The 70451-nt window shown below is 45.7% G+C and overlaps 5 protein-coding genes and 2 long non-coding RNA genes across 7 annotated transcripts; 3 read left to right on the plus strand and 4 right to left on the minus strand.

Moving 5' to 3' along the window:
- The first annotated feature begins 27488 nt into the window (after positions 1–27488).
- LOC123449990 (VAN3-binding protein-like) lies at positions 27489–29814 on the plus strand. Its single transcript, XM_045127385.1, has 6 exons — positions 27489–28124; positions 28344–28725; positions 28844–28990; positions 29082–29131; positions 29342–29399; positions 29498–29814. Exons 1-6 carry the CDS (start codon positions 27771–27773, stop codon positions 29731–29733), a joined length of 1227 nt encoding a protein of 408 aa, XP_044983320.1. The 5' UTR covers positions 27489–27770; the 3' UTR covers positions 29734–29814.
- Positions 29815–34916: 5102 nt separating this feature from the next.
- LOC123449993 lies at positions 34917–35878 on the minus strand. Its single transcript, XR_006632057.1, has 3 exons — positions 35792–35878; positions 35628–35711; positions 34917–35234 (listed from the first exon to the last, which is right to left on the minus strand). It is a non-coding gene; the product is annotated as an uncharacterized LOC123449993 (long non-coding RNA).
- A 195-nt stretch (positions 35879–36073) lies between these two features.
- LOC123449994 lies at positions 36074–37311 on the minus strand. The gene is made up of 3 exons (XR_006632058.1): positions 37233–37311; positions 36482–36989; positions 36074–36162 (listed from the first exon to the last, which is right to left on the minus strand). It is a non-coding gene; the product is annotated as an uncharacterized LOC123449994 (long non-coding RNA).
- On the plus strand, positions 37263–39586 carry LOC123449991 (VAN3-binding protein-like). The gene is made up of 6 exons (XM_045127386.1): positions 37263–37797; positions 37957–38338; positions 38454–38600; positions 38692–38741; positions 38951–39008; positions 39108–39586. Exons 1-6 carry the CDS (start codon positions 37456–37458, stop codon positions 39341–39343), a joined length of 1215 nt encoding a protein of 404 aa, XP_044983321.1. The 5' UTR covers positions 37263–37455; the 3' UTR covers positions 39344–39586.
- Positions 39506–41940, minus strand: LOC123449992 (formyltetrahydrofolate deformylase 2, mitochondrial-like). The gene is made up of 8 exons (XM_045127388.1): positions 41809–41940; positions 41598–41710; positions 40993–41143; positions 40805–40878; positions 40550–40709; positions 40322–40420; positions 40156–40242; positions 39506–39738 (listed from the first exon to the last, which is right to left on the minus strand). The coding sequence occupies exons 1-8, from the start codon at positions 41887–41889 to the stop codon at positions 39592–39594; spliced, it is 912 nt and encodes a 303-aa protein (XP_044983323.1). The 5' UTR covers positions 41890–41940; the 3' UTR covers positions 39506–39591.
- Positions 41941–45521: 3581 nt separating this feature from the next.
- On the plus strand, positions 45522–47635 carry LOC123449995. The gene is made up of 2 exons (XM_045127389.1): positions 45522–45813; positions 45917–47635. The coding sequence occupies exons 1-2, from the start codon at positions 45629–45631 to the stop codon at positions 45933–45935; spliced, it is 204 nt and encodes a 67-aa protein (XP_044983324.1). The 5' UTR covers positions 45522–45628; the 3' UTR covers positions 45936–47635.
- A 587-nt stretch (positions 47636–48222) lies between these two features.
- Positions 48223–53526, minus strand: LOC123449996 (coatomer subunit alpha-3-like). The gene is made up of 3 exons (XM_045127390.1): positions 53147–53526; positions 51745–52239; positions 48223–51506 (listed from the first exon to the last, which is right to left on the minus strand). The coding sequence occupies exons 1-3, from the start codon at positions 53352–53354 to the stop codon at positions 48553–48555; spliced, it is 3657 nt and encodes a 1218-aa protein (XP_044983325.1). The 5' UTR covers positions 53355–53526; the 3' UTR covers positions 48223–48552.
- Between the last annotated feature and the right edge of the window lie 16925 nt (positions 53527–70451).

Consider the following 70451-nt stretch of genomic DNA (forward strand, 5'->3'; position numbering starts at 1 on the left):
AAAAACAGCAAGGTAACTAGTAACAAAAGTGAGCACGAACGGTATTGCAATGCGTGGGAACAAGGCCTAGGGTTCATACTTTCACTAGTGAAGTTCTCTCAACAATGATAGCATAATTGGATCATATAACTAGACCTCAACATGCAACAAAGAGTCACTCCAAAGTCACTAATAGCGGAGAACAAACGACGAGATTATTGTCGAGTACGAAACCACCACAAAGTTATTATTTCTGATCGATCTATTCAAGAGTCCGTAGTAAAATAGCACGAAGCTATTCTTTCCGTTCAATCTTTCATAGAGTTCGTACTAGAATAACACCTTAAGATACATATCAACCAAGACCCTAATGTCACCTAGATACTCCATTGTCACCTCAAGTATCCGTGGGCATGATTATACGATATGCATCACATAATCTCAGAATCATCTATTCAACCAACACATAGAACTTCAAAGAGTGCCCCAAAGTTTCTACCGGGGAGTCAAAACGTGTGCCAACCCCTATGCATAGGTTCCCAATGTCACGAACCCGCAAGTTGATCACCAAAACATACATCGAGTACTCACATGAATCAAACGTGTGCCAACCCATATGCATAGGTTCCCAATGTCACAAACCCGCAAGTTGATCACCGCAGATAGACACGTGCAAGACATACATCAAGTGTTCTCAAAGACTCAATCCGATAAGATAACTTCAAAGGGGAAACTCAATTCATTACAAGAAGGGAGAGGGGGAAGAACATCATAAGATCCAACTATAGTAGTAAAGCCCGCGGTACATCGAGATCAAGACATCTCAAGAACACGAGAGAGAGAGAGAGAGAGAGAGATTAAACACATAGCTACTAGTACATACCCTCAGCCCCGAGGGTGGACTACTCCCTCCTCGTCATGAAGATCGTCGGGATGATGAAGATGGCCACCGGAGATGGATTCCCCCTCCGGCAGGGTGCCGGAACGGGCTCCAGATTGGTTTTTGGTGGCTACAGAGGCTTGCGGCGGCGGAACTCCCGATGTAGGTTTCTTTTTGGGGGGTTTCTGTATTTATAGGAATTTATGGCGGTGGAATTACATCGGTTGGGCCCACGAGGAGGTCACAAGCCTGGTAGGTGCGGCCTAGGGGGGGTCGCGCCTCCCGGGCTTGTGACTCCCTCGTGGCTCTTCTGGCCTTCTTCCAAACCTTCGGGGGTCTCTTTTGGTCCAAAAAAAATCATCGCGAAAGTTTTATTCCATTTGGACTCCGTCTGAAAAAGGGTCAAAAACACGGAAAAACAGAAACTGGCACTTGGCACTGAGTTAATAGGTTAGTCCCAAAAAGATATAAAATACCATATTCATGCATATAAAACATCCAAAGTGACAAGATAATAGCATGGAACCATAAAAAATTATAGATACGTTGGAGACGTACCAAGCATCCCCAAGCTTAACTCCCGCTCGTCCTCGAGTAGGGAAGTGATAAAGAATGAATTTTTGATGTGGAATGCTACCTAGCATATTTGTCCTTTGTAACTTCTTTCATGTGACATGAATGTTCAGATCCGTAAGATTCAAAACAATAGTTTGTTGTTGACATGAAAACAATAATACTTCAAGCAAACTAGCAAGGTAACCATGAACTTTCGAAATAACAAGGCCAAAGAAAGTTATCCCTACAAAATCATATAGTCTGGCTATGCTCCATCATCCCCACACAACGAATTTAAATCATGCACAACCCCGATATTTGCCAAGTAATTGTTTTTGCACTCTTACTTTCTCAAAAAAATTCAAATCTCACGCAATACATGAGCGTGAGCCATGGATATAGCACAATAGGTGGAATAGAATGTGGTGGAGATTGTGAGGCAAAAAGGAGGAGATGGTCATATTGACTCGGCGTATCAATGGGCTATGGAGATGCCCATCAATAGATATCAATGTGAATGGGTAGGGATTACCATGCAATGGATGCACTTAGAGCTATAAGTATGTGAAAGCTCAAAAGAAGAACTAGTGGGTGTGTATCCAACTTGCTTGCTCACGAAGACCTAGGGCAATTTTGAGGAACATGAAGAACATGGTGCTATTTTGAAGAACATGAAGAACATGCTTGCTATTTTGAAGAACTTGCTTGCTTGCTCTCAATCATGAAGAACATGGTGCTATTTTGAAGAACATGAAGAACATGCTTGCTATTTTGAAGAACTTGCTTGCTTGCTCTCAATCATGAAGAACATGGTGCTATTTTGAAGCACAAGTATGGAAAAGGATAGTAGCATTGTCCCTTCTCTCTTTTTCTCTCATTTTTTTTGTTTGGGCTCTTTTGCCTCTCTTTTTTGGTGGGCATCTTTGGCCTCTTTTTTTTATTTCCTCACATGGGACAATGCTCTAATAATGATGATGATCACACTTTTATTTACTCACAGCTCAATACTGAACAATGATGACTCTATAGGAAATGCCTCCGGCAGTGTACCGGGATGTGCAACAATCTAGCTTAGCGTATGACGTTGAAACATCTCGCTAGCTATCTTACGATCATGCCCAGGTGCAAGGTATAGGTTTGCCCTTGATAGGTTTTCTGGTTAGGATAAATAGCTTTACTATCAAGGGGGGCTCTCAAGTGAGTAGCTTGATCGTATCGCTCGTTGAGAGCTCAAACCATTTGCATCCTTGCATCATACTTCTTGGTTCTTGTTTGGTGTTTCTCTTTGTGAGTTTTAGAGCTTATGGTCATCTTCGTGACAAGCTCGAGTTCATCGAAAACGGAGTCCATATGCATCTACTATGATGTTTTCGATGTTGGAGTTTTTGCCGGTTCTTCATTCATAGAGGACTCACATCTCTATATCATTGGCATTTTCATATCTGCATGGTCTTAAGATTTCCAGTCGCTGTTTGGATAGCTCTTGGGTTGAAGAAAGGCCCCTTCCCAAGAAGACCCAACCCAACACTCCTCATGTTGAGAAATCAATAGGGAAGAAATTAAAGGGTAGATGTTGCTACTTATGTCGTGAGAAGGGTCACTTCGCTTCTTCTTGCATGAGCGGTAATTTATCCAACCCAATCATTATTGATGATATCTATTCTCTTGGGAAGGATAAGGTTGGCAATGTGTTTGCCAAGTTTGTTGGTACTCAAAGTGGTGTCAAGAAAAGTACCATTTGGGTTGCCAAGCCTATTGTGACTAACCTCTTAGGACCCAACGTGGTTGGGGACCAACAAGCTCAAACTTGATCAATAGGTGAATATGGAGGACATTAGAGACTTGGATACATAATGAAGAATTAAGGGGTCTTCATCATTCATATTTTCTCAAGCCAAGTCATTTGGATTATCGAGTTTCTATCTTATATCCAATGTGCTTCCTTACGGTAACTTGTACTTAAACTATTTACATTGTTAGTTGCTTGCCCCTTTGCATGTTGTGGTTTTGTACCTTGCATGTGTTTGTACATGTTGTGCTTCCAACTTGCTTATCTTGAGTAAGCGAATATGTGTATGTTGGTTTGCATATCTTGTACATATGAGTCTTGTATTGAGCCTTATTACATCTTGTTTGTATCTTTGATTGGCTATTGTGAGAGATTAATGGATTATTTCATTATGGGGGAGTGATGTGCTTTGCACACCCCAAGATCCTATAAATGTGTATACATGGGGAATACCACTTAGTATTGATATTTCAAGATTATTTAGTTTCTATGTGGTATGTCTTACTCATGAGAAATTCAAATTCTAAATGGTCCATTAATTATCTCTTGTTGGTTTTTCCTTTGCCACTTGTTAATATTGTTGGGTTATCACATTATGGGGGAGTAATATGCTATGTGCATATTACAAGCCTAGAGAATGTGTACATTTGAGGTATTGCCACTTAGTGTTGATATTGTAAATTATCTTGTTCCTAGGTGGCATGTTCGCTCTACAAGTGTCATTTGCTTGCGTTTTATGGGTAAAGATGATCTTGGATATATTTGCGATCTAACAATGAGTATCATTTCCAAAATACTTCTTGTCCTTGACAATTGGTATTCCCATCATGTGGTAGGAATTGCTAATCGTCTTTACATTGGATTTTGTGTTTCGTTTGTCTTCCTTGCCTCTTGTGGATCTATTTTAACTTGTCTAGTGTTTTTATAGATATATAGAAAGTGATGATCCCATCTTGTGCATTTTGTATTTAAAATGCAAATTCTATATAATGCACAACCCTTGGGGGAGCTATCCTATTTTCTTTATAACACTCTCTTTATTCGCCCATCATAAAATCCTTTGATCCCCATCAAGTGTATGTTGATGGAAGGCAAGTCTTGCTCTTTATGATGCTTTGTGCCATCATGAAAAATTTTCGAGGGTTTGGTTTGTTGGAACCTAGCTCTCTTTTGGAAACTAGATACCTCGTGTCTGTTTTCCTTCAATTGGTATCTTGTTTCCTTTTTATTTGGCATGTGTCAATGGATATCTCATTCCTTGTTGTATATTTTAATTGATATCCCTCAAGTGATAGTTTTTCATTTGCTATCTTATTATCACTTGATACCTTGTCTTTTGGTATCTTATCAACTATATGTTGATTGGATTCTTGAAAGCCTTGAGCATGCATATTTACTATATGTATTTCCTTTGGCATGCTTTCTTTCTTTAACCCAATATATAGGGGAAACTCCACCTTGTCATAAAATTGCTAACATGTGCATGAAATTCAAATTCATATCTATATGCACATATGTATGTGGAGTTTGTCCTATGTATTGTTGATTTTCTAACTCTTTGGTCCCAATGAGTTTGGGCACCATTTTGTTTGTTTTGTTGTTCCAGGAACAATTGGAGATGCATTGGATGCACGGCTCACCTATAAGGAAGGTGTTGATACCATGTGATTATTGGAGCCAAGTTAGGATGATCAAAGAACAACTATCTACTACATCAATCCAATGTTGTCTCGGTAACAAGTATCTACTTCATGCATTCTTTTCTTGCAAAGGCCCCTGTCTTTTCTTTGCAGGTTGCATCATGGCATGAATCTCTTGATTCGTTCTTGTAGTACTTGTTTCCTTTCTCAAAGCATCCTAACGATGATGTCTTATTACTAGTTGGGATGTCTTTGATGTCCGTATGTTGGAAGTTCATATTGTACAATAAGAAAATATTAGACCATGTTTTGTGCTTCCAAGCAAAAGATCTTATTGATATATTTATGACTTCCTTTTGGATATCTAGTTTGTTCCTTCTTGTAACCATTTCGTGTGTACATTCTTCTTTGTGGATATATATCATCATGATTGTCTTCTACTTAGAATCTTTTACACATGAGAGAAGTTACATCTCTAATTGATATCCTCTTCTCTTTTACGTCCACCGTTGCATTTCCTTTTTAAGTTTTTGGTGGCTTCGTGAAAGGATTTGTCTTGAGTGCGTATCTTATTTTCCTACATATTGATGCACTCTTTGGCCATGAAGATTATTTTTCCTCATGCCTGTCTTGATGAGGGTTTTGACATTTTGATTGGTATCCCTCCTCTCTTGACAAGGTTCTTATTTCCTATCTTCACCATGGGTTGTCACAAGCGTTGGTTCTAATTTTGTTTATTAGTAAGCTTGTGAACCCATTTTTCCAGTATGTGTGTGTGGGAATGATATGTCTTGCACTTTGTGTCTCATTTCATCAAGACTATGTTGATGAGTAATGTTCATCCTTATCTTAGTCTTCTCAAGTGCCTTGCCATGACTCACACACATTATTTTGGTTGAGCCTAATCTTAAGTTGCTTCTTTTACATGTTGCTCAACCACTTGTTTTGTGCAAGAGATTTGCTTATTGTCTCATCTTTCTTCTTGCACCCGTTGTGTGTTTTTATTAATTTTGGGGGAGCAACGATCCTATTTTGTGCACTTGTATCATATACAAAAATCTCCTATTAGTGCACAAATCATGGGGAGCTTCTCTAGTTTTGATAAAACACTCCGTTGCTTTTATCATAATATCTTTTATTCATGTGGTTCGAAGGACCATATGATTGTTTGTTCCATCCGGTATCTTTTGATTGCTTGCCTCTATTGTGGTATGTCCTTGTGGCATACGATTCTTTTATTTGCAATCTTTGGGTCCTCAATATAGTTTGTTTTTCTCCAACTACTTATCATTGTATTTGTGTATTTCTTGGCACTCATTTGCTGAGAAGTACACACTTTTTGAAGGACCACCAAATATATTGGCTTTCTAAACTTTTCGTTCATTTTGGCAATCGATGCCAATGGGAGAGAAGTTTAGAGAGTTTACTTTGGATATGTTTAGAGGGGTTTGCTTTTATTGCGTAAGCATTTACATCTTGCACTCATGCATTATTGCTTTGTATGTGTGCGATTGGTTATGCTTATTTCCTTATATAAACTCTCTTGAAGTAGTTGTCATCAATTACCAAAATGGGGGAGAATGTTAGAGCATATATCTCCATATGTGGTTTTGGTAATTGAGATGACAATTCCTATGGACTAATGGTTGCCTTAAGTTATATTTATAAGATTTGTCCATAGGCACTTCTTGAAGTCCATCTGTTGGGTTCAAGGAGTTTATATGATGACCAAGGTGGTATTCAAGGTATTCTCCAAAGAATGGTCATAGAGACACAAGGTTGATCAAGATCTCAGACAAAGAGTAAATCAAGATGATCAACACACAAAGCGTACAAGATGTACCGAGAGGGATCAAGTGATCCTATGGTATGGTAAGCATTGTCCATTACGTGTTTGTGTACTAACCCATGGTCTTCGTGAGAGTTCTATGTGGGGGTTAGGTGTGTTTCCATGGGCTTGCGTCAAAGTGAAGATCTCATACAACGCATGAAGTATGACGTCAAGTTGTGATTGTCATCAAGATTGCGATGTGCAAGTTCAAGTGGATCAGCACGAAGATATCATGCTTGAAGCTTGCCGTCCATTGTGGTGGCAATGGACTTGTGAAGATATGCTGAAGAGTGGCTCACCCATAGTGAGTATGGGGGAGCAATCAACTAGTCTTCATCAAGCCAAAGCAATCAAGAAAGGTGGTCCATCTTGAGGAAGTCAAGATCATCATTATCTAGCTCAAGAGGACGAGGTGCAAGGTATAGGTTTGCCCTTGATAGGTTTTCTGGTTAGGATAGATAGTTGTACTATCAAGGGGGGCTCTCAAGTGAGTAGCTTGATTGTATTGTTCGTTGAGAGCTCAACCCATTTGCATCCTTGCATCATACTTCTTGGTTCTTGTTTGGTGTTTCTCTTTGTGAGTTTTAGAGCTTATGGTCATCTTCGTGACAAGCTCGAGTTCATCGAAAACGGAGTCCATATGCATCTACTATGATGTTTTCGATGTTGGAGTTTTTCCGGTTCTTCATTCATAGAGGACTCACATCTCTATATCATTGGTATTTTCATATCTGCATGGTCTTATCGCTGTTTGGATAGCTCTTGTCGTCCTGAATCCAACAAGCTTGGGTTTGCTCGATTCGGAGCTCGTATGCGAAAGTTATGGCTGTTTCAGTGGCGAGCGGTAGTACCGCTGGACCTAGCGGTAGTGCCGCTAGAGTTGATGGTAGTATCGCTGGCCCTAGCGGTAGTACCGCTAGAGATGGCGGTAGTACCGTTGACCCTAGCAGTAGTACCGCTAGAGCCAGCGGTAGTACCGCTCCAAGTTTTTAGTACCGTCATCTTTGCGGTTGTACTGCGTCGAACCTTTTTGCGAAGACATCTTGGCGGTGGTAGTGCCTTTGCACTACCAGGGGCCCAGCGGTAGTACCGCTGGGACGAGCGGTAGTACCGCTGGAGTGCCAGCGGTAGTACCGCTAGCTGGCGGTAGTACCGCCCCTGGTCAGCGGTAGTACCGCTGGAGTGTTGGAATTATGCCCTAGAGGCAATAATAAATGTATAGTTATTATTATAATTCATGTATCAAGATAATAGTTTATTATCCATGCTATAATTGTATTGAATGAAGACTCATTTACATGTGTGGATACATAGACAAAACACCGTCCCTAGCATGCCTCTAGTTGGCTAGCCAGTTGATCGATGATAGTCAGTGTCTTCTGATTATGAACAAGGTGTTGTTGCTTGATAACTGGATCACGTCATTGGGAGAATCACGTGATGGACTAGACCCAAACTAATAGACGTAGCATGTTGATCGTGTCATTTTGTTGCTACTGTTTTCTGCGTGTCAAGTATTTATTCCTATGACCATGAGATCATATAACTCACTGACACCGGAGGAATGCTTTGTGTGTATCAAACGTCGCAACGTAACTGGGTGACTATAAAGATGCTCTACAGGTATCTCCGAAGGTGTTAGTTGAGTTAGTATGGATCAAGACTGGGATTTGTCACTCCGTGTGACGGAGAGGTATCTCGGGGCCCACTCGGTAATACAACATCACACACAAGCCTTGCAAGCAATGTAACTTAGTGTAAGTTGCGGGATCTTGTATTACGGAACGAGTAAAGAGACTTGCCGGTAAACGAGGTTGAAATAGGTATACGGATACTGACGATCGAATCTCGGGCAAGTAACATACCGAAGGACAAAGGGAATGACATACGGGATTATACGAATCCTTGGCACTAAGGTTCAAATGATAAGATCTTCGTAGAATATGTAGGATCCAATATGGGCATCCAGGTCCCGCTATTGGATATTGACCGAGGAGTCTCTCGGGTCATGTCTACATAGTTCTCGAACCCGCAGGGTCTGCACACTTAAGGTTCGACGTTGTTTTATGCGTATTTGAGTTATATGGTTGGTTACCGAATGTTGTTCGGAGTCCCGGATGAGATCACGGACGTCACGAGGGTTTCCGGAATAGTCCGGAAACGAAGATTGATATATAGGATGACCTCATTTGATTACCGGAAGGTTTTCGGAGTTACCGGGAATGTACCGGGAATGACGAATGGGTTCCGGGAGTTCACCGGAGGGGGGCAACCCACTCCGGGGAAGCCCATAGGCATTTGGGGGGGGTCACACCAGCCCTTAGTGGGCTGGTGGGACAGCCCACCAATCCTCTATGCGCCAAGAGAGAAAAAATCAAAGGAAAGAAAAAAAAAGGAGGAAGTGGGAAAGGGGAAGGACTCCCTCCCACCAAACCAAGTAGGACTCGGTTTGGGGGGGGGAGAGTCCTCCCCCCTGGCTCGGCCGACCCCTTGGGGATTCCTTGGACCCCAAGGCAAGGTCCCCCTCCCTCCTCCTATATATATGGGGCTTTTAGGGCAGATTTGAGACGACTTGCTCACGGCTGCCCGACCACATACCTCCATAGTTTTTCCTCTAGATCGTGTTTCTGCGGAGCTCGGGCGGAGCCCTGCTGAGACAAGATCATCACCAACCTCCGGAGCGCCGTCACGCTGCCGGAGAACTCTTCTACCTCTCCGTCTCTCTTGCTGGATCAAGAAGGCCGAGATCATCGTCGAGCTGTACGTGTGCTGAACGCGGAGGTGCCGTCCGTTCGGTACTAGATCGTAGGACTGATCGCGGGATTGTTCGCGGGGCGGATCGAGGGACGTGAGGACGTTCCACTACATCAACCGCGTTCTCTAACGCTTCTGCTGTGCGATCTACAAGGGTACGTAGATCACTCATCCCCTCTCGTAGATGGACATCACCATGATAGGTCTTCGTGCGCGTAGGAAATTTTTTGTTTCCCATGCGCCATAACCCAACAGTGGCATCATGAGCTAGGTTCATGCGTAGATGTCTTCTCGAGTAGAACACAAAAGGTTTTGTGGGCGGTGATGTGCGTTTTGCTGCCCTCCTTAGTCTTTTCTTGATTCCGCGGTATTGTTGGATCGAAGCGGCTTGGACCGACATTACTCGTACGCTTACGAGAGACTGGTTTCATCGTTACGAGTAACCCCCTTTGCTCAAAGATGACTGGCAAGTGACGGTTTCTCCAACTTTAGTTGAATCGGATTTGACCGAGGAGGTCCTTGGATGAGGTTAAATAGCAACTCATATATCTCTGTTGTGGTGTTTGCGTAAGTAAGATGCGATCCTACTAGATACCCTTGGTCACCACGTAAAACATGCAACAACAAAATTAGAGGACGTCTAACTTGTTTTTGCAGGGTATGATTGTGATGTGATATGGCCAATGATGTGATGTGATATATTGGATGTATGAGATGATCATGTTGTAATAGAAATATCGACTTGCACGTCGATGGTACGGCAACCGGCAGGAGCCATAGGGTTGTCTTTATACTAACATATGTGCTTGCAGATGCGTTTACTATTTTGCTAGGATGTAGCTTTAGTAGTAATAGCATAAGTAGCGCGACAACCCCGATGGCAACACGTTGATGGATGATCATGGTGTGGCGCCGGTGACAAGAAGATCGTGCCGATGCTTTGGTGATGGAGATCAAGAAGCACGTGATGATGGCCATATCATGTCACTTATGAATTGCATGTGATGTTAATCCTTTTATGCACCTTATTTTGCTTAGAACGACGGTAGCATTATAAGGTGATCTCTCACTAAAATTTCAAGACGAAATTGTGTTCTCCCCGACTGTGCACCGTTGCTACAGTTCGTCGTTTCGAGACACCACGTGATGATCGGGTGTGATAGACTCAACGTTCACATACAACGGGTGCAAAACAGTTGCGCACGCGGAACACTCGGGTTAAGCTTGACGAGCCTAGCATGTGCAGACATGGCCTCGGAACACATGAGACCGAAAGGTCGATCATGAATCATATAGCTGATATGATTAGCATAGGGATGCTTACCACTGAAACTACTCTCGACTCACGTGATGATCGGACTTGGGATAGTGTAAGTGGATCATGAACCACTCAAATGACTAGAGAGATGTACTTTTTGAGTGGGAGTTTAGCATATAATTTGATTAAGTTGAACTCTAATTATCTTGAACATAGTCTAAGTCCACTTTGAATGTATTTGTGTTGTAGATCATGGCTCACGCAAGTGTCATCCTGAATTTTAATACGTTCCTAGAGAAAGCTAAGTTGAAAGATGATGGAAGCAACTTTGTAGACTGGGCTCGTAATCTTAAGCTAATCTTACAAGCTGGAAAGAAGGATTATGTCCTTAATGCTGCGCTAGGAGATGAACCACCCACTACGGCTGATCAGGATGTTAAGAACGCTTGGTTAGCACGTAAGGAGGACTACTCAATAGTTCAATGTGCAGTCTTGTATGGCCTAGAACCGGGACTTCAACGTCGCTTTGAGCGTCATGGAGCATTTGAGATGTTCCAGGAGTTGAAGTTTATCTTTCAGAAGAACGCCCGGATCGAGAGGTATGAGACCTCCGATAAATTCTATGCTTGCAAGATGGAGGAAAACTCGTCTGTCAGTGAACATGTGCTCAAAATGTCTGGGTACTCAAACCGTCTAGCTGAACTGGGGATTGAACTCCCGCAAGAAGCTATCACTGACAGAATCCTTCAATCACTGCCGCCAAGCTATAAAGGCTTTGTGTTGAACTACAACATGCAAGGGATGAACAAGTCTCCCGGCAAGTTGTTTGCGATGCTGAAAGTCGCAGAGTCTGAACTCCGTAAAGAGCATCAAGTGTTGATGGTGAGCAAGACCACTAGTTTCAAGAGAAACGGCAAAGGCAAGAAGGGCAATTCGAAGAAGAGCGGCAAGCCTATTGCCAATCCGCCGAAGAAACCCAAGGCTGGACCTAAGCCTGAAACAGAGTGCTTCTATTGCAAGGGTATGGGTCACTGGAAGCGCAATTGCCCCAAGTATCTGGCAGATAAGAAGGCGGGCAAAGAAAAATCAGGTATATTTGATATACATGTTATTGATGTGTACTTAACCGGCTCTCGTAGTAGTGCTTGGGTATTCGATACCGGTTCTGTTGCTCACATTTGCAACTCGAAGCAGGAACTGCGGAATAGACGAAGGCTGGAGAAAGACGAAGTGACGATGCGCGTAGGAAACGGTTCCAAGGTTGATGCAATCGCCGTCGGCACAGTGTCACTTCAACTACCATCGGGATTAGTGATGAACTTAAATCATTGTTATTTAGTGCCTGCGTTGAGCATGAACATTATATCTGGATCTTGTTTATTGCGAGACGGTTACTCTTTTAAGTCTGAGAATAATGGTTGTTCTATTTCTATGAGTAACATCTTTTATGGTCATGCACCGAATGTGAGAGGATTGTTCATATTGAATCTTGATAGAGATACGCATATACATAACATTGAGACCAAAAGAGTTAGAGTAAACAATGATAGCGCCATATTTTTGTGGCACTGCCGCTTGGGTCATATTGGTGTAAAGCGCATGAAGAAACTCCATGCTGATGGACTTTTGGAGTCACTTGACTTTGATTCACTTGACACGTGCGAACCATGCCTCATGGGCAAGATGACTAAGACTCCGTTCTCCGGAACGATGGAGCGTGCAAGTGACTTGTTGGAAATCATACATACCGATGTGTGTGGCCCAATGAGCGTGGAGGCACGCGGCGGATATCGTTATTTTCTCACCTTCACTAACGATCTAAGTAGATATGGTTATGTCTACTTGATGAAGCACAAGTCTGAAACATTTGAAAAGTTCAAGCAATTTCAGAGTGAAGTGGAAAATCATCGTAACAAGAAGATCAATTTCCTACGGTCTGATCGTGGGGGTGAATATCTGAGTTTCGAGTTTGGTACTCACTTAAGACAATGTGGAATTGTTTCGCAGTTAACACCGCCTGGAACACCACAGCGTAATGGTGTGTCCGAACGTCGTAATCGTACTTTATTAGAAATGGTGCGATCTATGATGTCTCTTACTGATTTGCCGTTATCATTTTGGGGTTATGCATTAGAAACAGCTGCATTCACTTTAAATAGGGCACCATCGAAATCCGTTGAGACGACACCATACGAACTGTGGTATGGCAAAAGGCCAAAGTTGTCGTTTCTTAAAGTTTGGGGATGTGATGCTTATGTCAAAAAGCTTCAGCCTGAAAAGCTGGAACCCAAAGCGGAAAAGTGCGTCTTCATAGGTTACCCAAAAGAGACAGTTGGGTACACCTTCTATCTCAAATCCGAGGGCAAAGTGTTTGTTGCTAAGAACGGAACTTTTCTCGAGAAGGAGTTTCTCTCGAGAGAATTGAGTGGGAGGAAGATAGAACTTGACGAGGTTGTCGAACCTCTCATCCCTCTGGATGGTGGCGCAGGGCAAGGGGAAACCTCTGTCATTGCGACGCCAGTTGAGGAGGAAGTTAATGATGATGATCATGAAACTTCAGTTCAAGTTTCTGTTGAACCACGCAGGTCGACGAGATCACGCGCTGCTCCAGAGTGGTACGGTAATCCCGTCTTATCAATCATGTTGTTAGACAACAATGAACCTGCAAATTATGAAGAAGCAATGGTGGGCCCAGATTCCAACAAATGGCTAGAAGCCATGAAATCCGAGATAGGATCCATGTATGAGAACAAAGTGTGGACTTTGGAGATGCTGCCTGAGGGCCGCAAGGCTATTCAGAACAAATGGATTTTTAAGAAGAAGACGGACGCTGACGGTAATGTGACCGTTTATAAAGCTCGACTTGTGGCAAAGGGTTTTTCACAAGTTCCAGGAATTGACTACCATGAGACTTTCTCTCCCGTAGCGATGCTTAAGTCTGTCAGAATCATGTTAGCAATAGCTGCATTTTTCGATTATGAAATCTGGCAGATGGATGTCAAAACGGCGTTCCTTAACGGTTTCCTTAAGGAAGAGTTGTATATGATGCAACCCGAAGGTTTTGTCGATCCTAAAAATGCTGACAAGGTGTGCAAGCTCCAGCGATCCATTTATGGACTGGTGCAAGCATCTCGGAGTTGGAACAAACGCTTTGATGAGGTGATCAAAGCATTTGGGTTTATACAAGTGGTTGGAGAATCTTGTATTTACAAGAAAGTGAGTGGGAGCTCTGTGGCGTTTCTAATATTATATGTGGATGACATATTACTGATTGGAAACAACGTAGAGCTTTTGGAGAGCATAAAAGGTTACTTGAATAAAAGTTTCTCTATGAAGGACCTAGGAGAAGCTGCTTACATTCTAGGCATTAAGATCTATAGGGATAGATCAAAACGCCTGATAGGACTTTCACAAAGCACATACCTTGATAAAGTTTTGAAGAGGTTCAAAATGGAACAGTCCAAGAAAGGGTTCTTGCCAGTGTTACAAGGTACGAGATTGAGTAAGACTCAGTGCCCAGCAACTGATGAAGATAGAGAGCATATGCGCTCCGTCCCCTATGCTTCAGCCATAGGCTCTATCATGTATGCAATGCTGTGCACTAGACCGGATGTTAGCCTGGCCATAAGTATGGCAGGTAGGTTCCAGAGTAATCCAGGAGTGGATCACTGGACGGCGGTCAAGAATTGTTGGGAAACGTCGCATGGGAAACAAAAATTTTCCTACGCGCACGAAGACCTATCATGGTGATGTCCATCTACGAGAGGGGATGAGAGATCTACGTACCCTTGTAGACCGTACAGCAGAAGCGTTAGAGAACGCGGTTGATGTAGTGGAACGTCCTCACGTCCCTCGATCCGCCCCGCGATCAGTCCCACGATCTAGTACCGAACGGACGGCACCTCCGCGTTCAGCACACGTACAGATCGACGATGATCTCGGCCTTCTTGATCCAGCAAGAGAGACGGAGAGGTAGAAGAGTTCTCCGGCAGCGTGACGGCGCTCCGGAGGTTGGTGATGACCTCGTCTCAGCAGGGCTCCGCCCGAGCTCCGCAGAAACGCGATCTAGAGGAAAAACCGTGGAGGTATGTGGTCGGGCTGCCGTGGAAAAGTCGTCTCAAATCAGCCCTAATACCTCAGTATATATAGGAGTGAGGGGGAGGGAAGAGGCAGCCTCAAACCCTCAAGGTTTGGCCGAAATTGGAGGTGGAGGAGTCCTACTCCAATCCTACTTGGAGTAGGATTCCACCTTCCCACTTGGAAACTCTTTCCACCTTGTGTTTTTTCCTTCTCAAACCTTATGGGCCTTAGTGGGAACTTATTCCAGCCCACTAGGGGCTGGTTTATCTCTTCCCATAGCCCATGAGACCCCTTGGGGCGTGACACCCCTCCCGATGGTCCCCGGCACCCCTCCCGGCACTCCCGGTACACTACCGATGAGCCCGAAACTTTTCCGGTGACCAAAACAGGACTTCCTATATATCAATCTTTACCTCCGGACCATTCCGGAGCTCCTCGTGACGTCCTGGATCTCATCCGGGACTCCGAACAACATTCGGTAACCAACCATATAACTCAAATACGCATAAAACAACGTCGAACCTTAAGTGTGCAGACCCTGCGGGTTCGAGAACTATGTAGACATGACCCGAGAGACTCCTCGGTCAATATCCAATAGCGGGACCTGGATGCCCATATTGGATCCTACATATTCTACGAAGATCTTATCGTTTGAACCTCAGTGCCAAGGATTCATATAATCCCGTATGTCATTCCCTTTGTCCTTCGGTATGTTACTTGCCCGAGATTCGATCGTCAGTATCCGCATACCTATTTCAATCTCGTTTACCGGCAAGTCTCTTTACTCGTTCCGTAATACAAGATCCCGCAACTTACACTAAGTCACATTGCTTGCAAGGCTTGTGTGTGATGTTGTATTACCGAGTGGGCCCCGAGATACCTCTCCGTCACACGGAGTGACAAATCCCAGTCTCGATCCATACTAACTCAACGAACACCTTCGGAGATACCTGTAGAGCATCTTTATAGTCACCCAGTTACGTTGCGACGTTTGATACACACAAAGCATTCCTCCGGTATCCGTGAGTTATATGATCTCATGGTCATAGGAACAAATACTTGACACGCAGAAAACAGTAGCAACAAAATGACACGATCAACATGCTACGTCTATTAGTTTGGGTCTAGTCCATCACATGATTCTCCTAATGATTTGATCCCGTTATCAAGTGACAACACTTGCCTATGGCCAGGAAACCTTGACCATCTTTGATCAACGAGCTAGTCAACTAGAGGCTTACTAGGGACAGTGTTTTGTCTATGTATCCACACAAGTATTGTGTTTCCAATCAATACAATTATAGCATGGATAATAAACGATTATCATGAACTAAGAAATATAATAATAACTAATTTATTATTGCCTCTAGGGCATATTTCCAACAAGAATATCCTGAAGTACCTGAAAAGGACTAAGGAGATGTTTCTCGTGTATGGAGGTGACGAAGAGCTCGCCGTAAAAGGTTACGTCGATGCAAGCTTTGACACAGATCCGGACGACTCTAAGTCGCAAACCGGATACGTATTTATTCTTAATGGGGGTGCAGTAAGCTGGTGCAGTTCCAAGCAAAGCGTCGTAGCAGATTCTACATGTGAAGCGGAGTACATGGCTGCCTCAGAGGCGGCTAAAGAGGGTGTCTGGATGAAGCAGTTCATGACGGATCTTGGAGTGGTGCCAAGTGCACCGGATCCAATAACCTTGTTCTGTGACAACACTGGTGCCATTGCCTTAGCAAAGGAACCAAGGTTTCACAAGAAGACCAGACACATCAAACGACGCTTCAACCTCATCCGCGACTACGTCGAGGAGGAGGACGTAAATATATGCAAAGTGCACACGGATCTGAATGTAGCAGACCCGCTGACTAAGCCTCTTCCACGGCCAAAACATGATCGACACCAGAACTGTATGGGTGTTAGATTTATTACAATGTAATTCACATGGTGATGTGAGGGCTAGATTATTGACTCTAGTGCAAGTGGGAGACTGTTGGAATTATGCCCTAGAGGCAATAATAAATGTATAGTTATTATTATAATTCCTGTATCAAGATAATAGTTTATTATCCATGCTATAATTGTATTGAATGAAGACTCATTTACATGTGTGGATACATAGACAAAACACCGTCCCTAGCATGCCTCTAGTTGGCTAGCCAGTTGATCGATGATAGTCAGTGTCTTCTGATTATGAACAAGGTGTTGTTGCTTGATAACTGGATCACGTCATTGGGAGAATCACGTGATGGACTAGACCCAAACTAATAGACGTAGCATGTTGATCGTGTCATTTTGTTGCTACTGTTTTCTGCGTGTCAAGTATTTATTCCTATGACCATGAGATCATATAACTCACTGACACCGGAGGAATGCTTTGTGTGTATCAAACGTCGCAACGTAACTGGGTGACTATAAAGATGCTCTACAGGTATCTCCGAAGGTGTTAGTTGAGTTAGTATGGATCAAGACTGGGATTTGTCACTCCGTGTGACGGAGAGGTATCTCGGGGCCCACTCGGTAATACAACATCACACACAAGCCTTGCAAGCAATGTAACTTAGTGTAAGTTGCGGGATCTTGTATTACGGAACGAGTAAAGAGACTTGCCGGTAAACGAGGTTGAAATAGGTATACGGATACTGACGATCGAATCTCGGGCAAGTAACATACCGAAGGACAAAGGGAATGACATACGGGATTATACGAATCCTTGGCACTAAGGTTCAAATGATAAGATCTTCGTAGAATATGTAGGATCCAATATGGGCATCCAGGTCCCGCTATTGGATATTGACCGAGGAGTCTCTCGGGTCATGTCTACATAGTTCTCGAACCCGCAGGGTCTGCACACTTAAGGTTCGACGTTGTTTTATGCGTATTTGAGTTATATGGTTGGTTACCGAATGTTGTTCGGAGTCCCGGATGAGATCACGGACGTCACGAGGGTTTCCGGAATAGTCCGGAAACGAAGATTGATATATAGGATGACCTCATTTGATTACCGGAAGGTTTTCGGAGTTACCGGGAATGTACCGGGAATGACGAATGGGTTCCGGGAGTTCACCGGAGGGGGGCAACCCACTCCGGGGAAGCCCATAGGCATTTGGGGGGGGTCACACCAGCCCTTAGTGGGCTGGTGGGACAGCCCACCAATCCTCTATGCGCCAAGAGAGAAAAAATCAAAGGAAAGAAAAAAAAAGGAGGAAGTGGGAAAGGGGAAGGACTCCCTCCCACCAAACCAAGTAGGACTCGGTTTGGGGGGGGGAGAGTCCTCCCCCCTGGCTCGGCCGACCCCTTGGGGATTCCTTGGACCCCAAGGCAAGGTCCCCCTCCCTCCTCCTATATATATGGGGCTTTTAGGGCAGATTTGAGACGACTTGCTCACGGCTGCCCGACCACATACCTCCATAGTTTTTCCTCTAGATCGTGTTTCTGCGGAGCTCGGGCGGAGCCCTGCTGAGACAAGATCATCACCAACCTCCGGAGCGCCGTCACGCTGCCGGAGAACTCTTCTACCTCTCCGTCTCTCTTGCTGGATCAAGAAGGCCGAGATCATCGTCGAGCTGTACGTGTGCTGAACGCGGAGGTGCCGTCCGTTCGGTACTAGATCGTAGGACTGATCGCGGGATTGTTCGCGGGGCGGATCGAGGGACGTGAGGACGTTCCACTACATCAACCGCGTTCTCTAACGCTTCTGCTGTGCGATCTACAAGGGTACGTAGATCACTCATCCCCTCTCGTAGATGGACATCACCATGATAGGTCTTCGTGTGCGTAGGAAATTTTTTGTTTCCCATGCGACGTTCCCCAACATGGAGTGCCAGCGGTAGTACCGCTGGGCTCGGGCTGTAAGTGGGGGTAACGGTCTGATTCCTTCCCCCACTATATAAAGGGGGTCTTCTTCCCCCTTGGCTTTATCCATCCGTTGAGCTCTTGTTCTACCTCCATTGTTGACATTCTTAGAGCTTGCTTACTCTCAATCCCTCCAATGATTCTTGCTTGTTCTTGAGGGAGAAGAGAGAGGAGATCTAGATCCACATCTCCACCAATCACTTTCTCCTCTATGTGAGGGGAACCCCTTGGATCTTGATCTTGGAGTTCTTTGTGAGCTCCTTGTTCTTCCTCTCATATTTCTCCATAACTTTCGTTGTTGTGGAGGGATTTGAGTATGAGGGACTTGACCACTTCGTGTGTTCTTGCCATTGCATTAGTTGCATCGGTTTGAGTTCTCCATGGTGATACGTGGAAGTGAAGTTTGAGAAGCTTATTACCTTTGGTACTTAGTATCCTAGATATTGTTCTTCGCGGATGCTTTGGCATCCTAGAAGCTTGGTGGTGTCTCGGAGCTCAATCATTGTGGTGTGAAGCTCCGGGCAAGCGTTGGGGTCTCCAATTAGGTTGTGGAGATTGCCCCAAGCAATTTGTACGGGTACCGGTAACCACCCCCAAGGGTTGCCACGTGTACGGGTTCGATGACCGCCCCCAAGGTTTGCCATTTGTACGGGTTCGGTGACCGCCCTCAAGGGTTCCTTAGTGGAATCACGGCATCTTGCATTGTGCGAGGGTGTGAGGAGATTACGGTGGCCTTAGTGGCATCTTGGGGAGCATTGTGCCTCCACACCGCTCTAACGGAGATTAGCATCCGCAAGGGTGTGAACTTCGGGATACATCATCGTCTCCCCGTGCCTCGGTTATCTCTTACCCGAACCCTTTACTTATGAACTTTACTTTGTGATAGACATATTGTTTATTGTAATATATCTTGCTATCACTTAGTTGTTTATCTTGCTTAGCATAAGTTGTTGGTGCACATAGGTGAGCCTAGTTGTTTGTAGGTTTTGTGCTTGACATATTAAACGTTAGTTTTGTTCCGCATTTGTTCAAGCCTAAACCTTAATTATTTTAAAGCGCCTATTCACCCCCCTCTAGGCGACATCCACGTCCTTTCAATTGGTATCAGAGCTAGGTCTCTCTTTATTAGGTTTAACCACCTAGAGAGTAAGGATGTCGACTAGGGGTTTAGGATTCACTGACACTCTTAGTTTCGATGGCACAAATTTTGATGATTGGGTAATTCGCATGCTTAATCACTTTAGGGGCGTGGACCCAAATTTAGAGCGAATTGTAGATATGAGTTTTTCTCCTCCAAAGGATTCTCAAAGTATATCTTTAGAGGATGAGAAAAACTCTTATCTCAATGCTCAAGCTTCTAATGTGCTTTTTGATGCTTTGAGCAATGTAGTTATATTTCAACTCATGTCATTCCGGGATGCTCATGAGTTGTGGACAAAGCTTCAAGATAAATATGGTGTGTCCCAGATTTGCAGGGATGATTGTTCTCCCTCCACCTCCGGTCGTGTGGTCTTCTCAACTTCATCTACTTCACCTACATGTGGATTGCCACAAGGTAATGATATGGTGAGTAGTGGTGACCATTGCAATAATGAAAGTGGGTTTATTGTTAATGATCCTTCATCACTATATTATTGCAATGCTTCATCTTTGGGCGTTAACACTTCGAGCACTCTAAATGTTTCACATGTTTGTGTTGATAGTCCTTGCATATCATGTAAAAACTGCCTGTCTAAATCTCATGATGATATGCCTCCTATATCTTGTTGCCATGATAAAAATGTATATATTTCCTCGAGTTGTTGTGCTAACAATGTAGAGGAAATTCATCACTCCATGGAACAAGATGTGGCCTTGAATGATGCTTCAAGGGATCCTACATCATCATCTATTGTGACTCACTTTTGCCTTATGGCTAAGGCTTCAAAGGTATCTACTACTTTGAATTCCAATATATCTCATGATGATGATGTTGATGATAATGGGGATGACGATAATGATAAAGAGAGTGATAATATTGCATCCTTAAAAATTAAGGGTGAAATGATTTTTAAATCTTTTTATAAGAATAAACTTGCTCAATATACAATCACGAACTTCCCAACCTTTTGCTTTGCAACCTCAAACTTTCAAAACCGGGCAAAAGCTTGACATTATTTTGATCGGAATTGGCCATTGAACTGCCTAGTCACGGGCTCAATCAGCTTACCACGCGCGAAGAAGCTCATGCAAGTTGCAACCAGGCCTCTATCCCCCAAATCACTACAAGTCGCGGCAAACTGGTAGTGCAGAAAATCCTATTTTGCCCAGGTTTCGCACAGGGGAACGGACGCAAGGGACGCCTATGGCTAGCCCACTTCCAGCATTTCCCAGCCGTTTTTTTTCGTTTTTGGGAAATTTCTAAAAGATTCCTTGAACTGGTTTTTTTTTGGTTCTCTTTTTCTTTATTATTTTTTCGTTCTCTTTTTATTTATTCTTTTTCTTTATTTGAAAAAATGTTTCGGAATTTGACAAAATTTTCTGCAATTTTTATCAAATTATTTCGGATTTATTAAAATAATGTTTCGAAATTTTAAAAAAATTCCAGAATTTTAAAAAATGTTCCAAAATTTAGAAAAATAGAAAAACAATTATTATATTTTTTAAAACAAAAAAATAAGCTGGGCCGGCCCAGTTGGGGGCAAGCCGAAGATGGGCTGGCCCAATACAATACGGACGGTGCAGCACGGATGCGATCGCTACACCATGAGCCGGCCTAGTCTGGGTTCACTACATGCGTGAGGTGCCTATTTGACGCAAAATGCGTCAAATAGGAGCTCCCTGGTAGTGCTCCCCAGCGCTTTCAACCCGTCATCCTCCCCCCAACCCACCTTTGGCCCACCAGAATGCCATGCCCTCTTGCTCCATATCTGCAATCTTGCCTTCGCGATCCTATCACTGCAACTCTTCCGCCGACGGTGGTCCGGCTAGATGCTCTTCTATATCTTCGTATTGTTATTTGCAGCATTCGGCATGTTTTATCAATTTATGTTAAATTGTTAAGTATTATTCAAATTATCGATTTATTGCAAAAGAGCCATATTTTATACTCCATCCGTCCCAAAATAACTGTCTTAAGCTTATTACAATTTTGTATTAGAGCTAGTACAAAGTCAAGACAGTTATTTTGGGACGGAGGAAGTATGTTTTTGTGTTGGATATTTTGGGGTAGTTATAGGCATTAAAAAAATACTATTTTGCCTGACTTTACTTTTTTGACTTAGGATTTGATATAATCATGGTTCCATCGGCGACTTTGTACTTGGTGTTTCTTTCGTGCGTGTTTTTCATATATAGTCTTGCCTCGGCAGGATGTAATTCCCCCTTGGGCTTTTTTGGGTCCGCTTTTGCTCGTAAATTGGATCGTGGTCTCCGATCCAGTTTCTTAAGTTGTCTCTTAATTGAGATGAATAAACAGATGGGGATTGCTCCTCCGAGTGAAAAAAAAGGGAAAAAGACTATTTGTTGCTAATTGCCCTTCCTTGGACTCCACCACAGACTGAGGACACAGCTTCAGCTGCTACCTCTGCCCCTGACAAAAAAACAAACAATCAACCAAGGAGTCCTAAAATAAAACAGTGCACGTATGGGTTGGTGCCTCGGCAGACACGATGATTCATACTTTTGAGAGGAGATGGAAGATAAGATGCGGTTCAAAAGAGAGGCAGCTTTGGAGAAGGGGAAGGCGGAACAGGCACATCATCGATGAGCCGACATATGTAGCAGTACCTGGTAAGGGTAGGTGGTCACTCATTCCTTCACAGGAAAAGGAAAGCAAAGGAAGCAGGCGGCTGCAAAGCATATGCATGCGCCATGTACGATGCATAGCTTTAGGATGATGCCCCGTATGTCGTGTAGGACCGGATGTTAAAATAAACGACTTAAATTTAATATTAATAGTATTGTGAAAATTTTATATCAAACAGCCACAAGGGCATGGATGCTGGTGGATTTTTTCACTGTTTTGATCCTTAAAGCGTAAGTTCATCACGTAACGAACTCGGTTCGAAAGTATTTCACGTTTTGACCCTTTTGGAAACGCCACATTCCGTGGCGTTGCAACCCTGTTATGAAACGCCAGTCTACTGGGCGTCGCGGGCCTCGTGTGCAACGCCAGTCTACTGGACGTTGCGGCCCTTCCCAGAAACGCCAAGGTGGCTGGCGTTGCAGGCCTCATGTGAAACGCCAGGAGCTATGGCGTTTCTTGCCTTTATATTCTGCCACCCCGAGCCCCTCGTTCACCAACCACCATTTCTCCTCTCCTCTTGTTCTTGTTAGCCCGAAAAAGCTCTCCCTCCTCCTCACCATCCCCCTCTTCGATCTCCCTCCTCCCTCAACCTTTTAGTAGGTTCTTTGGGGCAAATCGAAGAGGCCGGTAAGCTCCTCCAATCCCTCCAATTAGTTTTTGCAATGATTTTGTATTTGTGTAGATTTCTTTTGCACTAGGTGTTCTATCTATGTTGCATTGTATTGGTTGGTTTCTTATTATTGAGTAGATTTAGTGTTAAGTTTTGGTTAGGGTTATGCCTAGTTTGGTTGGACAAGGGTTAGGGTTAGTGTTAGGTTTTGTGTTATGCCTAATTTGGATGGACAAGGTTTAGGGTTAGGGTTTGTGTTAATGCCTAATTTGGATGCAAATGTTTAGTTGTTTTGTTAGTTGTTTTGTTATACTTAGAATTGGTAATTTTGTCCCCTTTTTTAGATGGACAAGATTGTGAATATTCATTATGTTGACAAAGAGGCATTCATGAATGTTGCTATTGTTGACAAATATGAGGAAGTGTTGACATTTCTTGATAGTCCTACTTATGAAGAGGTTGTGGCAGAAACTCGGATAAGATTGAAGTGGGTTGATCCAAGTGACCAAGTAGAATTATTAGGAAGATATGATGTTGGGTCGGCACACAAGTGTCGAATGAAGACAATGCCTATCAAGTCTAATTTGCATTGGGTTGCATACAAGGAGGCTGTTGCATCCTCGATAGACAAGTCACTCGAAGTGTTTGCTAGTACGGTGGTCAATGCTCCTCTTCATGTTGACTTGAACCAACCCATAGTAGATGATTTGAGCCCGTATAATGTTGTGGCACCTATTGTTGAGCATAAAGTAGAAGTGCAAGTGAATGAGTATCCCCAATATGAGTTTGGAGGAAGTGCACCGATCAAAGATGATGGTCATGAGTCCGACGAAGAGTATGAGAGGCAACACAACATTGTTGGTGACGTAGAGGCTCAAGTAAAGCATGATGACATGGATCCTGACATTGTTTATCAGCGTGCTTGTGTGGACGAGTCGGATGATGAAGGCCCGGAGAATGAGTTGGATGAGGATGGCTTCACTGAGAAAGAAGCAGAGTGGTATAAAAAAATCACCGGGAGGGATCACAAAGTTCCCTTGTTTTGTGATGTTAGCCTTGCAGATAAGGCTTTAGTCGACGGTGGCATGAGCAAGACAATTGAGGCTAGAATGTTCCCAAGTAGCACACCCAACGCTATCTCAACGGCTTACCTAAAGAAAGGTTTGATGTTCGAGGACATTCTAGAATTGAAGATGTGGTTGTGTGAGTATGCCGTCAAGCACTATAGGCCTTCCAGAGTTGCTTACTCGGACTGTCACAAGCGATACACCGTGAAATGTGAGGTAGAAAAATGCAAATGGAAAGTCAAATCAAGACTCATGAAAGATGGTATGTGGAAGATAAGTAGTTGCATTGCAACTCACCAATGCACACCGCCGACAGATGAAGCACCAGAGACATACCGTCAGTTAACCTCGGAATTCATCGGTTATAAATACCAGAAACATATAGCTGAGGATCCAACCATTAAAGTGAAGTTGTTGATGAGTTGGGTTTTCGAGAGATTTGGAAGGACGTACCACTCAGTCATGGAGAGGACCATAGTCAAGATGCGCTCCAACTGTCTCCCTAATTGAATTGTTGAATGCAGCATCAGCAGCCTCACTCGGCAGTAAGTCCAAGCAATCGGAACGAGTCCAGGCAGCCTTATGGATAACTCTGTACTCTGTACGCATCCACTCCAAATGCCTTAAGTATGCCGCCTCGTCAGTGTCGGGTGTTTCATCATTTTCAACTCGATGTTGTCTCTGAGCATTCCACATGTCCACCCAAGTAATGTGGTGCTCCTCCCAATTGATTACAGTCTTATTGCTTTGCCGGTTTGTCCTACAAAGCATTAGAATACTACATCAGTTACATTTTTTCATGTTAGACATTGATCAACAGGAGAAACACGTGATACAAAAGACTTACTTATGTAGCTTCACACTTGTCTCGACGTAATCCGGCGGGGTGCGTTGTTGTACCCCGAACTGCTTAGAAACACGATGAGGAAAATGCCACTCCACCGCATAAAAGCATATCATCGGGCACCGCACACGCCAAAGATGCTGGTCACGAAGGCACATGTTGCTCAGAGGATACTGCCTAAGTACCGTGTACGGCCTCCAATTAACCTACATAACAACAAGTCACTCAACCATCCATGAAAAAAAATCAGCAAATTTGATAAAGCATTTACCTGTTCGTAAGTTAGCATGTCAAGCTCGCTTATGTATGCCTTATACCGCCCCATAGCCGCGATACTCGTCCATTGGACATTAGCCCATGTGTGTGCGATAGTGGGGTATCGCTCCTCGTCCCCGTCAAACGGGTACTTCCAGGGTTCTTCCGGAGCAAGGCTGAAGTTCCGGCCAACAGGGATACGCTCCCACATCCAAACCTGTAGGACCCAGACGAAACCTCCAAGACAGGACGTCGGCTTACTCCTCATGCATGCTCCATCCAACTACAGATTTAATAAAATGAAAATGCATCATATCCCATTGAATAAAATAAAAATGCATGATATTAAGCCATACCTGACGGTACAAGAAGGCTAGTGCCGCCGAACCCCAACTCCACTTCACATCCCAGTCACGAAGCGGATCCAAGAACATCCATGAGGCTGTGTCCCCAGTGCCATCAGGAAACACCACTTGGGTCAAAAGATTTCAGAGATAAGCTCTCACGAACCTCTCCACAACAAGCGGACTAGCATCCCTTGGGCATCTGTGAAAATGTCTCTGTATCCAAGAAAACAACACACCAGATGGCCTAGGATCCTTCCTAGTTTCATCAGTCCATGGCTCGGGTTCAACACCAACCAATGCTGCAACCCGTTGTCGCCACCCGGCCGCCCTAACCTTCCCTGTAAGAGCCCTGCCCTCGATAGGAAGCCCGGAGATCATAGCAATATCCTCCAAGGTTATGCTCATCTCACCAAGAGGAAGGTGAAAAGAGTGCGTCTCCGGCCTCCATCGATCCGTAAGTGCTGTTAGGGTAGTGGCGTTCAACCATGGTGGTGTGCCTTTAAAGTTGAGCACAAATTGAAAAAGATTCATTCTTCTAAAATATGGCTAGTAACGAGGGTCATATACAAGAGCTTCATTGGGGTTGTGCCCCCTCAAACGAAGTAGTGGAGGAACCTAAACAAACAAAGGCACAATTTGTTAATTGACTCAACTTGTCAAAATATACAAATCATGGAGTATATAAAAATAATCATCAACAAAATCATAATTACCTCTCCTCTTTCAACTAGCACCGCACGATGCTTCTGCTCATAGTAGTCATCAAGACCCGGATATTGATCGGGCCGAAACATCCTACATAATAAGAAGAAAATTATTACCGGCCTCTTCGAGTAATATGAACTAAACCTAGGCATAAACCTAATGCGGATAATATGAACAAAAGCTAGGTTATACATATAGCCACCAAAAACTACACCTAGATACCTATTAACAATCACAAAACTACACCTATTAACAATCACAAAATAAATTTTACTTTAAAACATACGTACACCTAGTGCAAAAGAAATCTACACAAATACAAAATCATTGCAAAAACGAATTGGAGGGATTGGAGGAGCTTACCGGCCTCTTCGATTTGCCCCAAAGAACCAACAAAACGGTTGGGGGAGGAGGGAGATCAAAGGGGGGGGGGATCTGGAGGAGGAGGGAGAGCTTTTTCGTGGAAGAGGAGGAAGAAAGAAGTGGAGGTGGACGAAGGGGCCGCGGGACAGTTACTTATGAGGCCTGCAACACCAGTCACCTTGGCGTTTCTGGGAAGGGCCGCAACGTCCAGTAGACTTGCGTTGCACCCGAGGCCCGCAACGTCCAGTAGACTGGCGTTTCATAACAGGGCTGCAACGCCACGGACTGTGGCGTTTCCAAAAGGGTCAAAACGTGAAATACTTTCGAACCGAGTTCGTTACGTGATGAACTTACGACTTAAGAATCAAAACAGTGAAAAAATCCGATGCCGGTGAGGCGGATCCAGTTGATTCGTAGCAGCCGCCAAGGCGTTTGGCTTTCTTGTGACCCCCAGCCCAGAGGAAGTGAGAATTGTCGCTCATCCAGTGAGAAGAAAAAATGGTTTGTCTTTTGAAATCAAATGGTAATAAGACCAACCAACCAATTGAGCTCCGTGCAGCGCGCGGCCAAATGCGAGGAGGAAGAGGACCGCCTACCTCTCCTAACCTCCGTCTTCATCATGGCTGCTGCATCTTGGTTCTCCTAACACAAAAAGTATTGCTGCAAACGACAACCTAGTCAGTCAGTCAGTCTTATCATCACTCTAACCTGATTCTCCTCCTCCTCCTAACACAACAAGATATGCATTCACTAACGACGTTGACCGGAGTACAGGACGACAGGCACGTCCAGACACAAGAGCCTTGCATCCCCATCCCCTTCCCCTTCCATCATCTTGGGACCCATGGCAATGGCAATGGCAATGGCAATAGCATGCATGCATGTCTCCTCCCTGATGCATGACGGATTAACAACGAGCAGGGTAGGGTAGGGTAGGGAGACAAGGCAGAAAAGATTACCTGGGACTTGTCCCCCTCCTGTCCTGGCCCTTCCTTGCCTTCCTTCATGCGCATGCATGCATGCCACCATCACCATGGGCTTAGTTACGATACACCTAGCCGCTCCTCTCATCACCTTGCTTGACCTTCACCCACTCAGTGCTCTGCTGCTCCTTCCATATAAGTATAACCATGCCTAGCTAGCCTGCTGCCGGTACCCAACAAGGACGACCATCATGTCCATGGACATGGACAGAGTTTGCAAGAGACGAGCGGGCACGGCTCCCGCTCTCCTCCTCGCCCTTCATGGCATCCGTGTGGATGAGCAGATGCCTGCGTCATCCACGCCGGCCGCCGTGCCTCCGCCGCAGACACCCATGGAGCCCATGGAGCACCTGTCCAGGTCCTGGAGCGTGTCTGCCGAGGAGATATCCAAGGCCCTGCTGCTCAAGGGCAGCAACAAGAGGAGCTTCTTCTTCGCCCCCGTCGACACTCTTATTCCGGCCGCTATGCCGGAGACAAAAACCTCCTCCTACGAGCTCGTCGCCGCCCCCGCTGCTTCGGTTCAGCATATCCAGCACCATCAACATGTATGTAAACAATCGATCCGCGCCGTCTCTTGCTTTGCTTTGCTTTTTTTTCTCCCTCGGCTGCTTGCTCTCAGTCTCACTTGGTTATCTGCAACATGTACGTATGTATGTATGTATGTGTCAGTTAAATTGGACACAACATACTGACATGCAAAAGAGGAAGCAACCATTTCTCATCTGCTTGTCGTCGGTACTTACCCATCCATCTCTGCTCTGCAGCCGGATGCAACAGGCAGAAGCTCCATCAGCTGCCACCGCCACTCCAACTCGGTCACAAGGTGGTACTTCCAGCACAAGGAGACCGCCAAGCACGGCAGGAAAGAGAAGGCGCGCGCCGACCTGGCCCAGGCGCACGCCATGGTCTCCGTGGCCCAGGTGTCCGCCGCGGTTGCCGCCCTTTCTGCGGCCACCAGCTGTGACAACCAGGACTCCAAGATAGCCGCAGCCATGGCTTCTGCCACCAAGCTGCTGGCTTCGCACTGCGCTGAGGCAGCCCAGCTTGCAGGGGCTGGCCATGAGCAGGTGTCCTCTGCTGTCCGGTCTGCGGTCGGCATCACCGGTCCGGGTGATCTGATGACGCTCACAGCCGCCGCAGCGACAGGTGAGAAATCCATTACTGTCATCAATCACACTGAACTCACTATGCTTTTTTTATCATCATTGGTATAGAAAGATAACTGAATTGAATTGTGTGCCCCCTGATGATATTGTGTGCAAAGCTTTGAGAGGAGCTGCGACGCTGAAGAAGAGGGTCCAGCGCGAGGCGAGAAGCAATGCCAGTGTCATTCCTTATGAGAAGGCCCCTTTGTCATGGAGTCCTGATATCTGGTGCAAGGAAGGCAAGCTGCTAAAACGCACAAGAAAAGGTGAGAGCTAATGATCTATCAGGAACATTTAATCAAAATTGGAAGAAAATGATCTAGAGAGCTCACATGCAAACTTTTGTTCCTTAATCAGGGCATTTACACAAGAGACGGGTTTCAATCTACATCAACAAGAGGTCACAGGTAGGCCAATTCCCCTCCAGAGCTTCACTTGTAAAATAGGACACAAAAAGGTTTGCGTTTAAATAACTCGTCTCATTCTGGTGAATAGATTTTCCGACTAGGATAACCCCCTTCTCATTATTTTCTTAACGGGAATATCAAGGTTCTGATGAATAGGTGTACATTATACACAGTTGAATATCAGTTAACAGCAAGTCTGGATAATTACAGGTCATATTGAAGCTGAAGAGCAAACACATTGGAGGTGTGCTGTCAAAAAACAATAAAAGTAGGTTTAGCTGTTTCATATCTCAGCAGTTAATCTTAATACCTGATTTGATGCTTCCTGAATCTGAATACTAACCTTATGCTTCAAAATACTTACAGGTGTAGTTTATGGGGTATACAGTGAGCTCCCAGAGTGGACTGAGCCAGGGAAAGGTTTACCAGAGACAAGCTGCTTTGGCTTGAGTACAGCACAAGGCCTGATTGAGTTCAAGTGTGAGAGCAGCACCAGTAAACAGAGCTGGGTTCATGGTGTGCAAAATCTGCTCCAGCAGGTTGATGTAGCCGATCAAGTAGGGCACAGGCTAGAAACATTAAAACTCAACTGGTGCAGTTAGGGTTAGTACATGAATCAAAATTTTGCAGGACAGAGAGTGTACTCCCTCCGCTTCTAAATATAAGTCCTTTTAGATGTTTCACTAAAAGACTACATACGGATGTATATGGACATACTTTAAAGTGTAGATTCACTCATTTTGCTTCGTATGTAGTCTTATAGTGAAATATCTAAAAAAAACTTATATTTAGGAACGGAGGGAGTATGAAGAGTTGAAGACACGTGTATATATTGCGCTATCAGTGTACGCAATAAATGTCCAAGTATGCTCTTGGCGGGTGGTACGTAATATTGCTTCATTATTCTCATAACTTCAACCCGGGTTAAGATATGTTAGGAAAGCAACTTGTATTCCCATGAGGCCATAGGCCGATATATATACATGTACAGGTGATGGACTATATGCAGGAAAACCCCTTATATATTGGGATAAATAAAAAGGGTACATGACTTGTATTATAACTCTAACACCCTCCCTCAAACTCATGGTGGATGAACAACACTGAGTTTGGAGAGATAAAAGCCATGTTGTGCTCTAGTCTGAGCCTTCGTCAGGAAATCCGCTAACTGTAACTCGGAAGGCACATACTGAAGAGCAACAACCTGATCCTGCACAGCAGCGCGCACATAGAAAGCATCAACACCAATATGCTTGGTGAGCTCATGCTTCACAGGATCGCGCGCAATGCTAATAGCACCTGTACTGTCAGATAAGAGCAGAGTCGGTGTAGTGACAGAAACACCAAAATCCTGAAGTAACCACCGTAACCAAGTCACCTCTGCCGTCAAAAGAGCCATCGCTCGCAACTCAGCCTCTGCACTCGAACGGGAAACTGCAATCTGTTTCTTCGTCTTCCAGGCAATGAGAGAACCACCAAGAAAAACACAGTAAGCAGAAAGTGAACGGCGATCTGAAGGATCACTAGCCCACGTAGCATCCGAATAGGCCTGAAGCTGTAATGAACTGGAGCGAGGAAAGAATAAACGATGAGAGATTGTGCCCCGAAGATATCGGAGAACACGGAGGAGATGACTATAGTGAACCGATGTGGGAGTAGAGACAAACTGACTCAGAATATGAACCGGATAAGAAATATCCGGACGAGTGACAGCTAGATAAACAAGACTGCCAACAAGATGACGAAGACCACAGAGGCAAAACGCTCAAACCAGGCTCGGGGGGCTTGCTTAAGGCCATAGAGAGAGCGACGAAGACGGCATACCATGCCATCAGGAACAGAATACCCAGGTGGAGGCTGCATGTACACCTCCTCACGCAGCTCACCATTAAGAAAAGCATTCTTAACATCAAGCTGAGAGATAGACCAGTGGCGTGTAGAGGCCACGGCAAGAAGTGTACGAACAGTGGTCATATGAGCCACAGGAGCAAAAGTCTCGTCATAATCACGACCATGCTCCTGCTGAAAACCACGAGCCACAAGACGAGCTTTGTGACGCTCAAGAGAACCATCGGAGCGAGTCTTTACCTTGTAGACCCACTTACAAGTGATGGGACGGACTCCAGGAGGAAGGGAAACAAGATCCCACGTACCTGTGCGTTCAAGAGCAGCAATCTCCTCAGCCATCGCAAACTGCCATTCAGGTTGAACAACAGCCTGATGATAAGTAGTCGGCTCAAGAACAGCAGCTCCAGCGGTGGAAAATCCTAAGCGATCAATAGGCGGACGAGGACGAGAACGCAAGCCATAAGTAGGCTGAGACGAGGAGGACGGCACATCCAGAGAGGCATCCACAGAACGTGAACGACGAGTGTAACACTGAGTAAAAGATGGAACAATGGAAGGAGGAATCGCTAAAGTAGAATCGGAGAGTGGCGACGAAGAAGTCACCGGAGATGAAGGTGTAGAATCCGGTGACATGCTAGACGAGGAGACCGTGGAAGATGGTGGCGACAAATCGACTGGAGGTGGAGAAGCAGAGGGAGCGGAATGAGTAGGCAAAGGCTCGACGAGTGTGATAGGCGTGTCAGGAAAAGTGAGAAAAGAGATATCCTCCACTGAAAAAGTCGAGGAAGATGGGCGTGGGTAGAAGGGACGAGACTCATCAAAAGTCACATCCCGAGAGATACGTATCCAACGACCGATAGGATCCCAACAACGATAGCCCTTATGCTCATCACTATAGCCTAAGAAGACACACTCAACAGACTGAGCGGTCAGTTTGGTGCGTTCGCGGGGGGCAAGAAGAACATAGCAAACACAACCAAACAAGTGAAGCGTCGAATAATCGGGAGACCGATCAAAAAGACGCTCGAAGGGAACACCACCCTGTAGAGCAGCGGAAGGCTGGAAATTGATGAGATAGGTGGAGGTGGAGACAGCCTCAGCCCAAAAATGAGGCGGGAGAGAGGCAGCAATCATCAATGCACGAGCCGTCTCAAGAAGATGACGATGCTTGCGCTCAGCCACGCCATTCTGAGCATGAGCACCAGGACAAGAGAATTGAGAGAGAGTCCCTTGCTCAGCAAGAACACCACGCAACATCTTAGAGATATACTCGCCAGCGAAGTCAGCACGAAACACACGAATGGGAGAAGAGAACTGAGTATGAACCATGGCAGCAAAACGCTTATAAATGGACAACACCTCACTACGAGAAGTCATGAAATAAAGCCATGTGTAACGAGAGAAGTCATCGATGAAAATAATATAGTATTTATGACCCCCTTTCGAAGCGAAGGGAGCCGGACCCCATACATCGGAATTGACTAAATCAAAAGGACGCTTAGACACTGACTCACTATGTGGATATGGTAACTGAATCTGCTTGCCAAGACGACAACCCTGACACTCTAAGGAGGCATCTCCTGAGACAGACCCCAGAAGACCTCGACGAACTAACGACAACAAACGAGAACCACACAGATGACCAAGTCGATGATGCCACTGCTGGAAAGAACCAGTAGCCGAGGCGACCAAAGCGGAAGAACTGGCGATAGAATGGCCAGCGGAAGGAACATGAAGCCAGTCCAACTCCCAAAGACCCTCAGAATCACGGCGGCGAGGACCAGCCCCAACCAGAGTGTGCATGCGACGGTCCTGGACAGAACAAGAGTCAAGATCAAGGATGACACGACAACCAGAATCAGCAAGTTGACCAGCGGAAAACAAATTCATGGTAAGTCGAGGAACATGAGCAACATTGGGAACAGAATAAGAAGGAGTGGTAAGAGTGCCTCTACTAACGACAGGAAGGGGAGTACCATCAGCAGTGAGGACATGAACAGGAGAATCAAGCGAACGAAGAGAGGACAGAGTGGAAGAATTAGAAGTCATATGAAAGGAAGCTCCAGAGTCCAGAACCCATGGGGATGTACCTGACTGTGTAGAAGGTGGTTGCTCAGTGCGGGAAGCCTCAGTCACAGAACCAGCAGTACCCGTTGAGGAAGAACCTGAAGCAGCGAGCAGACGCTTAAGTCTCAGAATATCCTGCTCAGTGAAAGCGATGGCTGAAGCTGTCGAGGTAGGTGACGAAGTCGCTGTAGATGATGACCGCGCCTTGCGCAAGTGTTTCTTCTTCGTGTAGTAGTGGGGCTCAATGTGACCATCATTGTTGCAATAGTTACAATGTGGACGGGGGCGACCTGAGCCGCCAGAAGGAGTGGGCAGGAGCGGCGGAGCACTCGAGCGAGAAGGGGTCGATGCAGCAGGTGGCGTAGAAAAAGTCCGAGCAGCGAGCACCGAGGGAACCTCCAGCAAACCAGCACCACGTAAGCGAGTCTCCTCAGCACGAATCACAGAAAGTGCCTCCATGAGAGAAATACGGCCACGAGCAAACAACTGAGCACGCCGGGGCTCAAACTCCTTACGGAGCCGAGACAGGAACTCGTAGATGCGATGAAACTCCAAGTCGGCCTGAACAGCCTGGCAACAGGGGCAAGTACGACAACCAGCACTGCGGAGAGAATCAAGCTGGCGCCAGATAGCAGAACTCTGTGCATAGAAGTCATCAACAGTAGAGTCACCCTGATGAAGAGCATGCTCTTGACGGACCACAGAGAGGTATAAGGCATCACCAGAGGGCTCACAGCGCTGACGAAGGCGGGTCCACATCTCAAATACAGTAGGAAGACCCAGAAACTCAGAAGCAAACTGAGGCAGAACACTAGCAGTGAGAACAGCGGCAGCACGAGCATCATCATCAAGCCACTGGGTGTAAACGGACAGAGCATCACGATACACCTGAAGAGCCTCCTCATAAGCCAAGACCTTCTCATCATAAGCACTCACAGCGGCCTCATCAGCAAGATGAGTCGCATCCTTTGCGGCCTGAGAAGCATCCGCAGGAAGAGCCGGTGGGATCGGCGGAGTGGGAGCCACGGGAGGAACCGGACATGGCGGACAACAGACCTCGCCGGAAAGAAAACCCCATAGGCGGATGCCACGCATGTGAATGCGCATGAAGCCAATGAACTCGGTGTAGTTAGTGCCATCAAAGATCACCGAACAACGAGGAACAACAACATAGCCGGATGAAGCAGACATTTTTTTTTAGAACTAGAGAGCCGGATCCAATCGAGATCAAAACGAGATCAGGGCGGCGGCTGGCGGGCGCTGCAACGGGAGGACGAGAGCAGCGCTGGATCTGGCGAAATCAGCAGCAGGGCGACGAAATCAGGACCCTGGTTCGGCCTCGTCACTGGAAGCCGGCAATGCAGTCGATCTGGAGCTGGGCGACGGGATCCGATCTGGTAGGCGAGCAGGAACAGGAGCAGCTCACGGTCAGGAACAGGAGCAAGAACAGGAACAGGAAAAGCTGAGCGACGGAATCCGATCTGGAGCTGGGCCTGCAGCGCTGGTGTCTCAGCTCACGGTCAGGAACAGGAGCAGGAACAGGAAAAGCTGAGCGACGGGATCCGATCTGGAGCTGGGCCTGCAGCGCTGGTGTCTCACGGGAACGAGCAGGGCCTGCAGCGCTTCTATCCCACGGGAACCAGCAGCGGTGGGAGACGTCGGGAGAAGGAGGCAGGCGCTGGAACGAGGTGACGAGGAGGAGCCGCTGCCTGACGGGAACGAGCCAGGAGAACGGCGGCGTGGAGCGGATCAACAGCACGAGTTGCGGCGTGCAAAAGTTAACCTAGCTCTAATACCATGTTAGGAAAGCAACTTGTATTCCCATGAGGCCATAGGCCGATATATATACATGTACAGGTGATGGACTATATGCAGGAAAACCCCTTATATATTGGGATAAATACAAAAGGGTACATGACTTGTATTATAACTCTAACAAGATACACCTCATGGCTCGACGTGGGTATATTAATTAATAAATGAATAATGTATTGCTAGTTCTGGAAAAAGAATACACATCATACAAATTCATAAAAAAGGTTCAGAACACAACAGCCTTCATCACTTCATCTGGTAGCACACGGAGCTCGCAGTATGACTTGATAGTTTCTGCTAGGTACTTCTTCTCAAGGTTCTCAGACTTCATAACAAAGCTATGTAATGTGTCTCTGCGAGAAACCTGTTCAACCTGCATCAGATGCAAAAGAGAAAAAATTAAATTTCCAACTGCCTACTGGAACAGGTGAGATAAAAAAAGACATAGATTTGATACAGCTTCATCAAAGCAAGTGAATCTTCACTAAAAAGAAAAATTCACAAGTCACAACAGTTGTACTTGTGAAACTGGTCAAGCAGCATGACATTATTTTGAATAAGTTGATGCTGATAAATCTCAGGAGAGCAAATGATAAAGAACGCCCTGAAGAGAAGTCGGCTAAAGTTGGTGAAAAGAAAGCAATCCCACATCAACTGACGGTTTGATTCATGTCCAAGCTATCAGAAAAACTAAGCACGGTAGAAGTTTATAAATGACAGATAAACAGTTTTGGCACGTGCGTTCTGCCAAAAATATTATTACCACCTGCTCAAATGCTCAATAATTGGCCAAGCATCAAGTTCTGGAGTAACAAAATGGCTAGTTCAACTTCACCCCAGCATTCAAGGCCTGAAAGTAGTTACACAATTGTAAATTAAAAAAAGAAAAGTAAGTTCAGATTATGTTCACAAATGTAACAATTTCAATACATGTCTAGAAGGACTTCCTCCTTTGAATGAGGGAAGAAGGCCGTGGTGAATATTAATAATATCTTCCCCGTATGATTGAAGAAAGCTTTCAGACATTACCTGCGACAAAAAATGATCCGTGTCACCAATATCTGTGCGGCAGAAATCTGTATTACATGCTTAATGCTAGAACAAAGAAAATAAAGACCGTGACAAAATAAACTTACCTGCATATATCTTGCCAGCACAACAAAGTCTGTAACTTCAATCAATTCTAATATCTCTTGCTCCCTTTTATTCCCAGAAGTCGTTGGTAAGTAATGATAGGGGATTTCGTGCCTCTGAAGAAAACGCATTACAATACATGATTATCTACAGGTCGATCATGGTTGCTGCACAAGAAAACAAAGAGCATATCAACTTGAGGAACACCATATTCTGATAAGCAAAAGGTAACAAGGCCTGAAGAAAAGCTTATATGATTCATTCACCTTATGACACAAGAAGATTAGAAGATATATGATTCATACTTTTAAGAGAAGATTACAAGATAAGATGCGGCTAAAAGAGAGGCAACTTTGGAGAAGGGGAAGGCGGAACCAGAGTGACACATGATGGCCATTGGCCACCATCATCGATGAGACGACATATGTACCGGCGTGTAGCTAGTCATTCGTTCACAAAGGAAAGGAAAGGAAAGGAAGCGAGCACCTGCAACGCTGCATGCGGTCTCTTTACGACAGTGCTCTGACGTTCCTCCCGCCCGCCAAATTAGTAGTAATAACAGTCTTGCAAACTGTACTCTTTTTACTGAAGCATATGTCCACACCGTCCATGTGTCAAGTTGAGCGTTTTCTTAATCTGGTACGGCACCACCTTGGTGAAATCAACAGGCTAACTAATACGTACATGAGCCGAGGAAGAGCCTAGTCTCAGCACTAGTAGGTAGAGTCCATCCCCCCATTTTTTTCTGGGGAAACTTTCTTATGACCCCCAGGGGCAGGGAGAGTTGCCGCCCTTCCATCGACCGTTGTCCCAAAAGAATTGCTTCATCTTTTGAAATCAAATCGTAAATAGGACCAACCAGTTGAGCTCCGTGCAGCAGTAGAAAAAGGCAATGCAATGCGAGGACCACCACCCAACCTACCTCCTAACCTCCCGTCTTCATCATGGCATTGGCATGCTGCTGCATCTTGGTTCTGTTAACACAAAAGTATTGCTGCAAACGACAACCTAGTCAGTCAGTCTTATCACCACCTGATCCTCCTCCTCCCTCTTATTATAGCACAAGAAAAAAACAGGGGACAGAGGACAGGCACGTCCAGACACAAGAAGAAGAAGAGCCTTCCATTCCGTCATATTGGGACGGGACCCAAGTGCATGCATGACGGGTTAACGACTCTCTGCACCAGCTAACTATCATTATTATGGGTATATAAGGAGACAGGGCAGCAAAGATTACCTGGGAGTTGTCCCCCTCCTGTCGCCCTGCCTTCACGCGCATGCATCACCATCACCATCACCATCACCATACATTGCAGCTAGCACGCGAACCTTGCTGCTCACCCTGTGCTCTGATCTCCCTCCTTCCATATAACCCTGCTACTGGCTAGCCTACCGCTGGTGGACAACAAGGACAGTCACACACTCACACTCTGCTGCTGCTTGGTTGCCCTAGCTTCACCATGGACATGGACAGAGTTTGCAAGAGACGAGCGGGCTTGCCTCCTCCTGCTCTCCTTCTCGCCCTTCATGGCATGGATGAGCAGATGCCTGCGTCATCGACGGTGCCTCCGCCGCAGACACCCATGGAGCCCATGGAGTACCTGTCCAGGTCCTGGAGCGTGTCCGCCAACGAGATATCCAAGGCCCTGCTGCTCAAAGGGGGCACCAAGCGGAGCTTCTTCTTCGCCCCCGTCGACAGCCCTCCTCCGCCACGCACAGAGATGGAGGTCGACACCTCCTACGAGCTCGTCACTGTCCCTGCCCCCGCCGCTTCCGTTGAGCATATCCAGCACCGACAACATGTATGTAACCAATCAATCCACATCATCTGTTGCTTCTTTCCTCTTTTTTTTTCCTTTCCCGCTTGCTCTTGGTTGGTTATCTGCAGCATGCATGTGTCACCCAAGTTGGAAAGAACAAATTGAGATGCAAAAGAGTTACTGACCATCTCTCATCTGCAGCTGGATGCAACAGGGAGAAGCTCCATCAGCTGCCACCGCCACTCCAACTCGGTAACCAGATGGTACTTCCAGCACAAGGAGACCACCAAGAATGGCAGAAAGGAGAAGGCGCGCGCCGACCTGGCCCAGGCGCACGCCATGGTCTCCGTGGCCAAGGTGTCCGCCGCGGTTGCCGCCATCACTGCGGCCACCAGCCGGGACAACCAGGACTCCAAAATAGCTGCAGCCATGGCGTCCGCCACCAAGCTGCTGGCTTCGCACTGCGCTGAGGCAGCCCAGCTTGCAGGGGCTGGTCATGAAACGGTGTCCTCGGCTGTCCGGTCTGCGGTCAGTGTCACGGGTCCGGGTGATCTGATGACACTCACAGCCGCCGCGGCGACCGGTGAGAAATCCGTACCTGTCATCAATCACACTGAAATCCCATGCATTTTATTATCATCATTGGTGTGCGGAAGATGACTGAATTGTGTGCCCCCCTGATGATATTGTGTACAAAGCTTTGAGAGGAGCTGCGGCGCTGAAGAAGAGGGTCCAGCCAGAGACGAGAAGCAATGCCAGCGTCATTCCTTATGAGAAGGCTCCTTTGTCCTGGAGTCCTGATATCTGGTGCAAGGAAGGCAAGCTGCTAAAACGCACAAGAAAAGGTGAGAACACTCATCTGTTTGGAACATTCAATTAAAATTGGAAAAAAAATGATCAAGAGACCTGAGATGCAAACTTTTGTTCCTGAATCAGGGGATTTGCACAAGAGACGGGTATCAATCTACATCAACAAGAGGTCACAGGTAGGCCAATTTCCCTGCAGAGCTTCATTTGTAAAACAGAACACAAAAGGCTTGCGTTTATATAACTCGGCTAATTCTGGTGAATAGATTTTCCAACCAGGCTAACCCCCTTCTCATTATTTTCTTGACGGAAATATCAAGGTTCTGATGAATAGGTGTACATTACATACAACTGAATATCAGTTAACAGCAAGTCTGGATAATTACAGGTCATATTGAAGCTGAAGAGCAAACACATGGGAGGTGTGCTGTCAAAAAACAATAAAAGTAGGTTTAGCTGTTTCATATCTCAGCAGTTAATCTTAATACCTGATGTTGATGCTTCCTGAATCTGAATACTGACCTTATGCTTCAAAATACTTACAGGTGTAGTTTATGGGGTATATAGTGAGCTCCCAGAGTGGACTGAGCCAGGGAAATCTTTACCAGAGACATGCTGCTTTGGCTTGAGTACAGTACAAGGCTTGATTGAGTTTAAATGTGAGAGTAGAACCAGTAAACAGAGCTGGGTTCATGGTGTGCAGAATCTGCTCCAGCAGGTTGATGTAGCCGATCAAGTAGGGCACAGGCTAGAAACGCTAAAACTCAACTGGTGCAGTTAGGGTTAGTACATGAATCCAATTTTTGCAGGACAAAGGGTGCATTAGGGCGCGTGCTTTGCACCATCAGTGTACGCAATAAACGTCAAATTATGTTCTTGGCATGTGGTATGTAATATTGCTTGATTATTCTCGTAACCTCAACCCAGGTTAAGATACACCTAATGGCTCAACGTGAATATATTAATAAAAGAATAATGTACTGCTAATTTTGGAAAAGAATACACATCATAATAACCATTAAAAGAAATTCAAAACACAACAGTCTTCATCACTTCATATGGTAGCACACGGAGCTCGCAGTATGACTTGATAGCTTCTGCTAGGCACTGCTTCTCAAGGTTCTCGGACTTCACAACAAAGCTATGTAACGTGTCTCTGTGAGAAACTCGCTCAACCTGCATCAGATGCAAAGGAGAAGATATTAAATTTCAAACTCCCAGCTGGAACAGGTGAGATAAAAATGCATTGGTTTGATAAAGCTTCACCACAACACGTGCATCGTCACTAAGCAGATTATTCCACAGGAGTTTTAATGTGAAAGTGGTCAAGCATGACATTATTTTGGATATAAATTGATGCTACAAAATCCCACAGAGGGAAAATGATAAAGAACGTCCTAAAGAGATGTTAACCCAAGTTGGTGAAAATAAAGCAATTCCACATTGACTGGTGATTTGTTTCATGTTTAAACTATCATTAAAACTGAGCAAACTTTTTTTTTCGGGGATAAAACTGAGCAAACCAGGAGTTTGTAAATGACAGATAAACAATGAAGGCACTTAAGTTAAACATTATGCAAAAAATATTATCACCATCTGCTCAATGATTGGCCCAGCATCAAGTTCCGGAGTAACAAAATGGCTAGTTGCACCAATCAACTTCACCCCAGCATTGAAGGCCTGAAAGAAGTTACACAATTTGCAAATTTAGAAAGAACAGAAAAAACAGATTAGGTTCACAATGTGACGATTTCAATACCTGTCTAGAAGGACTTCCTCCTTTGAACGAGGGAAGAAGGCCATGGTGAATATTGATAATATCTTTTCCATATGCTTTAAGAAAGCTTTCAGACATTACCTGCGATGAAAAATGATTCGTGTCACCAATATTTGTGTGGCAGAAATCTGTACTGCATGTTGGTGCTGTAGACCTCGTAGAGTCTGTACACCTAATGGTGACAAGACAAGTGTGGCAAAATGAGCCTACCTGCATATATCTTGCCAGCACGACAAAATCTGTACCTTCAATCAATTCCAATATCTCTTGTTCTCTTTTATTCCCAGAAGTCGTTGGTAAGTAATGATAGGGGATTTCGTGCCTCTGGAGGAAACGCATTACATGATTATCTACAGGCCGATCATGGTTGCTGTGCAAGAAAATAATGAGCATATCAACTTGAGGAACAGCATATTTTGATAAGGAAAAACAGAGCCGAGACCAAGCCTTATATGATTCACTCGCCTTATCACACAATGAATGTCAACTGGAAGCCTGCCTTCTTGCCATCTATGCAGCAAGTCAAACAAACAATGGTCCTAGAAGAAGAGGAGAGCATACTTGTCAAAATCACTAGGCAAAGAGAGATGCACAATTTCACATAGAAATATTTGCCAAATGAAGTGTAAGGAAGAGGTATGAAATCCTCGGACCTGCTTCGAAGCGAGGACTGCAATCTTGTACTTGGGGTCAATGTCAGGTACACGCACGGTGGATTTCTGCGCATTGAAGCAGTCCGAGAGATGGAGGAAGTCGGTGCGAAGCACGTCGCGTGGCCATAGCCTTGGGTTGTAGGTGAACTCACTGCAAATCGACGGCACATGAGTTGAAGATAAGCGAACATGACGATGACGAGTCGTGTTGAGCTACTCGGAGGAACAGTTCAGTTGCAAGGAATATGCAGTTTCTTAGTCATCTTTGGTACTGTTATTAACACATGTGCTTTATATTGACGTGAACAGAGTAGGGCTTTGGAACTGAACACTAGGCTGTGATGGCGATAAAACGTTCAACAGCTCACCCAGGCATTGCTCGTGTCAGAGGACGCTGAGAATCTACCAGCGCTTATCCCCTTATCCGTTTGGATTTGAACGAGAGGACTCGGGTGAGGGCTTACGAACGATCTGTGCATATGGGGTAATTCGTCGAACGGGTGGTGGGCTGACCGACGACTCTGCCTGCCTGGGTGCCAGTGGTTGGGTGGTGCTGTGCAGAAATGGGACGAAATGATGGGCCGGCGGCAGGGGTGCGGGGGTACCTGCGGGCGTAGAAGACGGGGGCGTCGTCGGGGACGAAGACGTCGACGCTGTGGATGTTGCCGCCGCGGGAGGCGATGCACTCGGACAGCTTGGCCACGATGCCCACCGCGTCCTGGCCGGGCCGACGGAAGAAGGGCAGGAAATTCACATCGGGTCCGAGAGAGGAAGAGAGGGGGGGAAAATGAGATGGGGAAATAGAAGAGAACGTACGGGGCACTGGAAGAGGTGGATGCCGAGGAGGTTGCCGGCGGGGACGGCGGCGGAGAGCGGGCGGCGGGCGAGGGAGAGCATGGCGCGGCGTGGTGGCAGGGGGCGGTTGGTGGTGGCGCACGCGGATGGCGCCAACTAGTCCAGCCCATCGGCGCCGCTATTCTAATCTGGCTTCGTTGCTTGGCTGGTTGGTTGGTTGGTGGAGTCGAGTCCGGTGGGTGCTGTTGGATCGCACCACACCACAAAGGAGAAAAAGTTAGAGATAATCTCTACCTATCAGATCTCGTAAACGCACCAGAGCTAACCAATGCATGGTTGAATGGTTAGAAGTATTGTGGTATTCTTATACGTGGACCATCAAAGTTCAAGTCCCAGACTTAATGTTGGTGTTTGTATTTTTCTGAATTTATTTCAAGTCTTTCGAAACGTCGACAACGAAGACGTCAGTGACGACTTGGTCAATTCCTCCTCCCACTCCCCTTCCCTCAAATCCATTGTGCTCGACGTGGGGAGGGAGGCGAGCAGGAGCACCGCGTCCACAAGAGCGATGAACTAGGCCCCGGTAACTCTTTCTCCCTCGCTCAAAAGCATCTTCTTCCCGTAGCCTGTATCTAGCCCCCCACCACACACACACACACACACACACATTCTCCTCTCCGCAGGGGGCGAGGAGTGCCAATAAGTGGCGGTAGACCAGTTGGTCGCGCAATAGACCAGAGAAAAGAGATCCATGGAGATGAGGAACAAAGCGCTCGCAGGCACGGCTGGAAGAACGGATCGGTGGCGGGGCTTGCCGACGGCGAGGAGGAGAAGGAGTGCGGAGGCAGCGCGGCTTGGGGCTCATGGTGGACCGGATTCAGCGAGGGGAAGGTCGGATCTGTCGGTTGCCAACGCGAGGAGCTCGCACGGAGCTCGAGGTCTCGAGCGCCATGGGAGTTGCTTCCCATGCGAGCGAGAATATTTCATAAAGGAATAGCAGAGAAGAATGGAAAGTATAGGTCGCCAGGGACGTAGGTGCATGCGCGCACTCGTGGACGAACGGAAGTGGCTCGGGCAAGGGACATGGCGACGGTGACGGCGGCTCTCCGCGGGAGGAGCTTGGGTGTTGAGAGGCTGGGGCGTGCACTTCATGGCCCATGAGTATCCACCACACCTTTGACGGGATTTTTCCTCCACCACTTGAGCGAGCAGGAACCGAATGAGCTCTTCTGAACCCCAGCCAAGCCAACGTAGACATTCTTCTTTGATTTTCCTTGCATGAGAGAGGCCTTTTCTTTATTAGCGTAAACACAAGTATAATCCCTTTTATTTTCTTGCTTTAGGAAGGTTTTTCCTTTATTTGATGTTTCATTTGGGCAAATTGGTTCAGGCAACTCCTTTGTCAATCGTCTTTCAGTACCACTTGAGAAAAAAAACAGTATCTACCATCAGAAACTCAAGAGACGAATTCGAGTTAGAGAACATGTAACATGGCTAAAGACGACATTTTTCTTTCAATATATGTGCTTATGTGAAATTTTATTTTTTGCAGTTCAGGGCACGAAAAGACAATGTTTACCGTCACGCCGAAGTGACGACTCGAGGAGGAGGCCGCACCAAGGAGAGCTCCCCAAAGACGGCGTCGCGATGAGATGACATATGTCGTTCGTTCTCACTGCAGCAGGCTGGGTGGTGGCGGCAACGACGCCGCTTGTCAAAAAATAATCGTTGATATACCATACACTCTAATGCTCGAACGGACAACAAGCCAATGACGGTTACCTTGCCTCTGCCAATGAAAAGACAGTTTTAGCGGCATATCAAGACTGCAAAGGCGATCGATCCATCCGGGATAACTCAAATAGAGAAAGAGTGTGGGTTTCTTCTTGGTTGAGAATAATGAATATTTGATATATGGTTCTACAAGTTTTGATATATAATGGATATTTGGCAATTCAGAATATACTTGTTGATTGTTTTACTATCAGTTCTCTGAATATTGTTAGTGACTAATTGTTTCTTAATTTTGTTTATTTAGATTGGAGAGAATATACAAGGCTAATGTTTGAGCAGAATGAGAGTGAAAAGATGCAAGAGTGATACATCCAAGCACTTGATTTGAGTCAAAACTTGGTTTGTTGGTGAGAATTCCACCGTAAGTGTCCACACAAATAGTTATTGATATTTAGTCGTGATTGTTTTTCTTCATATTTCAGTGTCCACATCTTTATTCTCCTAATATAGCCATACTGTCCATTTCATAAAAGTACAGATGTATTTGGCCAATTTATTATAGTAGAGCCCCTATTTGTACAGTATGAATGAAAAGGTACATTGAAACATCTTGCAAAAGAAAAAAATAGTCTAATGCTGGATGCACTTCTATAATCAGTTTTATAAACACATCTCCTGTTGAGGAAGGGTTGAAGCAGGATAAATACAACCGATATCATTGTGTTGTTCCGTGGCAACGCACAGACATTAAGCTAGTACCGTTAAATGGTTAAAGCATGATTAATAGTACAGTCAGCTAATGTTGACATATCATCTATAGCCAACTTTATAATCGACAAGTACAATAGGTATATGTAAATAAGTACTACTACATTATTAATACAAGCGAGTGTGTAAATAAGTACCGGCAAGTACAATAGGCAGGTCTTTCTCCAAAGCTTTCAGGTCTTATTTTTGTTTGGAAACTCGTTAAAAAGTTTCATAGCATTTGGACTTCGTTTGATACTGATTTTCTGAAAAGCCAAAAATACACAGAAAACAACAACTCGCACTAGGTTAATAGGTTAGTTCCAATAAAAATATAAAACAACATACAAATGCATATAAAGTATCCTAGAATGATAATATGATAGCATGGAGTAGTTAAAAATTATAAATACGTTGGAGACGTATCAAATATCAATCACCAAAAAATATTAAAAGAAAGGGAGCGAGAGAGAGAGAGGGCACAGAGGAGAGAGGGTGAGTACCTTTGTGTGAAGGGGGGTGGCCTCGCCGACATCCGTCCCTCTGCTCTAGACCGGGAACCTGGGAGGAGGTGAGGAGAGGTGGCGACCTCCCCGCCGCTCACCGGTGCCCGCCGTCAGCCGCATCAATTGAGCCACCACAATGACTTTGTAACTTCCTCCGGTGTCTCCTTTCCCTCGACCAGATCGCGGTCAACGGCTCGCCCGGAAAGAAAGAGAACTCGGGGAGGTCGATGGCGAGGGTACGCCAAACCATGGTGACGGCGAGGATGTGGGAGAGATGGTGAAGATGGACAATGTGGGTCGAGGTTTGTAGGATAATAATAATAATAATAATCTTTTACTGTAACATAGTCAAGAAATAACGGTGTGCCATTTCCAACCACAAGCGATCTATTCCATGCCAGGTGCTGGAAAAAAAAACATAGCTACATGCTCGTATTCTTATCCGCTTCGCATTGATGTTATTGACGAAATCGGCTGTAGAATGCATTTTCAACCCAAAAAGTGCCAAAATACGGCGTGTTTCCTTCATATATCCGCAAATAATCTACTCAACAATCCTCCTCCCCTTCTTCTTCTTGGTACCGTCTATGGCATGTCCTGATATTTCACTCATTGGCAGCCACCCACACCCACCTATGGTTTTTTAGGTGCAAAAAAGGAGGCAGAACAAAAAAAAAAAAAAAAAAAAAAAAAAGAGGAGCCTCCCTCACGTGAAAACGTACCATATGAATACCGCTTTCGTCCCGGCGGAGGCGTGAGCCTGGGCCGAGTCGTTGTATCCAGCAGCAGTTGGAAGTTGGAACCCCCCCACCCTCGTCTCCAGATCCAAATCCAGATCACCCACCCACCCGTCCATGGAGCTGGAGGCGCCGTCGCCGGCGAGGTACCTGCTGGGCGCGGCGATCATGATGGCCGGCGTCGTGCTCCCGCTCGCCTACATGATCTTCCGCAGCAAGCGCTCCTCCTCCTCCTCCGCGTCCGCCGCATCCGCCGCCGCCTCCGCCGCCCCCTCCTCCTCCTCCTCCTTCTCCAAGCAGACGTAGGTGTGCTCTGCCTACCCATCCCCGCTCCTCTTCCTCCGCCCCTCTCAAGAAAAAATCGGCGCTTTGCACTGATCCCGTTCCGCTCTCTGTCGCCTGCAGGAACAAGGGGCTCTTCTGACGGCCCGCGCGCTCGCATTCCGTTTGGCGATGCTGTTGTAGCTGGTAGCGCTAGCTCCATCCTACAAGAAAACAAATCCCATCTGTATCCGCGGTCTGTCTCTGGTGTAGTAGTGGTAGCATTTGAGCTGTGAATCTCTGTCTCTAGTATGTCTGTCTCTGAGAAGTTGAGCAATTTTTTTTGGTGATGAAATCAAATGAAATGAAAGGGAAACAAACTGGTGTGTGCTGCTGCGTTGTGCAATCCAATGACTTCTTCTTGTTTCTGTCAATACCAGTACAACTTTGATTGATACCATGCATTGTCAGCATGATCCTCAGTATGCCACCCTGAGCAGTCAGCTTTGCTTGTTGCCACAGCTGATCCTGATCATAGTAGCATTGTTGTCGTTGCATGGTGGATAAATCGCGTATTTGTTTTAGCTTATGTATATGCATCTATGGTTAGACAGGATCAAGAAGAGAATTCACCGATGGGCTAGTTTGTGACCTACCTGCCCTCGATTGCAGTTTTGGCCCTCTCATCTCTTGGGTACACATATTGTCTTCTTCAGCACAGCGGTGCGCTGGGTAGGTGATGCTTATTGCCATTTTGCTGTATATGATATACTGCCACTCTTATGCTTAAGGTCGCAATTCCTTAGCATCAGCCTGTGGCTATTTCAGTGCTTATATGTATCAGATGAATGTTTATCAGATGAGTTCACCCCCTTACAGTGTAGGTGGTGATTAAGCTATATCAATAGAACATGAGGCCCTTCAGTTTTGTGTTTAGTTGACATGTTTATGATGTGTTTGGATGTTTGTATTGGGAGCCTTGGCATTGCATTTGGTTGAATATCAATATCACACTATATTGGTATTGAGATTGAATGCCAATATTTTTGTTTGCATGTTTAGGTATTCGGAACAGAGGCTTGATATTGAGGTTGCATGCCAAATGTTGTTTGGATGATGAATGGTGAGGAATTGAGTTGTAGATCGAGCAAAGAGGAGACCGGACGCTGGAGACCGTGGTGGGCGTGGGACAGGAGGGTGGCACCAGCCGCCGGAGAGCTCCGATGGGGCCGGAGGGTGGCGCCAGCCGCCGGAGAGCTCTGACGGGGGCAGGAGGGTGGCGCCAGCCTCTGGAGAGCTCCATCGGGATGAGAAGAGGCGGGAGAGTGGTGCCGGCCAGCGGATCTTTGGGTGCAGGCGTGTCGGCCACCGGATCTCGGGGTGGAGGCGGATGGGGCGGGATGGGCGCCGCCGCCGTTCCTCAGGGCACACACGAGGGAGATGGAAGGGACGACGCTGGATGTCTCAAACTCTCAATGTGAAGCGATGTTGAGGACAGACCCTCCGAATTGGGCCGGGAGCTTTTTGCCTCCGGGACGGTTCGCTCGATATCGAGCCCGAATGTCGCGGCTGAATGCCAAGATCAGCCAAATGGTGGTATTCGGGGTATTCGGCCCAAGATCAGCCAAATGGTGGTATTCGGGGTATTCGGCCCAAACGAATGTCAATACCCAATACTAGGTCCGAATGCAAACATACAAACACAATGTAAAGTTTTATGTGCAGGAGAGGTAAATATACCTTAGTCATATACTACTAGGTTGCAATTGATCAGCGTAGGCAAGCATGTTAGGGGTAATGCGCATCAATTCAGCTCACTCTTTTATTATGAACAAGCTTTACTAATGTTTGAGTTTGCATGCGTGTCTCTGTGTTCGGGCTGGTGATACAGGAGTGAAACACAATTTGGTGTTCTTTTATATCTAACTTATGCATTTATGTGTGACACTGCCTCACAGGGCGGCTGTCAACTTGGGAGTTGGTAAATGTAAAAAAATTCTTGGCCTGGTAAAAATAGGAGATTGCGAGCATTGTGGTTCTATCTACATCTAGTTGCTGCTCCTGACCAGCAAGGAACACCCGACTTTGCTTTTCGGTTACCCTCAAGGGGGGCGAAGCAGAGGCCATGCATGATGCTTTTGCGTTCATATTCATCTCAGGAAAGGGTGATTTATATTTTGGCATGTATCGAGGCGACCGCGGTAGGTATCTATTATTCGGCAATCTTATGGGATACATGCTATTCTTGCTCAAAGGAAACAAGCTTTTATGCACATGCATTGTGAAGATTGCAAGCCCTGGAAGAGGCTTTGCTTATAGACTAACAAAGCACAAGCAGGAGAGGAAAAAAGGAAAGAAACCAAACGCACACAAGATCAGCTCCTGAGAGTAGAGGATTAAATACATCATATAATGACAGCACAGGAGGATAAAAAAAAAGAGAATGTGCGTCAGCCAAGCATACACAAACATCATATAATGAGATCCAGATTAAATACATCATCATTGTGCCCTAAAAATATGGATCTGTCCAAAAATCCTACACCGTTTGTTGATGATTGACCAACCGCAGCCGTATCAGGCCGAGATCAATCGATGACGCAAAAAAAAGGGGGAAGAAACGACGCAATGGAACCAATTATACTATACTTATTCCTCGCAAGTTGGGTGATAAAAATCTCTGGTAGGTAGAATATAACTGACACAACAGTCTTCGAACTGGAGATACAAACATGATGAACACGGAGGTGAAGCCACAATAGTCGTCGTTGCCACTTATCTTATCTCGATTGTGTAGGGGAGCAGAGGAGGCCTGAGGCGTCCGCCCCGACCACCGAGAGCTCGCATATGCTGCACAGCTGACCCTCGACTGAGGGCACGAACCGGGACGCGCAGTAGGGGCAGGAGACGTCCTTCTGCCCGCGGTAGATCGGGACAAAGGTTGCCCCGCAGACGACGAACGGGTTTCTGAAGTCGTAGTTCAGCTGGTGGGCGTCCTTCCTGTCACCGCAGGCCTGCAGGACCTGTCGGGCCTTCTTTGCCTGGGCCTCGTTCGGGCCATTGTCCAGGAGCATGCGGGCAAAGTTTGCCGCGGTGGCGTAGTTCCCGCCCTTGAAGCAGAGGCCCATGGCGCTGGTGAGGACCAGGCGCATGTGGACCTTCTGTAGCTTGCAGTTGGTGAAGTAGGCAGCCAGCTCCTGTTGCCGGGTGGCGTCGTTTTTCAGCTCCTTCCTCTTGACTTCCATCCTGAGACCAAGGACGTACTCCCTCACTATCTCGATAAGCTCCTTCACTTCATCGACCTCTCTCCGCGAGTCGACGACGAGAAGAGGGATGGTGTATAGGATGTTGAGGAACTGCCTCAGTGCTTCTGGGAATTTGCCCTCGGTTGTGGCTTTGTATGCGGCCTTCAGCTTGTCGTCCATTTGCGCGAAGCTAAACACAAGTGCAGGTGGGCCCCTCACATTGGGACTAGCAGATTCACTCCAGCCTTTCTCAACAGCAACAGGTATTACTGGAGCACTTGCAAATGCACGCAGAAAGGTGTGACTGCCCATATGCGCATCAAGAAACAAGGCCTTCAGAGGAGCAAAGTTCTTGATGCCCAATTGGCGGCTAAGCAGACGCATTGCTGTGTCAAAATTCCCAGCTGCAGCATGCTCCCCAGCAAGAGATGACTTCTGAGTCCAAATTTGACTGACAGGCATGCCAGGTGTGGGAGCCACAAACAAAGCAGAACGGGCCGCACCAGTAGCTTTTGGTGTATCTGCCTCCGGCGGCAATTCCAGATCTTCCAGGTCCCAGCCACCTTCCTCTTCCCCATCCTCTTCATTTGTTTCACTTTCATCGGCATGGCCAGCATCTCCATTTTCTATCACAGCACTTGCATCAACAATTTCCAGGTCTTCATCACCCCAATCACCACCAGCATCATCATAATCTTCCTCCTGCTCTGCCCTCCCAGTAGCATCTAGTCCACCCTCAAAAATACCACGCATCACCCTCAACAATGGCCAATCACCACAGGATGTGAGAGGTGCTGGAGGGATTAAAAGTGATCTAGTTTTCCCTTCAGGTAGAGAAGGCACATCTTCACCTAACTCACCAGCAAGCCTATCAGCAATTTCAGTGAGCCCATGAGTGGCAGCAGTCACATATGCTAGAGGTAGCTGTCCTGCATTCTCCAAGATCTCAACTCTTTTCTTAGCATCTCCAAGATACAATGCATTGTGGAACTGGCCCATCAAATTGTTATTCTGCCCAGCTATCTTAGACATAAAGCCCACCTTGTCCAAGTAACCAGTTAGGAGATAAAGAAAAGCAAGCCTGTCAAAATTCTTTGTCCGCTGGTATGCATATTCAACAATACCAACATTTCCCTGCCTCAGAGCCTCGATTCCCAACCTGTACCAGTGATCCTTGTCATCAAGCTCCTTTGCGGAAGCAACGGCGATTTGGATGTTCCCGCTTTCAAGGGCCAAGTTAAATCTGGTCTTTTCATCTTTCACAAAGTGGAGAGCAACTTCTGGAAATCCTTTCTGTTGCAGATAAGAAATGACCGCCTGCCCACACAGCTGTGAGTTCTTAATCATACTCATAACATGATCATAGCGCTTCCGTAGAAGGGCCAGCTTGAAAATGTATTCAGAAGCATCAACTGTAATAATCTTGTTCTTTCCATCACGGTCCAGGAAGGCAATGGTGTTCCCTGCAACCTTGGTTATGTAAATAGGCACATCAAGTGTTTTGATAATGCCACTGTCCCCATTAGGAAGGCAGTACTTGATATGGTTCAGAGTGGAATATATGAACACACCATTTTCATCCCAGGCACCACTCTTTACACGTATGGTTTCGTGAAGTGTGCAGCGATGGACAAGCTTCTTGTTTGCAATGACCACAGCATGTTTGCTGAGAAGTGCAACAGACTCCATATCATTTGACCAGATCACATACTTAACAGCAGATGCCTGGAGTTCACCAAGAACAAGCCGCTGCTGCAAATCAAAGATGGCCACCCTGTCTTCAGCTCTGCACAATATGTTACCGGTTCCAGCATAGTAAATAACATCAGTTGCGATAGGAAGAGGGCTTTTCTTCACAATCTCATTCTTAAGACTCTTCACTAAAACCTGGTTGCTGCTCTTCTCCAGGACTGCAAACCGGTTCCGGGCTATGAAAACTGCAGAACCGCCAGATCCCTTCTTTGCATCCTGCAAATAATCGGCCCTGCCAGCAGAATCTTTAGGAACAATGAAGAGTTCATATGAGCCCCCATCAACATCAGAGCAGATCAAGACAGCATTCTCAGTTGGGCTATATGATAATGTCCTTGGTGACTGATTCAAGCTGACTGACCCAGGCCTTCTTATCGGAGCCACCTGGACCTCCTTCTGTGTAGAGTACTCATAGAAACGGAGGAAGCGGTCCTTCACATAGAAAACTGTATCACCACTAACGGCGAAAGCTGGGCGCTCTCTCTCCAACTTAAACACAATCATGCCACTATCATGACCAGCTGCAAGAAGATTCATTTCAGGGTGAGCAGCAAGGACCCAGAAGCGGTCATGCTCCCGCCTGAATGTCTGGATACCAGTTCTCTTTGTGGCATCCCAGACACGGATACTCTTGTCTTCTGAGTTGGATACGATGATGTCCTGCTTCGCGTGGAACAATACACAGGAGACATTGTTCATGTGACCTCTAAGAGTATCAACCTCCCATGCCTTTGTATCTGTTCATAAACATCTAAACTCAGGAAATGGCAAGATAAAACAAACTTTATAATATTCACGAAGCAGCAAGACAAAACATACTTTTTAACAGAATTAAATGAAAGTGAATAGTGGCATACTATTAGCTGGCACGTGAAAGTTTGTTGCATATCATCACTATGACTTGGCATGTGAATGCTCGTTGAGTATCATGCAGAAAAAAAAGGTGCAAGGTTGAGAAGGGATCAACAGTGTTACCATTCATCCTCCAGAGTTTCACTTGCCGGTCATCTGCCCCAGAAACAATAAGTGGCAGGGTAGGATGAAACGAGGCCCAGTTGACCCCGCGGTCATGACCCTCCAAGACATACTTGACCACAGCATCGATGCCTCCAAACAGATCAGTGTTCATCTGGGTGAGACGCATGATGTCATCGGCTGGGGACGACGACTTCTTCCTGAGAGCGCCAATATCCCACACCCGGACGGTCTGATCCAGAGACGCTGACACGACCAGGTCCTCCTTGGGATGGAAGGAAGCACACATGACATAGTGATTGTGCCCCGTCAGCACCGCCACGCAGGTGCGCGACTGCCAGTTCCAGACACGGATTGTCTGGTCGTCGCTGGCACTGACGATCCACGGGTGCTCGTCGTGGAACTGGACAGTGCGGATGTAGTCAAGGTGGCCATGGAGCGTGAAGAGGCAGCGGTGCGTCTTGTAGTTCCACACTTTGATCTTGTAATCGTCACCTGCAACACACAAACCAAAGAGCAAAAGCCTCAGACAGAATCCATTACCGCGTCCAGGAGACATAGCAGAGCGCATGCGCAACTAGAGCCCAGTTTTATACTCCATCCGTTCCTAAATATAAGTCTTTTTAGAGATTCTACTAGAGGCTACATACGGAGAAAAATGAGTGAGCCTACACTCTAAGGTATGTATATATACATCCGTATGTAGTCCGTAGTGGAACCTCTACAAAGACTTATATTTAAGAACAGAGGGGGTATATAGGAATATAATGTGAGCATGATTTTGCTAGTACTTTTTTTCTTTTGCATGGCATGAATTTGCTAATACTTGGCAGAAGTAAGAAACGTAGCAGAGAGTAGGTATGTACACACAGAGAATCCACAGCAAGTTGCAACACAGCTAGCAAACCACATATATGGCCAATAAGATATGTCATTATTTTGCTTAGATAATGAAAATGTTGCTGCAAGTAGTATTTCTGGGATCATATGATGGATGGGTTGACTGACAGGTACCTGGAACTTGTTGTACTAGTGTACTCGTACTTGATAAGATCAGAGTTAGAATCCCATGGGGCATATCCCGGATCATGTAAATGGAAACTAAAGTCGGGATCTAGACCCGGGTCCTAGTACAGCTAAGCAGAACCCACAAGAATGAGCAAGAGATCTGGTCATATTCCTCTTTGCTCATCAGGCTTACTGGAGTGCGATCAGAGTGCTTGTTTCGCGGTGGGTCGATAACTGCGAACGAATGACGGCCCGCGGACGCCGAGATCAGCTGACGCCATCGAAGAACAAGGAGTGTAATCTGATGGATCGAAGCTGTAACCGCGGGAGCGCAAGGCCAGATCCAGGGCGGCGGGGGAAGGAGAGATCCAGGGGAGGGATCAGGCGAAGGTACCTCCGGAAACGAAGAGCGGCTGTGTCTTGTGGAAGTGGACGCCGCGTACGGGGCCGTCGTGCTCGTCGAAGCGGTCGAGGAGGGTGCCCATGCGGTAGTCCCACATCTGGACGACCCCGCTGTGGAGGCTGGCGAGGATCCATGGGCGCCGCGGGTGGAAGGCGAGGCCCTTGACCCGGTTGCTCTTGGTCTCGAACTTGGTCAGCATCTCGTCTCGCCGCCGCCCTCCCTCTCCGGCGGCCGCCCCTAAACCCACCGGCGGGGGCGAGAGAGGTGAGGTGGGGTGGGTGGATCTGGGCTGCTGTCAGTTTGGTGATTTGGATCTCGGAGGGGAAGAAGATGTGTGTCCTGCTTAAGCTGCTGAGACGCGGTGGTGGTGGTGGTGGTGGGGATCTTTAATCTACTCCATCCGCACCGACGAGCGCGGGCCCCGGGCCGTCCCCGGCCGTCGGATCCCCGCCATCGCCAGCGCTTTGCGTTGCCTGCACACTACTTGCATTGAGTTGTGTCTTTCTAATAAGAGAGAAAACAAGGAGCCCCCTAGTTTTGCCCATTACCTTATTTTCTTTTACAAAACTACACATCTTTACTCACACTCTTTTTTTTTGAAAAGAGACGGATCTATTGTAAAAGCTAATTAGAAGTACACGGCAGCTCGATCCGATACCCAAGGCGGCTTGACCTTGTTGGCGACGACGAGGAAGTCATAATCATGCATATAAGAATCATATAAGTATTCAAATGAGATTCAAATATTTATCATGAATAATCTGAACATAAATCCATAATTTATCGGATCCCAACAAACACACCGCACAAAAGGAATTACATCATGTGGATCAAAGCGAAGATGCGATGATCATTGTATTAGAGATCAAAGAGAGAGATTGCCATCTAGGTACTAGCTATGGACCCGTAGGTCTGTGGTGAACTACTCATAGATCATCATGAGGACAACAAGGTTGATGAAAAGGTCCTCCATGATTGATCCCCCCATAGGCAGGACGCTGGAACGGAGCTCCAGATGGCCTCTCGTTGGAAGAGAGACTTGTGGCGGCGTAAAAAGTGTTTCGGGACTCTTTTTTGGTGTTTCTAGGGTAAAAGCGAATTTATAAGCCATAGAACAGAGTCGGGATGGCCACGAGGGAGGCACAAGCCATCAGGGCGCTCCCAGGGCGGTGTCATGTTGGCTTGTGGGCCCCTCGTGCGGCCTCCAGCCTTCTTCCGATACTCCCCAGTCTTCTTTTGGTCCGGAAAATCACCAAAAAGTTTTAGGTCAATTGGACTTCGTTTGGTATTGAAAACCTGAAAAGTGAAAAACATGCAGAAAACAGCAACTCGTACTGGGCACTAGGTCAATAGGTTAGTGCTAAAAAATAATATAAAATGGTAAATAAATACCCCAAAAGTATTCTAAAATGATAACATATCACCATAAAACAATCAAAAATTATAGATATGTTGGAGACGTATCAAGCATCCCCAAGATTAGTTCATGCTCGTCCTCGTGTAGGTAAATGATAAAAACAGAATTTTTGATGTGACATGCTATCCATGATGTAACTTTATGCATGTATGCTCACTGAGAAACGATGAATTGACAAATATTAACAAAGCAATGCTTATTGGTATAAGTAGCGAAAACATTAATCTTTCAAAGTGTACGTTACTTAAAGATTGTTTTACCCCATTCATCTTATTATATTAACAAGGTGAAAAGGACGTGGATGTCGCCTAGAGGGGGGGGTGAATAGGCGCTTTAAAATAGTTAAGGTTTAGGCTTGAACAAATGCGGAATAAAACTAATCGTTTAATATGACAAGCACAAAACCTACAACAACTAGGCTCACCTATGTGCACCAACAACTTATGCTAAGCAAGATAAACAACTAAGTGATAGCAAGATATATTACAATAAAGAATATGTCTATCACAAAGTAAAGTGCATAAGTAAAGGGTTCGGGTAAGAGATAACCGAGGCACGGGGAGACGATGATGTATCCCGAAGTTCACACCCTTGCGGATGCTAATCTCCGTTAGAGCGGTGTGGAGGCACAATGCTCCCCAAGATGCCACTAAGGCCACCGTAATCTCCTCACGCCCTCGCACAATGCAAGATGCCGTGATTCCACTAAGGGACCCTTGAGGGCGGTCACCGAACCCGTACAAATGGCAACCCTTGGGGGCGGTCACCGAACCCGTACAAATGGCAACCCTTGGGGGCGGTCACCAAACCCGTACACGTGGCAACCCTTGGGGGCGGTCACTGAACCCGTACACGTGGCAACCCTTGGGGGCGGTTACCGGTACCCGTACAAATTGCTCGGGGCAATCTCCACAACCTTATTGGAGACCCCGACGCTTCCCGGAGCTTCACACCACAATGATTGAGCTCCGAGACACCACCAAGCTTCTAGGACGCCAAAGCATCCACGAAGAACAATATCAAGGGTACTAAGTACCGAAGGTAGTAAGCTTCTCAACTTCTCACTTCCACGTATCACCGTGGAGAACTCAAACCGATGCAACTAATGCAATGGCAAGAACACACGAAGTGGTCAAGTCCCTCACACTCAAATCCCTCCACAACAACAAAAGCTATGGAGAAATATGAGAGGAAGAACAAGGAGCTTCACAAAGAACTCCAAGATCAAGATCCAAGGGGTTCCCCTCACATAGAGGAGAAAGTGATTGGTGGAGATGTGGATCTAGATCTCCTCTCTCTTTTCCCTCAAGAGCAAGCAAGAATCATTGGAGGGATTGAGAGTAATCAAGCTCTAAGAATGTCAACAATGGAGGTAGAACAAGAGCTCAACAGATGGATAAGGCCAAGGGGGAAGAAGACCCCCTTTATATAGTGGGGGGAAGAATCAGACCGTTACCCCCACTCTCTGCCCGAGCTCCAGCGGTACTACCGCTGGCTGCAGCGGTACTACCGCTGGCACTCTAGCGGTACTACCGCTGTCACTCCAGCGGTACTACCGCCAGCTAGCGGTACTACCGCTAGCTGCAGCGGTACTACCGCTGGCCCCAACGGTACTACCGCTGGGCCCCTGGTAGTGCAAAGGCACTACCACCGCCAAGAAAGTCTTCGCAAAAAGGTCCGTCCACGAACAACCGCTAGGCAGGCGGTACTAAGCTCCTGGAGCGGTACTACCGCTGACCAGGGGCGGTACTACCGCCAGCCAGCGGTACTACCGCTAGGGCCAGCGGTACTACCGCTAGGGCCAGCGGTACTACTGCCAACTCTAGCGGTACTACCGCTAGGTCGAGCGGTACTACCGCTCGCTACTGAAACAGCCATAACTTTCGCATACGAGCTCCGAATCGAGCAAACCCAAGCTTGTTGGATTCAGGACGACAAGGGCTATCCAAACAGCGACTGGAAATCTTAAGACCATGCGGTTATGAATATGCCAAAGATATAGAGATGTGAGATCTCTATGAATGAAGAACCGGCAAAAACTCCAACATCGAAAACATCATAGTAGATGCATATGGACTCCGTTTTCGATGAACTCGAGCTTGTCACGAAGATGACCATAAGCTCTAAAACTCACAAAGAGAAACACCAAACAAGAACCAAGAAGTATGATGCAAGGATGCAAATGGTTTGAGCTTTCAACGAACGATACGATCAAGCTACTCACTTGAGAGCCCCCCTTGATAGAACAGCAATCTATCCTAACCAGAAAACCTATCAAGGGCAAACCTATACCTTGCACCTCGTCCTCTTGAGCTAGATGATGATGATCTTGGCTTCCTCAAGATGGACCACTTTTCTTGATTGTGTTGGCTTGATGAAGACTAGTTGATTGCTCCCCCATACTCACTATGGGTGAGCCACTCTTCAGCATATCTTCACAAGTCCATTGCCACCACAATGGACGGAAAGCTTCAAGCATGCTATCTTCGTGCTGATCCACTTGAACTTGCACATCGCAATCTTGATGACGATCACAACTTGACGTCATACTCCATGGGTTTTATGAGATCTTCCCTTTGACGCAAGCCCATGGAAACACACCTAACCCCCACATAGAACTCTCACGAAGACCATGGTTAGTACACAAACACGTAATGGACAATGCTTACCATACCATGGGATCACTTGATCCCTCTCGGTACATCTTGTACGCTTTGTGTGTTGATCATCTTGGTTTACTCTTTGTCTGAGATCTTGATCAACCATTGATGATGATCACAACTTGACGTCATACTCCATGGGTTGTATGAGATCTTCCCTTTGACGCAAGCCCATGTAAACACACCTAACCCCCACATAGAACTCTCACGAAGACCATGGGTTAGTACACAAACACGTAATGGACAATGCTTACCATACCATGGGATCACTTGATCCCTCTCGGTACATCTTGTACGCTTTGTGTGTTGATCATCTTGATTTACTCTTTGTCTGAGATCTTGATCAACCATGCGTCTCTATGACCATTCTTTGGATAATACCTTGAATACCATCTTGGTCATCATATAAACTCCTTGAACCCAACAGATGGACTTCAAGAAGTGCCTATGGACAAATCCTATAAATGTAACTTAAGGCAACCATTAGTCCATAGGAATTGTTCATCAAGTACCAAAACTACATATGGAGATATATGCTCAATATATGCTCCAACACAAGGCATGGCTCCATCTTCACCACTGTTAGAACATATATCTCCATATGTGGTTTTGGTAATTGATTACAATTCCTATGGACTAATGGTTGCCTTAAGTTATATTTATAGGATTTGTCCATAGGCACTTCTTGAAGTCCATCTGTTGGGTTCAAGGAGTTTATATGATGACCAAGATAGTATTCAAGGTATTATCCAAAGAATGGTCATAGAGACACTAGTTTGATCAAGATGGTGTCAAGAAAATAATCATTTGGGTTGCCAAGCCTATTGTGATTAACCTTTTAGGACCCAACGTAGTTGGGGACCAACAAGCTCAAACTTGATCAATAGGTGACTATGGAGGACATTAGAGACTTGGATACATAATGAAGAATTAAGGGGTCTTCATCATTCATATTATCTCAAGCCAAGTCATTTGGATTATCGAGTTTCTATCTTATATCCAATGTGCCTCCTTACGGTAACTTATACTTAAACTGTTTACATTGTTAGGTGCTTGCCCCTTTGCATGTTGTGGTTTTGTACCTTGCATGCGTTTGTATATGTTGTGCTTCCAACTTGCTTATCTTGAGTAATCGAGTATGTGTATGTTGGTTTGCATATCATGTACATGTGAGTCTTGTATTGAGCCCTTTTTGCATCTTGTTTATATTTTTTGTTGGCTCCTGTGAGAGATTAATGGATTATCCCATTGTGGGGGAGTGATGTGCTTTGCACACCTCAAAATCCTATAAATGTGTATACATGGGGAATACCACTTAGTTTTGATACTTCAAGATTATCTAGTTTCTATGTGGTATGTCTTACTCATGAGAAATTCAAATTCTATATGGTCCATTAAGTATCTCTTGTTAGTTTTAATTTGCCACTTGTTAATGTTGTTGGTTTATCACATTATGGGGGAGTAATATGCTATGTGCATATTACAAACCTAGAAAATGTGTACATTTGACGTGTTGCCACTTAGTGTTGATATTGTAAATTATCTTGTTCCTAGGTGGCATGTTAGCTCTACAAGTGTCATTTGCTTGCGTTTTATGGGTAAAGATGATCTTGGATATATTTGTGATCTACCAATGAGTATCACTTCGAAAATACTTCTTGTCCTTGACAATTGGTATTCCCATCATGTGATAGGAATTGTTAATCATCTTTACATTGGATTTTGTGTTTCGTTTGTCTTCCCTGCCTCTTATGAATCTATTTTAACATGTCTAGTGTTTTTATAGATATAGAGAAAGTGATGATCCCATCGTGTGCGGTTTGTATTCAAATGCAAATTCTATATAATGCACGTCCTTTGGGGGAGCTATCCTATTTTCTTTAGAACACTCTCTTTATTCACCCATCATAAAATCTTTTGATCCCCATCAAGTATGTGTTGATGGGAGGCAAGTCTTGATCTTTATGATGCTTTGTGCCATCATGAAAATTTGTCGAGGGCTTGGTTTGTTGGAACCTAGCTCTCTTTTGGAAACTAGATACCTCGTGTTTGTTTTCCTTCAATTGGTTTCTTGTTGCCTTCTATTTTGCATGTGTCAATGGATATCTCATTCCTTGAGGTATCTTTTAATTGATATCCTTCAATTGATAGTTCTTTTGTTTTAGGATCTTATTATCACTTGATACCTTGTCTTTTGATGACTTATCAACTTTGTGTTGAGTTGATTCTTGAGAGTCTTGAGCATGCGTATCTAGCTACTATATACAACTTCTTTTGCTTGCTTTCCTTCTTTGACCCAATATATAGGGAAAACTCCACCTTGTCATAAATTGGCTAAAGTGTGCATGAAATTCAAATTCATATCTATATGCACATATGTATGTGGAGTTTGTCCTATGTATTGCTGGTTTTCTAACTCTTTGGTCCCAATGAGTTTGGGCACCATTTTGTTTGTTTTGTTGTTCCAGGAACAACTGGAGATGCATTGGATGCTTGGCTCACCTATAAGGAAGATGTTGAGACCATGTGATTATTGGAGCCAAGTTAGGATGATCAAAAAACAACTATCTACTACATCAATCCAATGTTGTCTCGGTAACAAGTATACACTTCATGCATTCTTTTCTTGGAAAGGCCCCAACCTGTCTTTTCTTTTCCAGGTTGCATCATGGCATGAATCTCTTGATTCGTTCTTGTAGTACTTGTTTGCTTTCTCAAAGCATCCGAACGATGATGTCTTACTACTAGTTGGGATGTCTTTGATGTTCGTATGTTGGAAGTTCATATTATACAATAAGAAAATATTAGGCCATGTGCTATGATTCCAAGCAAAATATCTCATTGATATATTTATGACTTCCTTTTTGGATATCTAGTTTGTTCCTTCTTGTAACCATTTTGTGTGTATATCTTTCTTTGTGGATATATATCATCATGATTGTCTTCTACTTAGAATCTTTCACTACTGGAATCAGAGATTTTGCCGTCTGCTAGCTGACGGCAAAGACACTCTTTGCCATCAGCTTCAGCAAACTGACGGCAAAGAACTGGCTGATGGGAAAGAAGGTCTTTGCTAGCAGTCAACTCTTTGCCGTCTGTCGCAGACGGCAAAGAATGGGCCAGCAGACGGCAAAGAAGCTCATCTGGCTGGGGGAACCTTAGGTTAAACTACTCCCTTCTTTGCCATCTGCTGGCTGATGGCAAAGATGCCAGAGGCAGACGACAAAGAGTATAGACCCCTTTGCTGTGTGCCAGCAGACGGCAAAGGTCTTGAATCTAGTAACGGCTGTCCCGCCCCCACCGCGGCCCTCTCTCTCTCTCTCAAATGGCCCCTCCCTCTCTCTCTCCTCCCCCGACGCCCAACGCCGCCACCACTGTCGCCCGGCCACCCCCGGCGCCGCCCCGGTGCCCCTGGTGCCGCCCCGAAGCCCCACAACCCCCCCGACGCCCCCTGGTGCCGCCCCTGAAGCCCCACCACCGGCGCCCCGTGGTGCCCCTGGTGCGCCCCCGCAGCCCCCACCCCCGACGCCCCTGGTGCCGCCCCCGCAGCCCCACCGCCAGCGCCGCCGGCCCAGCCACTGCCCCGCAGGCCTCGGCGCCGCCCCCGCAGCCCCACTGCCGGTAAGCCCATCCACCCCGCCCCCTTGATTTTTTATCTTTTGGTATTTAGTTTTTTGGAATTAGATTATAACTACCGGCATGATTTTTTATTGTTGTTGTAGTAGTTGTTCTTGTTATTGTAGTTGTTGTTGTTATTGTAGTTGTTGTGGCATATATAGTTTAGTTGGTAGGTTAGTTAATTAGTAGTTTTAGTGGTAGTTTAGTTAGTTGGTAGATTTAGTTAGTTAATTAGTAGATTTAGTAGGTAGTTTAGTGGTAGATTTTGTTTTGTTATTTAGTGGTAGCTAGATTATTTTTTAGTTACTTAGTGGTAGATTCTGTTTTTGTTATTTTTTTTGTTGTTTAGTGCTATCTAGGTTTAGCGATAGGTTTAGTTAGCTTCTTAGTTAGGTTAGTTATTTAGTTAGCTTAATAGAAAGAATAGGAAGAATAAGAGGAGGAGGAGGAGGAGAAGAGGAGGAGGAGGAGAAGAAGAAGAAGAAGAAGAAGAAGAGGAGGAGGAGGAGAAGACAAAAATAAGAAGGAGAGGAAGAAAAGGAGAAAAGAAGAAGAGATGAAGAAGAGAAGAAGAATACCTTCTCCTCCTTCTCCTTCTTCTCCTCCTCCTCCTTCTCCTTCTTCTTGATTTCTTCTTCTTCTTCTCCTCCTCCTCTTTCTTCTCCTCTATCTTATTCTCCTTACCTTATTTTCCCCAACAATGAGATAATTAGCCCATTTAGCTAAAAAATGGCCATTCTTCTCCTCTTTCATATTATCCTTGCTTTAATTAACCCAACAATGACATAATTAGCCCATTTAGCTCCAAAATACCATAATAAGCTCAAAATGGCATAAGAACTTGTTGGAATTATGCCCTAGAGGCAATAATAAATATGTTTATTATTATAATTCCTGTATCAAGATAATCGTTTATTATCCATGCTATAATTGTATTGAATGAAGACTCATTTACATGTGTGGATACATAGACAAAACACTGTCCCTAGCAAGCCTCTAGTTGGCTAGCCAGTTGATCAAAGATAGTCAGTGTCTTCTGATTATGAACAAGGTGTTGTTGCTTGATAACTGGATCACGTCATTAGGAGAATCACGTGATGGACTAGACCCAAACTAATAGACGTAGCATGTTGATCGTGTCATTTTGTTGCTACTGTTTTCTGCATGTCAAGTATTTGTTCCTATGACCATGAGATCATATAACTCACTGACACCGGAGGAATACTTTGTGTGTATCAAACGTCGCAACGTAACTGGGTGACTATAAAGATGCTCTACAGGTATCTCCGAAGGTGTTAGTTGAGTTAGTATGGATCAAGACTGGGATTTGTCACTCCGTATGACGGAGAGGTATCTCGGGGCCCACTCGGTAATACAACATCACACACAAGCCTTGCAAGCAATGTAACTTAGTGTAAGTTGCGGGATCTTGTATTACGGAACGAGTAAAGAGACTTGCCGGTAAACGATATTGAAATAGGTATGCGGATACTGACGATCGAATCTCGGGCAAGTAACATACCGAAGGACAAAGGGAATGACATACGAGATTATATGAATCCCTGGCACTAAGGTTCAAACGATAAGATCTTCGTAGAATATGTCGGATCCAATATGGGCATCCAGGTCCCGCTATTGGATATTGACCGAGGAGTCTCTCGGGTCATGTCTACATAGTTCTTGAACCCGCAGGGTCTGCACACTTAAGGTTCGACGTTGTTTTATGCGTATTTGAGTTATATGGTTGGTTACCGAATGTTGTTCGGAGTCCCGGATGAGATCACGGACGTTATGAGGGTTTCTGGAATAGTCCAGAAATGAAGATTGATATATAGGATGACCTCATTTGATTACCGGAAGGTTTTCGGAGTTACCGGGAATGTACCGGGAATGACGAATGGGTTCCGGGAGTTCACCTGGGGGGGGGGGGCAACCCACCCCGGGGAAGCCCATAGGCCTTGAGGGTGGCGCACCAGCCCTTAGTGGGCTGGTGGGACAGCCCATAAGGGCCCTATGCACATTGGAAGAAAAAACAAAGAGAAAAAAAAGAGGAGGTGGGAAGGGAAGGAAGGACTCCCACCCACCAAACCAAGTCCAACTCGGTTTGGGGGGGGGAGACCTTCCCCCCTTGGCTCGGCCGACCCCCTTGGGGCTCCTTGAGCCCCAAGGCAAGGTCCCCTCTCTCCCACCTATATATACGGAGTTTTTAGGGCTGATTAGAGACGACTTTTCCACGGCAGCCGACCACATACCTCCACGGTTTTTCCTCTAGATCGCGTTTCTGCGGAGCTCGGGCGGAGCCCTGCTGAGACGAGATCATCACCAACCTCCGGAGCGCCGTCACGCTGCCGGAGAAATCTTCTACCTCTCCGTCTCTCTTGCTGGATCAAGAAGGCCGAGATCATCGTCGAGCTGTACGTGTGCTGAACGCGGAGGTGCCGTCCGTTCGGTACTAGATCGTGGGACTGATCGCGGGATTGTTAGCGGGGCGGATCGAGGGACGTGAGGACGTTCCACTACATCAACCGCGTTCACTAACGCTTCTGCTGTACGGTCTACAAGGGTACGTAGATCACTCATCCCCTCTCGTAGATGGACATCACCATGATAGGTCTTCGTGCGCGTAGGCAATTTTTTGTTTCCCATGCGACGTTCCTCAACAGTGGCATCATGAGCTAGGTTCATGCGTAGATGTCTTCTCGAGTAGAACACAAAAGTTTTTGTGGGCGGTGATGTGCATTTTGCTGCCCTCCTTAGTCTTTTCTTGATTCCGCGGTATTGTTGGATTGAAGCGGCTTGGACCGACATTACTCGTACGCTTATGAGAGACTGGTTTCATCGCCACGAGTAACCCCGTTGCTCAAAGATGACTGGCAAGTGTCGGTTTCTCCAACTTTAGTTGAATCGGATTTGACCGAGGAGGTCCTTGGATGAGGTTAAATAGCAACTCATATATCTCCGTTGTGGTGTTTGCGTAAGTAAGATGCGATCCTACTAGATACCCATGGTCACCACGTAAAACATGCAACAACAAAATTAGAGGACGTCTAACTTGTTTTTGCAGGGTATGCTTGTGATGTGATATGGCCAACGATGTGATGTTATATATTGGATGTATGAGATGATCATGTTGTAATAGATAATATCGACTTGCACATCGATGGTACGGCAACCGGCAGGCGCAATAGGGTTGTCTTTATACTAATGTTTGTGCTTGCAGATGGGTTTACTATTTTGCTAGGATGTAGCTTTAGTAGTAATAGCATGAGTAGCACGACAACATCGATGGCAACACGTTGATGGAGATCATGGTGTGGTGCCGGTGACAAGAAGATCGTGCCGGTGCTTTGGTGATGGAGATCAAGAAGCACATGATGATGGCCATATCATGTCACTTATGAATTGCATGTGATGTTAATCCTTTTATGCACCTTATTTTTCTTAGAACGACGGTAGCATTATGAGGTGATCTCTCACTAAAATTTCAAGACGAAATTGTGTTCTCCTCGACTATGCACCGTTGCTACAGTTCGTCGTTTCGAGACACCACGTGATGATCGGGTGTGATAGACTCAACGTTCACATACAACGGATGCAAAACAGTTGCGCACGCGGAACACTCGGGTTAAGCTTGATGAGCCTAGCATGTGCAGACATGGCCTCGGAACACATGAGACCGAAAGGTCGATCATGAATCATATAGATGATATGATTAGCATAGGGATGCTTACCACTAAAACTATACTCAACTCACATGATGATCGGACTTGAGCTAGTGTAAGTGGATCATGAACCACTCAAATGACTGGAGAGATGTACTTTTTGAGTGGGAGTTTAGCGAAAAATTTGATTAAGTTAAACTCTAATTATCTTGAACATAGTCTAAGTCCACTTTGAATATATTTGTGTTGTAGATCATGGCTCACGCGACAGTCACCCTGAATTTTAATACGTTCCTAGAGAAAGCTAAGTTGAAAGATGATGGAAGCAACTTTGTAGACTGGGCTCGTAATCTTAAGCTAATCTTACAAGCTGGGAAGAAGGATTATGTCCTTAATGCTGCGCTAGGAGATGAACCACCCGCTACGGCTGATCAGGATGTTAAGAACGCTTGGTTAGCACGTAAGGAGGACTACTCAGTAGTTCAATGTGCAGTCTTGTATGGCTTAGAACCGGGACTTCTACGACGCTTTGAGCGTCATGGAGCATTTGAGATGTTCGAGGAGTTGAAGTTTATCTTTCAGAAGAACGCCCGGATCGAGAGGTATGAGACCTCCGATAAATTATATGCTTGCAAGATGGAGGAAAACTCGTCTGTCAGTGAACATGTGCTCAAAATGTCTGGGTACTCAAACCGTCTAGCTGAGCTGGGGATTGAACTCCCGCAAGAGGCTATCACTGACAGAATCCTTCAATCACTGCCGCCAAGCTATAAAGGCTTTGTGTTGAACTACAACATGCAAGGGATGAACAAGTCTCCCAGCGAGTTGTTTGCGATGCTGAAAGTCGCAGAGTCTGAACTCCGTAAAGAGCATCAAGTGTTGATGGTGAATAAGACCACTAGTTTCAAGAGAAACGGCAAAGGCAAGAAGGGTAATTCAAAGAAGAGCGGCAAGCCTGTTGCCAATCCGACGAAGAAACCCAAAGCTGGACCTAAGCCTGAAACGGAGTGTTACTATTGCAAGGGTATGGGTCACTGGAAGTGCAATTGCCCCAAGTATCTGGCAGATAAGAAGGCGGCCAAAGAAAAATCAGGTATATTTGATATACAAGTTATTGATGTGTACTTAACCGGCTCTCGTAGTAGTGCCTGGGTATTCGATACCGGTTCTGTTGCTCATATTTGCAACTCGAAACAGGAACTGCGGAATAGACGAAGGTTGGCGAAAGATGAAGTGACGATGCGCGTAGGAAATGGTTCCAAGGTTGATGCAATCACCGTCTGCACAGTTTCACTTCAGTTACCATCAGGATTAGTTATGAACTTAAATCATTGTTATTTAGTGCGTGCGTTGAGCATGAACATTATATCTGGATCTTGTTTATTGCGAGACGGTTACTCTTTTAAGTCAGAGAACAATGGTTGTTCTATTTCTATGAGTAACATCTTTTATGGTCATGCACCCAATGTGAGAGGATTGTTCATATTGAATCTTGATAGCGATACACACATACATAACATTGAGACCAAAAGAGTTAGAGTTAACAATGATAGCGCCGTATTTTTGTGGCACTGCCGCTTAGGTCATATTGGTGTAAAGCGCATGAAGAAACTCCATGCTGATGGACTTTTGGAGTCACTTGACTTTGATTCACTTGACACGTGCGAACCATGCCTCATGGGCAAGATGACTAAGACTCCGTTCTCCGAAACAATGGAGCGTGCAAGTGACTTGTTGGAAATCATACATACCGATGTGTGTGGTTCGATGAGCGTGGAGGCACGCGGCGGATATCGTTATTTTCTCACCTTCACTGACGATTTGAATAGATATGGTTATGTCTACTTGATGAAGCACAAGTGTGAAACATTTGAAAAGTTCAAACAATTTCAGAGTGAAGTTGAAAATCATCGTAACAAGAAGATCAAGTTCCTACGGTCTGATCGTGGGGGTGAATATCTGAGTTTCGAGTTTGGTGCTCCCTTAAGACAATGTGGAATTGTTTCACAGTTGACACCGCCTGGAACACCACAGCGTAATGGTGTGTCCGAACATCGTAATCGTACTTTATTAGAGATGGTGCGATCTATGATGTCTCTTACCGATTTGCCGTTATCGTTTTGGGGTTATGCATTAGAAACAACTGCATTCACTTTAAATAGGGCACCATCAAAATCCGTTGAGACGACACCATATGAACTGTGGTATGGCAAAAGGCCAAAGTTGTCGTTTCTTAAAGTTTGGGGATGTGATGCTTATGTCAAAAAGCTTCAGCCTGAAAAGCTGGAACCCAAAGCGGAAAAGTGCGTCTTCATAGGTTACCCAAAAGAGACAGTTGGGTACACCTTCTATCTCAAATCCGAGGGCAAAGTGTTTGTTGCTAAAAACGGAGCTTTTCTCGAGAAGGAGTTTCTCTCGAGAGAATTGAGTGGGAGGAAGATAGAACTTGACGAGGTTGTCGAACCTCTCATCCCTCTAGATGGTGGCGCAGGGCTAGGGGAAACCTCTGTCGTTGCGACGCCGGTTGAGGAGGAAGTTAATGATGATGATCATGAAACTCCGGTTCAAGTTTCTGTCGAACCACGCAGGTCGACGAGACCACGTGCTGCTCCAGAGTGGTACGGTAATCCCGTCTTGTCAATCATGTTGTTGGACAACAATGAACCTGCAAATTATGAAGAAGCAATGGTGGGCCCAGATTCCAGCAAATGGCTAGAAGCCATGAAGTCCGAGATAGGATCCATGTATGAGAACAAAGTGTGGACTTTGGAGGTACTGCCTGAAGGCCGCAAGGCTATTCAGAATAAATGGATCTTTAAGAGGAAGACGGACGCTGACGGCAATGTAACCGTTTATAAAGCTCGACTTGTGGCAAAGGGTTTTTCACAAGTTCAAGGAGTTGACTACGATGAGACATTCTCACCCGTAGCGATGCTTAAGTCCGTCAGAATCATGTTAGCAATAGCTGCATTTTTCGATTATGAAATCTGGCAGATGGATGTCAAAACGGCGTTCCTTAACGGTTTCCTTGAGGAAGAATTGTATATGATGCAACCCGAAGGTTTTGTCGATCCTAAGAATGCTAACAAGGTGTGCAAGCTCCAGCGATCCATTTATGGACTGGTGCAAGCATCTCGGAGTTGGAACAAACGCTTTGATGAGGTGATCAAAGCATTTGGGTTTATACAAGTGGTTGGAGAATCTTGTATTTACAAGAAAGTGAGTGGGAGCTCTGTGGCGTTTCTAATATTATATGTGGATGACATATTGCTGATTGGAAACAACGTAGAGTTTTTGGAGAGCATAAAGGATTACTTGAATAAAAGTTTCTCTATGAAGGACCTAGGAGAAGCTGCTTACATTCTAGGCATTAAGATCTATAGGGATAGATCAAAATGCCTGATAGGAATTTCACAAAGCACATACCTTGATAAAGTTTTGAAGAGGTTCAAAATGGAACAGTCCAAGAAGGGGTTCTTGCCAGTTTTACAAGGTATGAGATTGAGTAAGACTCAGTGCCCAACAACTGATGAAGATAGAGAGCATATGCGCTCCGTCCCCTATGCTTCAGCCATAGGTTCTATCATGTATGCAATGATGTGCACTAGACCGGACGTTAGCCTGGCCATAAGTATGGCAGGTAGGTTCCAGAGTAATCCAGGAGTGGATCATTGGACGGCGGTCAAGAATATCCTGAAGTACCTGAAAAGGACTAAGGAGATGTTTCTCGTGTATGGAGGTGACGAAGAGCTCGCCGTAAAAGGTTACGTCGATGCAAGCTTTGACACAGATCCGGACGACTCTAAGTCACGAACCGGATACGTATTTATTCTTAATGGGGGTGCGGTAAGCTGGTGCAGTTCCAAGCAAAGCGTCGTAGCAGATTCTACATGTGAAGCGGAGTACTTGGCTGCCTCGGAGGCGGCTAAGGAGGGTGTCTGGATGAAGCAGTTCATGACGGATCTTGGAGTGGTGCCAAGCGCACTGAATCCAATAACCTTGTTCTGTGACAACACGGGTGCCATTGCCTTAGCAAAGGAACCACGGTTTCACAAGAAGTCCAGACACATCAAACGACGCTTCAACCTCATCCGCGACTACGTCGAAGGAGAGGACGTAAATATATGCAAAGTGCACACGGATCTGAATGTAGCAGACCCGCTGACTAAACCTCCTCCACGACCAAAGCATGATCAACACCAAAACTGTATGGGTGTTAGATTTATTACAATGTAATTCGCATGATGATGTGAGGGCTAGATTATTGACTCTAGTGCAAGTGGGAGACTGTTGGAATTATGCCCTAGAGGCAATAATAAATATGGTTATTATTATAATTCCTGTATCAAGATAATCGTTTATTATCCATGCTATAATTGTATTGAATGAAGACTCATTTACATGTGTGGATACATAGACAAAACACTGTCCCTAGCAAGCCTCTAGTTGGCTAGCCAGTTGATCAAAGATAGTCAGTGTCTTCTGATTATGAACAAGGTGTTGTTGCTTGATAACTGGATCACGTCATTAGGAGAATCACGTGATGGACTAGACCCAAACTAATAGACGTAGCATGTTGATCGTGTCATTTTGTTGCTACTGTTTTCTGCATGTCAAGTATTTGTTCCTATGACCATGAGATCATATAACTCACTGACACCGGAGGAATACTTTGTGTGTATCAAACGTCGCAACGTAACTGGGTGACTATAAAGATGCTCTACAGGTATCTCCGAAGGTGTTAGTTGAGTTAGTATGGATCAAGACTGGGATTTGTCACTCCGTATGACGGAGAGGTATCTCGGGGCCCACTCGGTAATACAACATCACACACAAGCCTTGCAAGCAATGTAACTTAGTGTAAGTTGCGGGATCTTGTATTACGGAACGAGTAAAGAGACTTGCCGGTAAACGATATTGAAATAGGTATGCGGATACTGACGATCGAATCTCGGGCAAGTAACATACCGAAGGACAAAGGGAATGACATACGAGATTATATGAATCCCTGGCACTAAGGTTCAAACGATAAGATCTTCGTAGAATATGTCGGATCCAATATGGGCATCCAGGTCCCGCTATTGGATATTGACCGAGGAGTCTCTCGGGTCATGTCTACATAGTTCTCGAACCCGCAGGGTCTGCACACTTAAGGTTCGACGTTGTTTTATGCGTATTTGAGTTATATGGTTGGTTACCGAATGTTGTTCGGAGTCCCGGATGAGATCACGGACGTTATGAGGGTTTCTGGAATAGTCCGGAAACGAAGATTGATATATAGGATGACCTCATTTGATTACCGGAAGGTTTTCGGAGTTACCGGGAATGTACCGGGAATGACGAATGGGTTCCGGGAGTTCACCTGGGGGGGGGCAACCCACCCCGGGGAAGCCCATAGGCCTTGAGGGTGGCGCACCAGCCCTTAGTGGGCTGGTGGGACAGCCCATAAGGGCCCTATGCACATTGGAAGAAAAAACAAAGAGAAAAAAAAGAGGAGGTGGGAAGGGAAGGAAGGACTCCCACCCACCAAACCAAGTCCAACTCGGTTTGGGGGGGGGGGGAGACCTTCCCCCCTTGGCTCGGCCGACCCCCTTGGGGCTCCTTGAGCCCCAAGGCAAGGTCCCCTCTCTCCCACCTATATATACGGAGTTTTTAGGGCTGATTAGAGACGACTTTTCCACGGCAGCCGACCACATACCTCCACGGTTTTTCCTCTAGATCGCGTTTCTGCGGAGCTCGGGCGGAGCCCTGCTGAGACGAGATCATCACCAACCTCCGGAGCGTCGTCATGCTGCCGGAGAAATCTTCTACCTCTCCGTCTCTCTTGCTGGATCAAGAAGGCCGAGATCATCGTCGAGCTGTACGTGTGCTGAACGCGGAGGTGCCGTCCGTTCGGTACTAGATCGTGGGACTGATCGCGGGATTGTTCGCGGAGCGGA

The sequence above is a fragment of the Hordeum vulgare genome, chromosome 4H (assembly GCF_904849725.1).
Source record: "Hordeum vulgare subsp. vulgare chromosome 4H, MorexV3_pseudomolecules_assembly, whole genome shotgun sequence".
Taxonomy (NCBI): domain Eukaryota; kingdom Viridiplantae; phylum Streptophyta; class Magnoliopsida; order Poales; family Poaceae; genus Hordeum; species Hordeum vulgare.

Excerpts from the sequence above, each read along its gene's own strand:
- LOC123449990 (XM_045127385.1), top strand. The coding sequence starts at position 27,771 with ATGTCCATGGACATGGACAGAGTTTGCAAGAGACGAGCGGGCACGGCT. Across the intron at positions 28,726-28,843 it reads CACAGCCGCCGCAGCGACAG|CTTTGAGAGGAGCTGCGACG; the intron begins GTGAGAAATCCA and ends TTGTGTGCAAAG. Across the intron at positions 29,400-29,497 it reads GCTGTCAAAAAACAATAAAA|GTGTAGTTTATGGGGTATAC; the intron begins GTAGGTTTAGCT and ends AAATACTTACAG.
- LOC123449991 (XM_045127386.1), top strand. The coding sequence starts at position 37,456 with ATGGACATGGACAGAGTTTGCAAGAGACGAGCGGGCTTGCCTCCTCCT. Across the intron at positions 37,798-37,956 it reads ATATCCAGCACCGACAACAT|CTGGATGCAACAGGGAGAAG; the intron begins GTATGTAACCAA and ends TCTCATCTGCAG. Across the intron at positions 39,009-39,107 it reads GCTGTCAAAAAACAATAAAA|GTGTAGTTTATGGGGTATAT; the intron begins GTAGGTTTAGCT and ends AAATACTTACAG.
- LOC123449992 (XM_045127388.1), bottom strand. The coding sequence starts at position 41,889 with ATGCTCTCCCTCGCCCGCCGCCCGCTCTCCGCCGCCGTCCCCGCCGGC. Across the intron at positions 40,710-40,804 it reads GACATTCATTGTGTGATAAG|CAACCATGATCGGCCTGTAG; the intron begins GCGAGTGAATCA and ends TTTCTTGCACAG. Across the intron at positions 40,421-40,549 it reads TGCTGGCAAGATATATGCAG|GTAATGTCTGAAAGCTTTCT; the intron begins GTAGGCTCATTT and ends TTTTCATCGCAG.
- LOC123449995 (XM_045127389.1), top strand. The coding sequence starts at position 45,629 with ATGGAGCTGGAGGCGCCGTCGCCGGCGAGGTACCTGCTGGGCGCGGCG.
- LOC123449996 (XM_045127390.1), bottom strand. The coding sequence starts at position 53,354 with ATGCTGACCAAGTTCGAGACCAAGAGCAACCGGGTCAAGGGCCTCGCC. Across the intron at positions 52,240-53,146 it reads GCCGCTCTTCGTTTCCGGAG|GTGACGATTACAAGATCAAA; the intron begins GTACCTTCGCCT and ends TGTGTGTTGCAG. Across the intron at positions 51,507-51,744 it reads GAAACTCTGGAGGATGAATG|ATACAAAGGCATGGGAGGTT; the intron begins GTAACACTGTTG and ends GTTTATGAACAG.